The 60430-nt window shown below is 36.9% G+C and overlaps 3 protein-coding genes and 1 pseudogene across 3 annotated transcripts; 1 reads left to right on the plus strand and 3 right to left on the minus strand.

Annotated features, from left to right (window-relative positions):
- Positions 1-5209: 5209 nt before the first annotated feature.
- Positions 5210-17377, minus strand: LOC107819765 (putative F-box protein At2g36090; annotated as a pseudogene).
- Positions 17378-21282: 3905 nt separating this feature from the next.
- On the minus strand, positions 21283-31132 carry LOC142176125 (uncharacterized). The gene is made up of 6 exons (XM_075243197.1): positions 30974-31132; positions 23375-23770; positions 22812-23057; positions 22614-22673; positions 22088-22400; positions 21283-21659 (listed from the first exon to the last, which is right to left on the minus strand). The coding sequence occupies exons 1-6, from the start codon at positions 31130-31132 to the stop codon at positions 21283-21285; spliced, it is 1551 nt and encodes a 516-aa protein (XP_075099298.1).
- Positions 31133-49428: 18296 nt separating this feature from the next.
- On the plus strand, positions 49429-52063 carry LOC107769584 (uncharacterized). Its single transcript, XM_016588808.2, has 6 exons — positions 49429-49774; positions 49858-50058; positions 50549-50833; positions 51010-51171; positions 51406-51489; positions 51768-52063. Exons 1-6 carry the CDS (start codon positions 49745-49747, stop codon positions 51873-51875), a joined length of 870 nt encoding a protein of 289 aa, XP_016444294.1. The 5' UTR covers positions 49429-49744; the 3' UTR covers positions 51876-52063.
- A 37-nt stretch (positions 52064-52100) lies between these two features.
- LOC107769583 (putative aspartic proteinase GIP1) lies at positions 52101-54233 on the minus strand. Its single transcript, XM_016588807.2, has 2 exons — positions 53496-54233; positions 52101-52908 (listed from the first exon to the last, which is right to left on the minus strand). Exons 1-2 carry the CDS (start codon positions 54141-54143, stop codon positions 52177-52179), a joined length of 1380 nt encoding a protein of 459 aa, XP_016444293.2. The 5' UTR covers positions 54144-54233; the 3' UTR covers positions 52101-52176.
- Between the last annotated feature and the right edge of the window lie 6197 nt (positions 54234-60430).

A 60430-nucleotide genomic window follows, 5' to 3' on the forward strand; every position in this document is an offset into this window, starting at 1 on the left:
TACATTACCAATACGATCTGCACCACTTTTGTTAGCATTAGCAAGATAAATAAGTGCGCCATCTACACCGAGATAGAGTATTTCAGGATCAAGGAGCTCCTCATCCTCTTCTAGAGGTTGGAACGGATCTTTATTCACTTCAAGTGATTGAATATTCATTGGTGTACTTAATGAGTACACTTTGTCCATGTAAAAGTATTTTTAAGACTCTCTTGGATCTCTTCCGGAGTTCCAATAAGATTTATGTCACCAACACAAACAGCAAGTGTAACAAATTTTGATGACATTTTCTTTATAAAAATACATGGACAAATAACATAATTTATGTAACTTTCTTTCAGCAAATATTTACTGAGGCGATTATACCATACGCGCATAGATTGCTTTAAACCGTACAAAGATCTTTATAATTTGATCGAGTACATTTCTCAAGACTTTGAATTATATGTTTCAGGCATTTTCAATCCTTCAAGGATCTTCATATAGATTTAGCCAAATAAGTCATATAGGTTAAGACTTGTATCTAAATGGTATGACATCTTCAAGTGTCTGGACTGCTAGTCCGATCCTCACAATCTTTTACAATATTGTGCACTATATTGTATTAAATATATCGTCGACGATCATTTTGTGTCAGTTCCGAAGTGACATAACTTGTGAAGATCTCATCACTTTCTTTATTTTCAAGTACCTGAACTTTTTCGGGAGTTTCATGAAATGTTATGTCGTGGGCACTTCTAGAGCTTATTTCCTCCTCATTTTGATCATTAGCTCCTACTATTTTTCAAGGATTGTTACCTTTGGAACCAATTGGTCTATCACGCTACATGCGTACAGTAAACTCTATCCTTCAGAGACTTTAATTTTAATAGGAGCATTTGCAGCTGAAATATGATATTTAATTTTGGATCAGCAAATGCTTCTGGCATTCGACTTGAATTATCTTCTAAGTGAGGATCATGATAATTCGATTCATATAGCATATTTTTCAACTGTTTATTTCATCCCCCAAATGTTAGAAAAACTAACATATATCCCCAATCATCTTTGGAAAACATATCTTTGTGTATTATGGTAGAGAAATTAATCATATACCACACAACAAAAGATAGTAAAAATATTTGGTTTCTGATCCTAAACCAATTGTGAAGGGAGGACTTATCATATATTGTTGATTTGATGCATACAAGTGCTGCTATATGCAATTTAGAAAATCTTAGACCAACACATGAAGCTTTGTTCTCATAAGCAATGGTTTAGTCATTAATAGGAGATATTCAATGCTAAACCAGCTTGGATATAAACCAGCATTATCAAGATGAACTGTCTTGATTTCATAATCTGAAAATTATGCTCTTAATCGAGAAAAGCAATTCCAAATGCCAAACTACAGGTTGACAATAATTATACATGTAACCATCTCATATATGCACTTATAAGTGGTTCACATGATAGGTGAACGGGCCCATATTCACCTTTTATATATTTCAGAATCAGGGGTCTTAGTCCCAACTTTAACTGGTATAATCAATTCATTATGAGAACAAGCAACACATGAGAATTCCTGAAGAATCCTCTAGTTCTTTAGTATATGTTTATCTGAATTCTCAAATAGCTCATTTAAAAATGGCAAATGAAAACTTCAAGTTTATCATGTCATGTGTTATCTCTTAGTAAACTTCTGGTTTACTATGGCATAAACTTTTGCTTTAGTAAACTTCTGGTTTACTGTGATACATGATATAGTACAAATTAAAGAATAAGACGGGTAACTTCTCACATACATATTATTTTACCCCCTATGATTGTGGAAACATGAAGATTATCAATCTTCCAATCATTTGTAGTCTCAATATGATATCCATTTGTATTAGTAAACTTCAGGTTTACTACAACATATGTTTTGACCATAATCATATAATATGAATGACATATTTGTATATAAGCTCTTCGAGAGCCTTTATTTATTATCCACAATCTAATATTTATCTGGCACTACTGGTGTCATGTATTCTTTAGGCAAACATTTAGCTCTTCAGGAGTTGTTGATATATTTTGTACTATCAAATATTGCTCAGACACTGCTGGTGTCATGAGAGAAAATCACAATCAAATAAACAATGTAAAACAATTGTTTAAGCACACGAAAACTCCTTTTCATAATATTTTTCCACTTCATGAGGCAATTTCAATTGTGTTACTTCTTCAGGAGCAAATTTAAAATACGAAATATTGAGTATATATTCTCCCAATTATATTAACTCTTCTAGAGGTGAATTGTAATGTATTCACATCAAGAGCGCGTTCATATTTACCCGACTTATTAGTATTGTCACATTCACTTCAGGGAATGGACTAATATTATCAAAAGTTCTCATCCTTCAGGAAATCGAACATAATTATCTGAATGCGCATTAATCACATCAAATTGTGATGCCTCAACCTCTTTTAAAATATTTACTACTTCAGGAGCAAATCGAGGCATGCATTTAATATAGAGAATATTTATGTAGCTTATCTTCAATTGTAACCATAGAAAGCCTAAATTATCACTTCTGATGATCATAGGCATATACCACTTCTGGTAGTTAAGAAAATATAATTTCAATGAGATATACGAAATATAACCACTTCTTGTGGTTGTATATTTCTTGCAAACTCTGTTAGAGTTTAAGTTGATCTAATAATGTTATCCATATTCTTCAAAATGACATAAACAAGATATATTATAGTAAACATCATTATCAAATCATAATTTTTCTTTATGTACAACAATTACATAACCATACTATCTATTACAAATAACAAAAATTAAAATAATTACATTTCTACATATTCACCACCGATTACATGACTTGTTTCTCCTTCTGGGAGTGTAAGGTAATCAGTTACATCCAAATGCATGAAGTCTAGATTATCTTCAGAAATAAAATTTGCTTCATCATTTTTCTCTGTCTTCTTTAGGGAGGCTTGATAAAGCTCAACCAGGTGCTTTGGTATACGACGGTACGTGACCAGTGCTCTTTTTCTCCACATCTATAGCATGCATTTTCTGCATTTGGTGCTTGCACCGCTTCATGCTTTTGTTCCTTCCTTTTCCACTGTTGGTGGTGAGGAGTGTTCTTTGGTGCATTATTATTACCATGATTAGAGTTTCTTTCCCGACCACGACCATGACCACGACTGGGGCCACGACCTTTTCCACGTTTAGCCTGGTGGAAGTTCGTCTCATTCACTTCAGGGAATGGACAAGAACCAGTAGGTCGGCTTTCATGATTTTTCATTAATAGCTCATTATGTTGCTCGGCTATAAGAAAATGTGAGATAAGTTCAGAATACTTTTTAAATCTCATCTCTCGATATTGCTGCTGCAGGAGCATATTCGAGGCATGAAAAGTGGTGAAAGTTTTCTCCAACATATCATGATCAGTAATATTATCACCACATAACTTCAATAGGGAAATAATTCTGAACATAGCAGAATTATGCTCACTGATAGATTTAAAATCTTGTAGCCTTAGATGAGTCCAATCATATCGTGCATGTGAAAGAACGACCATCTTCAGGTGGTCATATCTATCTTTCAAATTATTCCACAATATGATTGGATCTTTAACAGTAAGATATTCCATTTTCAGGCCCTCATCAAGGTGATGGCGTAGGAATATCATTGCTTTGGCACGGTCTTGGTTTGATGCCTGATTTTTGTCTTTGATGGTGTCTGCCACACCCATCGCATCAAGATGAATTTTAGCATCAAGCACCCAAGACATGTAGCTTTTGCCCGATATATCGAGGGCTACAAATTCAAGTTTAGAAAGATTTGACATTATTTAGGAAAAGAAAGTTCTTAACTCAGATACTTTCAAAATATTTGCTCGAAATGGCAGAGTCTTAACGTTTTATGAAATAAAGACTATAAAGTAAAGACAAGTATAGAGAGAAACTGATATATTATTCGAATTCAAACTGATGTACATAATGAACTGAAATCTCTTCTATTTATAGAAGAAAGGAAGCTGTTGTGTAAGCTGCTACGCAAGCTGCTGTGTAAGCTGCTACTACAAGCTGCTGTGTAAGCTGCTACTACAAGCTGCTGTGTAAGCTGCTACTGCAAGTTGCTGTGTAAGCTGCTACTGCAAGCTGCTGTGTAAGCTGCTACTATACCAGATATGGATAATCTTCTACCTAGGGTAATGTTTATCCATAACCGGGTACCGAAGTGATAAGCTTCTTCAAGAAGCTTATTTCCAATAGAGTACTAAATAGATAAACATATTTATGGTGGAGTCCCATATGGATAAGCTTCAGAAAGATTATTTACAACGGAGTACTAAATGAACATCCATAATATAATATATTTATAACATCAATGAATTTTTAGGAAAACTAAAAAAGATTACCACCACAAGGCCGATATCCATAGCTCCTGAGTGTTGAACTTGGATAAAACAAACACAAGTGCTACAACTAGTGTGACCATAAACTCCAAACCTCAGCGTAGATTATCTACCTCACATCCCTTGGGGTGCAGTCGTTCAGTGGCAAAGCCAGAAATTTTCTCAAGGGTGTTCATACTTAAAATAAGTAAAAAAATAATCCGACAAAGGGTGTTCAATACATGTTATGTACCTCTAAAATCTAATATTTTACCTATATAAACAGTGTAATTTTCCGACAAAGGGTGGTCAGTTGACCACCCTAACCCAAGTGTGCCTTCGCGCCTGTAGCCGTTCCCTGGATGCTAGAGTAATGTAGAATACTTTGTGCACCGGACTTTTTTTTCCTTTTAGGAACTTACAAAACGATATGGCTTTTGCCCTCTGATTCTAACATAAGTTATCAGAACTGTATTCCAGTTGATTGTTACATAAGGAAGCTATCCCTTAAAGCGAAGCTACTGATCAAAATATGCGCCAAGATATAGCCAAGGTAGTCTTCAATGCACGAGGCTACAAGTTTAAAGATCATCACCTAAAAGATTCGTCAGCTCGCCTGCTAGTTTCATGCCAACATAAACTGTGACAATTAGTCCCTTCGGTAACGTCCAATATACTAAATTGGAACAATACACAGAAGATTAGCACGACACATACACAAGATTGCATTTAAAATTGCATTTACATCAAACACCAGAGAGGAGAGAGCTGTCAAGATGACCAAAAATTTACACATAACATTGAATAAAAAAAAAACATAAACACTCATGTCACCACAAATAGAAACAAACCGTGATGCAGGTCATAATACCTCCTAATATATAAAGCCTATCTAACCTGCTTTCATTTCTCATCTTTTCCTCCCTTAGCTCATTTTGCACCTTTGAGTACAGTTGACATGATTCGAGCACTTCGTTATAATTCTTGCTCCGATTGCAGCTCAATGCTTCCTTGAGAACAAGCAAACTGTTTCTACCATTTACATGAGCACCTTCCATATCTCCCAATTGCATGCTTACTTCTGTCAGTTTGAGAGTAGTCGCGACACCTCCCTCTTCTGTATAGATCACTCTGAATTTCATGAGGAGGATACACTCCACAGCTTGACAAGGAAGAATGTCCTTAGCAGGAAGAACTGAACCGAAACGAAGCACAAAATCCTTATCTGTTGGCCAATGTTTTTGCCCTCCAAGGGAACTCCAGCTTGAGAGATTAGCAGCCTGTTTTATTTTTGTATTCACAATAATCCAACTGAGCTGTATTCCGTCATGGAGCTCTTGCCAGATCTTACCATCTTTCCTCTCTTTCTCCATACATGTAATTGGAGGCAATCCGTCTGAAACTGATAGAGTGACTTCCCCCACATGTTCGTCATCTCTAGTGGAGTACGTGAAAAGATCGATTCGAAATGGACAGCTGTAAAACCAACAGGGGGAACCGTTTGCATTAGGAATGCCCCAAAGGACTTTTGAGCATATTGTTTTATCTTTGTGTCGTAAATCCACGATAGAGACAATCTGCTGGAGCAACAATTTCGAATTCGTCCATGTCACCATAGTATTCAGCTTCAGTCAGTTCTTCAGGATACTCGAGATACTCATTCCATCGAAATTCAGGCACTTCTTTGTTCACAATAAGGGGGAAGCAATCAGCATAGAATTTTTTAAATCCACCAATAGAAGATATTAAACTTTTGACGTCATCCCTGTTGGTTGAAGGCCACATAGAAGAGCATACTGTTTAACCAAAAATCTGAGTCTTTGGTCAAAGCTAAAAAGAAATTCGGGTTACTGATAATCAGGAGACAAAAATAAAATACTTTTGAGAACGATGGTAAAGAAGCAAATAGATGTGTATTTCAATAAATTCTCAATAGTATTCCGTGTCCTTACAAATGATGATACTTCTTCCTTTTATAGATAATTCTAGGTAAAGGAATGAAGCCTCAGCTTTAATGATATAATCATGAGTAATAAATGATATTAAATAAGCCGTTATACAATCATTCCTATTAAATACCAATTTCGTAACGTATCAAGTATTTAATAATGAATTTGGACTCCTTTCTGTCACCAGATCTTTGCTTTCAATGCCTTCTATCCGTTGGCTGTAAATGATTTAAATTGGTACGAGACTCGTATCTATACGTCGTCTCGTGCCTATTTAAATTCTTCTTCCCGTGGCTGTTTCCATCCGTGCCTCTTAGTCAATTGTTGCGCTTTGACCATTTAACTAATCCACGTGTCATGTCACATCATCTTTTAATATAAACTCAGTTTTTTTCCAATACAGATAGTCCCCCCACTTTCCATTTTTTTATCAATTAAATAATTGGGAAGTGGATCTTCATGTAAAAGGAATTTTTGCCACAATTAATGCTCATGACAGTACTAACGTCTCAGCAGTCTTTTCCATTTAATGTTCTGCCCATGTGTCATTTTCTAATTGATTCCGCTATTCATACCCTTTTTCGAGACTTCTTCATTCTCACTATTTACGAAGTGATAGCTGCCTTTATTATAGGCTTTTCATCATTACACTTAAAAAGTTGACGGTTCCCATTTTACACATAACTTTGTCTTCCTTTGTCTTCTTCACAAATCTTCAGCACATACTTCCTTCTTAACAATGTCTTCTTCAAACCCTAACCGTAAAAAAGTTCCAATTCTAGATCAATTCCCCAACGCCCCTGTTAGACACAGAAGAGGCGGAGGAGGTAGGCTTCGAACAGGGTTAGAATCTACGCGAGGCGGCTCCTCTAGTTCTTCTTCAAGGAGTTCTATCCCAAAAGCCCCTTCTTCCTAAAAGTAGGGAAATTCTTGATCCTTCTCAAGAACCCTCAGTTGATGATATAGTTCCCGGCGATTTGTCTTTTGAAAGTGACAAAACGTCTCTTCAAAAACAAATTAAAAATTTAGAAAGAGCCGATACTTACCCAACAATAGTAACCGAGCTTACAATCCCCACCATAAGAAGAGATTGTAACTGGAAGGATAGTCTCCGAATGTCAATTCCTTCCCCAAATCAAAGAATTTCCTCTTTTAGAAGTGGGTATTCTTCTGTTTACACTTACCCCTTCACTTTAGGTTTTAATCCTCCGATTGACCCAGTTATTCTCGATTTTTATCGTTTCTTTACAATTTGTTTGGCCCAAATCGGTCCATTGGTGTGGAGAACAGTGGCTTGTTTGAGATATTTATCCTCCAAGGCCAATGTCAATTTCACCTTTTCTCACCTCATTCATCTATATCATCCTAACTTAATACGCCATGGGGTTTTTACCTTAACTGCAAGGAGCAAAAAAGTTTTGGTAAATCCTGAGGATGACAAAGATCGTGGATGGTATATCCGTTACGTTGTTGTCCGTACAGTGGACTTGATTGGCGAAACAAATATTCCCTTCCCTGAGAAGTGGAATTTTGAACGTAGGTTTCCTTTTATTTACCGTACCTACTTTTGAGAATTTCAAAAGAAAGTTGTTTTTAACCTCGTCCCTTCTTGGTTTTTTGTAGCAACCATGGGAGATGTGGAATCTATTCCCAACTTTCGTGGTTGGGTAGACTCACTTTTGAAGATTGCTTCTAGGGAGCAGAGAACTTGGAAATCAATTTCTTCCTTACATGGCTGGAAAGTCAAAACACATGGTATCCCCCCTTTTATATGAATAATTTTTTTACATGTTAAGCACTTTTTCCTCAACTTTAATCATGTATATCCATCCTTTAATCAGGATTTGGCATTAGAGGAATGACGGCTGAAGTAGCTATGGCCATTCGCATGTCTGCGAATGCTGCTCTTGATTTGGATAAGGCTCGAGCCTTGCTGCCTAAAAGGAAAGCTACAAAGGAAAGTTCTGAAGAAGAAGAGGGGGGTACCTCCCTAATTACCAGGCCAAGGGTCAGGAGACGAATAATCATTGATGATGAAATTGAAAACACTCCTGCTCGTACCTCCGCCACCGAGCCTGTTTTGATTCAATCTGATGAGGACGCCGAACCAAGAGATAATAATGAGTCAATTCAGCATCTTTTTGACAGTGGTTTCGGGAGTGGCGAGCTCGGCCCTGTTTTTGATGAAGCTCCTTTTTCCTCATTTGTTCCTATTTCCTCCATTCCTCTGCCAGCCGTAAGTATTTCTTTACCAGTTTTGATGACTTCCGTTCTTTTGCCAGTTTCTACCGCTCCTATATCCGTTCCCTTGGCTGTTTCTACCACACCTGCTTCCGATCCGGTGTTGGTTTCTACATCTTTTCCTTCCATTCCTTCCACTGCTCCTCTTCCCTATGTTCATCATACAGAGACAGGTTCTAGCAGTGGAAGTATGACTATGAGAAGTGTTACTTTGGAGGTTCCTGCCAATCATAGCCTCTTGAGGAAGACCGGCAGAGCCAATGTTTGGCTCGAACCTCTAATTGGAGATATTGAGAAGAAGAAGATGGAGAGCCATAGTTGCTTAACTCTGATGAATGACGTAGTTCATTCTACTTTGAAGGTATTTTTACCAACAAGTTTTTTTTTAATTATCTTCAATCTCTCATTTCCATGACTTACCTCTGTAGGATAACCTTATTGGCACGGAATTAATGGGAAGAATTTCCCTACTGGAAAGAAAAGCTTGTGAGTCTGAAAAGACTGTCCACGAGGCCGAGGAAATAGCTAGGGGAGCCCAGCTTGAAGCAACCAATTGGAAGGAGCAGTTCGAGAATGCTCAAGGGACCATAGAGGAGTTGCAAGAAGATAAAAATCTCCTGGAGCAGCAAAACCGTGGTTTAACTTCTGAACTGGCAACTGTCAAAGCCTCTTCAAGCCAATTGAAAAGAGATAAAGAGCTTTTGGAATGCTCTTTGTCAGAACAATTATCCAGGGCTAGTGAAGAAGTTAGAGAGCTGAAGGCACTTTTGGCTAGGAAGGAAGAATATGCAGGAGAGTTAGTGCAAAGTTTGACTCAAGCTCAGGCTGACTTACAGACTTCTTCTGACGAGATTCATGCCTTGAAGAGTTCTTATGCTTCTCTTGAAGCTTCCCTTGATTCCCATTTAGCTGAATATCAAATCTTAAAAAATGATCTTGCTATGTGGGAAAAGGAATATGGACTTCTAGAGGAAAATTTTAACATAGAAGTGAGTTGGGCTTTCCTGAAATCTCGTCGTGATTCTTTGACGGAAGCTGCTCAAGAAGGTTTTGACTTGCAGTCTGAACTGGCCAAAGTCATAGATACCATCGAGAAAAGCCAACAGTCTACTGATACTCCTTCTCCTTCACTTGAAGTTCCTGGAACAGAAAAACTTTTAAATGAAGAAGTGAATACTGCAACAATTGGGATTACAATTCCTGCTTCAGCTGAAAATGTTGCAATTCCAGCTTCAGAGGGTGAAACTTCTATGACCCAGTCTGTGGAAGTTGAAGCTTCCGTGACTCTTGTTTCCCTCATTGATCCTAACATTTCAAGCTCTGCTGAAATCGTTCCTGTTGCTGCTTCTTCAGAAGTTGCCATCGTGCCTGTGGCTGAAAGTGAAATAAATATTGCAACTTCTGATGTGCTAACCTCTTCAATTGGATGATGGTTTTATCCCTTAGTTTTTAAGGTATTTTTTGGTGAAAGTCCCCAGTTATCATAATGGGGCACTTGTATAAATTTTTATTGACTAAGTTTCTACTTAGTCTTTTTAATTATATTAAGAAGTTTTGTTAGTACTTCAATGTGTTCTATTCTTGCCTTTTCCTTACTTATTTAGGACTTATAGAATAGTTTAGCATTTTTATCCTTTGAAAATGCTTTATGATTCTTCTCATGACTTATTAACATGAGGCTTATAAAAGAGGGCCCTTTTATTTTATCGACACTTAATGAAGAAGACGTCTCAACTTCATAATGGTGTTATAATACGATGAAAGTAATAGGAAAACACACGTTTTGTATGAAACAACTTTGGCAAGTTTTTATTCATAAACTTTTAACAAGTGTTTGACTGTTACATGTATTACAATACATCTACAACTTTCTCGTAACTGTTTTTCTTGTAACAGATTTGTAAATAACATAAAATAAACAAGGTTTTTCTTCATAACCTGTTTCAGTACATAGTCATGACCCTATCTTTATATGTTAAGAAGGGTTTGAGAGGTGACTCTGTTGTTCTCATGAATGCTGAAGACTTCGTAACTTTTTCTCAACACTTGCTTCTTTGTGGCCGATTTTTGTTCGATACTCGTATCTGTTTCTCTACACATATTTGTGTATAATATGTAGTCCCCCAAGTGTTTGAGCGGTGAAGTATGAAGCCTCGAACACTTGTTTATTTCTTTTACTTTGGCCCTTTTCCTGAAACAAAAAGATATACGGGACTCGACGGTGCGATTATAAATGAAGACTGCCTAACTCGTGTGTATTTCCATCAGATTAATTGTAACCCTGGGCTAGGAATTTAAGAATACTCCATTTTGCCTTGCAGGTTGTGACTCATCATTTGGCACGAGTTAGGATATTTTGCCTAGCATCTAAAATCGTTAGTAAAATATTAATAAACCAAGAGAGAAATTTTAACATGATGATACCTGACCGTAGGTACATTCTTAAAAGTAATATCTTTTTAAGTGGACAGCATTCCAATGTGAGGGTAAAACTTTACCATCCAGTGTTTCCAACTGGTATGCTCCTTTTCCCGCAATGCCACGGACTTTGTATGGTCCTTCCCATGTTGGACTTAGCTTTCCTGAGTTAGCAGCTTTTGCAGATTGGAACACCTTTTTAAGCACGAAGTCCCCAATTTTGAAAAATCTGAGGCGTGCTTTCCTATTGTAATATCGTTCTATTACTTGCTTTTGTGCTGCCATCCTTATCAAAGCAGCTTCTCTTCTTCCTTCAAGTAAATCTAGGATAACCCGCATCTCTTCATTATTAGATTCCTCTGTTGCCTGATCGTATCGTGTGCTTGGCTCACCTATTTCAACTGGAATTAAGGCTTCCGTACCATAAACCATCGAAAATGGTATTTCTCCAGTGCCTGTTTTGGTCGTTGTACGATAAGCCCATAGTACTCCAGGTAACACCTCAAGCCAATTACCTTTTGAATCTTGTAACCTCTTTTTCAAGTTATTGATAATAACTTTGTTAGTTGATTCTGCTTGTCCATTCCCCACTGGATGATATGGCGTAGACGTTATTCTTTTGATCTGCCAACTTCGAAGAAATTCTGTAACTTGTGCTCCAATGAATTGTGGTCCATTGTCACACACGATCTCCTTTGGTACTCCAAAGCGGCATATTATATTTCGCCATATGAAGTTTATAACTTCTTTTTCTCGTACCTGTTTAAATGCCCCTGCTTCTACCCATTTAGTGAAATAATCTGTAAGTACAAGTAGAAATTTTACCTGACCTTTTGCTTGTGGAAGTGGACCTACGATATTCATTCCCCATTTCATAAAGGGCCAAGGGGCTAAAACATGATGTAGTAACTCAGCTGGTCTGTGCATATTATTGTCGTACCTTTGACATTTATCACATTTGGACACGAAACTGGTTACCTCTTCTTCCATCTTAGGCCAATAATATCCTGTGCGAATTAACGTTCTTACCAGTGACCGTCCTCCTGCGTGATTCCCACAATGTCCTTCATGTACTTCTCTCATGACATATTCGGTTTGAGAGGGACCGAGACACCTTGCTAGTGGTCCGCCGAACATCTTTCGATAAAGATTACCTTGATATAAACAATATCGTGCAGCTTTTTTGCGAAGCGCGTAAGCCTTTCCTTTGTCATTAGGCACGGTTTCGTGCTGTAAAAAGGCAACAATTTCATTTCTCCAATCCCATATTAGATGATTAAAATTTACCTCGTTTTTATCAGGTTCAAGAACGGAATGAAATAGATGTATGACTGAAGCATCTGTATTGTTTGCCACGTCTGCTGCGGATGCAAGGTTTGCTAAAGCATCTGCCTCTACATTCTCATCTCTTGGGATCTGCACTACTTTCCAAGTTTGGAATTGCTTTATTAACTCCCGTACCTTTGCGAGGTATTCTTGCATTCGTGACTCTGTGGCTGTATAAGTCCCCAGCATCTGATTAACCACGAGTTGAGAATCACTCTTGATTATAATTTGTGTTATGCCGAGTTCTCATGCCAATTCTAAACCTGCAATTACAGCCTCATACTCTGCTTCATTGTTAGTTATAGAATGACATTTTTTAGCCTGTCTAATGGTCTCACCCGCAGGTGGTACGAGGACTATTCCTAAGCCTGCCCCTTTTACATTAGATGAACCGTTAGTGTATAAAACCCAAGTCCCCGGGTTCGCACCATTAAAAACTAATAATTCTTTTTCTGCTTCTAAATGCATCCCCTGGCTAAAATCAGCCACGAAATCAGCTAGTACTTGAGACTTTATAGTGGTCCTGGGTTGATAAATAACTTCATACTCACTTAGTTCTATAGCCCATTTTGCTAATCTTCCTGAAAGTTCGTGTTTATGCAAAATATTTTGAAGTGGAAAAGCAGTAACTACTATAATGGGATGACATTGAAAATAAGGTCTTAACTTTCTAGATGCCATGATCAAAGCTAATGCTAATTTTTCTAGCTGTGGGTATCGTGTCTCAGCTTCCAATAAGGACTTACTTACATAATAAATAGGAGATTGTTTACCTTGGTCCTCGCGGACTAAAACAGCACTTACTGCGACTTCAGATACGGCCAGATAAATGAGAAGTTTTTCCCCCACCTTCGGTTTTGTCAACAACGGTGGTTTTGACAAATAAGCTTTCAAATTTCTAAGGGCTTGTTGACAATCTTCATTCCATTCAAAATGATCTTGCTTTTTAAGTGCAGAGAAAAACTTAAAACACCTTTCCGAGGATTTGGAAATAAATCTCCCCAAAGCTGCAATTCTTCCCGTTAATCTTTGTACTTCCTTTTTATTAGTAAGTATATCCGGGATTTCTTCTATTTCTTTGATCTGAGAAGGATTCACTTCAATACCACGATTAGAAACAAGAAAATCCAAAAACTTACCTGATGCAACACCAAATGCACATTTTTCTGGGTTGAGTTTCATATTAAATTTTCGCAAAATTTCAAAAGTAACAGATAGATGAGAAATATGGTCGTGAGATTGCTGGGTTTTGACGAGCATATCGTCTATATATACCTCCATTGTTTTCCCTAAATGTTCTTGGAACATTTTGGTGACCAACCTTTGATAGGTTGCCCCAGCATTTTTGAGGCCAAAGGGCATTACTTTATAACAGTAAGTCCCCCTGTCTGTGATGAAAGAAGTTTTTTCTTCATCACCGGGATCCATTTTAATTTGATTATATCCTGAGTATGCATCTAAAAAATTTAAAAGTTCATGACCTGCGGTTGCATCAATTGGTTGGTCTATATGCGGTAAGGGAAAGGAATCTTTTGGACAGGCTTTATTTAAATCGGTATAATCTACACAAACACGCCACTTACCATTTTTCTTGGGTACGACTACCGTATTAGCTAACCAAGTAGGATATTTTACCTCACGGATTGATCTGCTTTTTAATAATTTTTGGACTTCCTCCTGAATCACCTGGTTCTTGAAAGCACCTTGTTTCCGTTTCTTTTGCTTTATTGGTGTGAAAGAAGGGTCCTCATTGAGTTTCTGAGTCACCACATTTGGTGGAATCTCTGTCATGTCAGCGTGGGACCAAGCAAAGCAGTCTAAGTTAGCTTTTAAAAATTCGATTATCATACCTCGCATGTTCGTGCTTAAATTGGCCCCGACATAAACCTTCCGTTCAGGCCATTGATCAAATAACATCACTGACTCAAATTCTTCAATTGTCGTTTTGATGCTTTCATTTTCTTCAGGTTCTTGAATTGTGTCAGGTCTTGAGTCCAAATCCGTCTTTTCCTGTTCAGTTGAAGTTTGATCTTTTTTACCTTAAACTATTTCTTGTAATTGCTACTTTTCTTTATTCTCAACGCTCGTACTTGTTACAGCGTTGACACTTTTAGCCATCTGCTGATCCCCACGAATTTGGCAAATTCCCCATGGTGATGGGAATTTAATAACCTGATGTAGAGTTGATGGGACAGCGTCCATATCGTGTATCCATGGTCTCCCCATGATCATATTGTAGGCCATTTCCATATCAACTACCTGAAATTTAGTTTCCTTCACAACACCCATAGCAAAAGTTGTTAGAAATACCTCACCTTTTGTTACTACACTTGAATTGTCAAAGCCTGACAAGGTATGCGCCTTGGGTATCATTTTGTCTTCAGCTTGTATTTCTCGTAGTACCCTTAGTAATATAATATTTATAGAACTCACTAGATCAATCAAAACTCGTTTTACATTAGTATCATGTACAAGTAAAGATATTACCAGTGCGTCATTATGTGGAGTTGTCACTTCTTCGATATCTGCGTCATCGAACGAAATACTTTCATTTTCAAGGACCTGCCGCACCCGTTTCCCGTGTGTAATTGTTACCTTAGAAACCTTGTTGGAGGCTGTGTAGGTTACGCCGTGAGTGTCCTATCCCCCGCTTATGACATTCACTGTCCTCTTGGGTGAAGGAGGTTGTGGTGGCTCTTATCTGTTTTTCATATAAGCTTGTTTTCCTTTCTCACTAAATAACTCAGTGAGGTACCTTTGCTTCAATAAATGATCCACTTCACTCTGCAGGAATCTGCATTCTGAAGTTTTGTGCCCGTGATCGTTGTGAAATTCGCACCAATGATCCGGATTGCGTCTACTTGGATTTGACCGCATCTCTTTTGGCCACCGTACCTTATCTCCCATGCTTCTTAAAACAGCTACGAGCTCGGAGGTAGAGACATTAAAATTATATCCACTGAATCGTGCCTTTAAACTCCTGTCATCATCTCGTGATTCTTGTCTATTCCGATCATTCCTGAACTTTGAAGAAGAGCCAGAATCCCGGTTCCTTGATTTTTGATCATATTGCTGGCTATCTTGTTTCGACCGTGGGTCCTTTCCTGTGGGTCCCATATATGGATCGTACCTGTTTTTACCTAATCTTTTTTCGGTTTCTGACCTTCGGGTACCGCCTCTTTCTTCATGATGGAGCTTAGGTACGGTATCTTCTTCGATTCACAGCTTCGTGCTATACTTGTTGTAAATATCATTCCATGTGGTTGCAGGAAATTCTCGAAGACTTTCTTTGAGTCGTCTTGTGGCTTCAGAACTTTTGTCATTTAAATTACTTGCAAAAGCTATAGAAGCCCAATTGTCAGGCACACGAGGTAGAGTCATTCTTTCACGCTGGAATCTATCAACGAAGTTTCTAAGCAACTCCGAATCCCCTTGTTTGATTTTGAAAATATCTTCCATCCTTTTCTCAACCTTTTGTGCTCCCGAATGTGCTTTAATAAAAGAATCTGCAAGCTCAGCAAAAGAATTAATAGAATTTTCAGATAAAAGAGAATACCAGGTTAATGCACCCTTGGTGAGTGTTTCTCCAAATTTCTTGACCAATACTGATTCAATTTCTTGTTTGGTCAAGTCGTTGCCTTTTACGCCGGTTGTAAATGCAGTCACGTGGTCACGTGGGTCTGTAGTACCATCATATTTCGGGATGTCAGACATTTTGAACTTTTTCGGAATTGGAAGGGGAGCAGCACTAGGCTTCCATGGTTGTTGTGAGTATTTGTCCATGTCTACTCCTTTTATTACAGGTGGAACTCCAGGGATTTGTTCAATACGCTCATTTTGTTCCTTAAGCTGTTTCTGCAAGGTTAGTACTAAATTTTGCAAATACGAATTATTTAAATTACCTGGTCCCCCTTCATGTGGTTCACTGGGGGTTGCTCCATTTTCAGAATTATCAAGACCAGAACGGGGGTTCTCCAATGTATTATTATTAGGAGTTGGTGTAGGTGGCGCAGCAGGCAATCGACTAACAAGTGCCTGAAGAGCTTTGCCGACCTGTGCATCAATTAGCTTTTGCAAAGCTTCAGTTGTAACTCCTTCAAAATGTTCAGATTGCTCTTGTTGATCAGCACGGGATTCAGTAACAGGAGTGCCTTCACGAGATTGACGTGGTGAATTTAGAGGAGAGGGAACCACGTTATCTTGATTTTGATGTATTTGATTCTCATGGTTTCCCAATGTGTTATTACTATTGTTGTCGACGTTGTTGTTTGACATGGTGACGCCAATAGATAAGATATAGCTTAAAAGGAAAGATTATCAGATTCCCGGCAACGGAACCAATTTGTTTAACCAAAAATCTGAGTCTTTGGTCAAAGCTAAAAAGAAATTCGGGTTACTGATAATCAGGAGACAAAAATAAAATACTTTTGAGAACGATGGTAAAGAAGCAAATAGATGTGTATTTCAATAAATTCTCAATAGTATTCTGTGTCCTTACAAATGATGATACTTCTTCCTTTTATAGATAATTCTAGGTAAAGGAATGAAGCCTCAGCTTTAATGATATAATCATGAGTAATAAATGATATTAAATAAGTCGTTATACAATCATTCCTATTAAATACCAATTTCGTAACGTATCAAATATTTAATAATGAATTTGGACTCCTTTCTGTCACCAGATCTTTGCTTTCAATGCCTTCTATCCGTTGGCTGTAAATGATTTAAATTGGTACGAGACTCGTATCTATACGTCGTCTCGTGCCTATTTAAATTCTTCTTCCCGTGGCTGTTTCCATCCGTGCCTCTTAGTCAATTGCTGCGCTTTGACCATTAACTAATCCACGTGTCATGCCACATCATCTTTTAATATAAACTCAGTTTTTTTCCAATACACATACATTTTCCCATAGCTTCTCTTCCTTGGAAATCGAGGAGAAGGCTTCACAGGCACATGCAGCACTAGCCAAAGTTGCACCATCAAGACGCCTAAGTATGTCGTAGAATAGATCACTACTTAAAGATCCCATGCTTTCAGCAGATGCAACTGATGGAGCCATAATTTCTCAGGTCATCTGAAAGAAAATCAGAAAAAAGAAGATTAAGCAGATTTAAAAAAGGCAGGTGATCTTATAGAATGACCAGGAAATAGTAGTGAGCGTCCCAATGCCTCAAGTTGCAAATCCCAGCTCATACATCTAAAGTCACAAAGACCTCCCACACGAAGCAATCAACTACAAGTCAACCGTTCCAGCTCATGCGTCTAATACATATTAAAAATGATATATGTTTCTCACTTATCAATTACAATTAGATGATGCAAATTACCAGAAGCTCAAAATAGTTCAACTTAAGAAGGATTAATCTAGGATGTATGTTCAAATAAGGCTCCCAGGTTTAAATTTTTAAGTCATCCTTTAGATACAATACTGCACCATTCAACATGTATGTGATTTTGTGAACGTTCTGTAAATATGGGAAGCCACGGCACTTCTTCAGAATCTAGGATAATGTAGTTTCACAAGTTTTACTTTAGGTTCAGATAGACATTTGAGTAATCTTAAATAGGATCAAAATAAGCTATGAAAACAGGGAAGACGTCTGGTTTCACAAAATATTAGATTCCTTACCTCTTTCTTCTTGCGCCAAATCAATGTTCATATTCTTGAAAAGATATCTCTTGATACTAAAATATAGAATAACATGTGACCCTCCTCTATGCTTTTCCAATGACTTTAGATTCTTAAAAATGCAAAATCATAGTTGTTGGAATCTTATGATACACAATAATTATCCCACACCATAGTCCAATACAAGCACCAATCGATATGAATCTTACGGCAATACCTATTAAATGTGTGAATCTCATATGTACCTTACAATTCTGACATTATCTTATTATATACTCCCTCTGTTTCAATTTATGTGAACCTATTTTCTTTTTGGTCCGTTCCAAAAAGAATGAACCCTTTCTAAATTTGGTAACAATTTAGCTTAAACTTACAACTCTACCCTTAATGAGAAGCTTTTATAATCACACAAATATTCTGGGGCCCATTTGGACTTGTTTAGGACCACAAATTCCAAAGATCTTCATTTTTTTCTTAAACTCCGTGCACAATCAAACAAGTTCACATAAATTGGAACGGATGAAGTACATTATTTGAGTGATTGTGGATTTTCTTGAGTAACATCATGGTGGCTCATCATGTGACAATGTTGATATTGATAATAAGAAGGCCAACAAATTAAGTTCAATGCTGTTTTTTTGCTCGTTTGTCATCATTCCCACTTTTATACTATTATATCTTGACCTTGACCACATTAATCTTTCCCAAAACGGTATATTCCATATTTTAGGTGGGCTATCAATAAGGAATGGTTGTTTATTAACAACAATGTCATTTCAATTTCTTTTTCCGTTCTGCACTTCATCTTATAATACCTTGATACAATATAAAACGAGACTAACAACTATGTTTTTGCCAAATAACTGACACGCCATAAGTTACACGTAAGATCCATCGAAATTCCGGTATTTGCACTTTCTTTTTACCTTCTTAAAAGAAAAGTGTGGCTGCAAATCCCATCCTAGCTCAGACCTCTATGCTTTTTACCATCCACTGCAATAATCTTTATGCCTTTACAGTCACAAAATCATAACCATCCTAGCGTCTTTTCTAAGACACAAACGCAAAAGACCTTTATGGTCAAGCATTGTTAATTTTTAAAAGCAGTATATTTGTGAACCGTTATGCCCTTCAGAGCAGAGAAAGCCTCATTAATGCAATTATATCTGAAAGGCTATCTCTAATAAATACCTACAAGTTAGTACACACAAATGACAATTGCAGTTTAATTGACCATGTGACTGGTATCCAACTCCTTTTTTGGCATAAGGATGTAAGATACACGAGCTTGCAATTCAGACTCATCCTGCTTCTAGAGTAACATTGCCAATTATGTACAAGGTTATCTCTATTTTAACACCCAATAATACTTGACTGAATGTTAGCTGATCTAAATGATGCTGCACTTATCATTATGGAAATCCAATTCCGTGCATATCCCCTAGATGTTATGAGTACGAGAGGAATTTCATACTAAAACTCAAGTCGTGTAGTGTACAATTTTTTCATGTTCACACTATACTGAGGGGAACACTGATTGTTTAGTAGTATCATGTTTTGAGCTCTCTTGGACAGCTAGCAACACTTGGAACCTCCTAAGAACTTAAAACTTGGCTGACAACTGGCTATAACTTCGATCATAAGCTGACATAACTTCCACACTTATGGCTGGTTCAAAAGTAATTAGATTCCCAAATCTTAGTCAAGGAGATCTTAGTTTTCAAGAACTTTCATGAGCTACATCAAGTGGCAATATGTGTCCATTTCATTTGACACAACCAAATGAAGGAAGATCTAATTATGAAGGACAACTAGGAAGGAATTTTATAGCCAGATTTCAGGATGTTGTATGCTAAGTCGCTAAAAAGCTGACACCGGTTTATTTGTGAAGTTTGAAAAGGTGGAATGTGTGGTGGTATTACCCCTCGTCCCATTTTGGGGTTATGTTTTTTGTAAGAGCATGTCCCCAGGTTTTTTGGGGCTTTAGAATGACAATCAGTTTAAGACTAAATTCATACTTAGTTTTAACCTAATATTATAAAGTTTTCGTTTTAACTTAATTCTTTTGAGTTTCTGTTACACTCTTTTAATAATTTGCCTTGTTTCTTTTCTTTTCTTTTCTTTTTTTTTTTTGGCAATCCGCTAGGCAAGCGCCTAGGGCTAGTTTTTATTAATAAAAGAAAAGAAAAATACAACAATTAGGAAGTGTACAAATAAGGGGGACAATAGCATCGGTTTTGTTACCCATATGTCTTGGCTATATAATCACTCATATGCGCCTCACATTGTCTTATGATGGCAGCCTCGTGTAGAGGATTCATGGGGTAGCTGCCGGCAAAGTCTCACGAGGGCATATAATCTCATAGCCGTGTGGATAATTTCCAAAGGCATAGGACCAAGGTAACACAAACTGGGCTAAACCTTACCTTACTATTCCTATAAGTCCAAGGTCTTGTTTTTAATACGTGGGATTTTGTTTTACCCTTTTGACTTTTTGCATTTTAGAAATGCTTAATTAACTTCATGGATTTTTGAATCAAATATAAATTATAAAAGAGAGCCCTTTTATATACGACACTTAATGAAGAAGACGTCTCAACTTCATAAAGGTGTAATCATACGAAAAGAGAAATAGGAACACTCATGTTTCTTGGAATAACTTTGAGAAAAGTTTTCATTCGAACTTGTCAAGCTTGAATAATACCTTACATGTATTTAATTATCTTCTATAACTCTTCCGTAACTGTTTTCTTTTACAACAGATTTGTAAAAAAGAAAAAAAATCCAAGGATTTCTTTATGACCCATGGCTAAATACTGCCTTTAACCTAAACATTCGTTGAAATTTGTATCCACGAGTGTATTCTTGACAGGTTTTTCGATCAGGCTTGCGTTTTTGGCTCGTGACTTTGCTTTGAACTTGATATTTATTGAGTAGACTTTAGGCTTGACTTGAAATTTAATTGTTTCAGCCTTCTTTGCCTTCCTTATACATATATCATATGTATATTATATAGTCCCCCAAGTGTTTGAGCTTTGAAGTATGAAATTTCGAGCACTTGATTATTCCTTCCATGCGGTCCTTTTCCTGAAAAGGAAAAACATACGAGACTCGGAGATACGATTTTAGATGAAAATTGCTTAACCCATTTAAATTTCCATCAGAATAGTTGTAACCCTAAACCGGGAATTATGTTCTTTCCTCGTATCTTTCAGGTCGTAATTCATCATTTAGTGTGGGCTAGCTTTTTGCCTATCATCTAAAATCGTTAGTACAACTTTAATAATTCAAAAATAAAATTCGTGAGTGGGGATACCTGACTGTTGGTATTTCCTTCTCTTAGAAGTAGTATTTCTTCAAATTAACATCATTCCAATTTGAAGGTAGAATCTTGTCATCCAAAGATTCAAGCTCGTATGCTCCTTTTCTTGCGATACCATAAATCTTGTAAGGCCCTTCCCAATTTGGACTCAACTTTCCTACATTGGTTGCCCCCGTGGATTGGAAAACTTTCTTGAGTACGTAGTCCCCAATCTTGAAGTATCTAAGACGAGCTTTCCGATTGTAATAGCGCTCAATAACTTGTTTTTGTGATGTCATCCTTATTAATGTGGTTTCCCTCCTTTCTTCAAGTAAATCCAGGTTTACCCGCATCTCTTCTTCGTTCAACTCTTTAGTAGCTTGAGTATATCTCGTACTTGGCTCCCCAATTTTGACTGGAATTAAGGCTTCAGCTCCGTATACAAGTGAAAATGGTGTTTCTCCCGTAGTTGTTTTTGATGTTGTTCGGTAAGCCCACAAGACTCTGGGTAATACTTCTGGCCAATTGCCCTTTGATTCCTCCAGTCTTTTCTTCAAATTGTTGATAATGACTTTATTCATTGATTCAGCTTGTCCATTACCCACCGGATGGTAAGGTGTCGAGGTAATCCTTTAATTTGCCACCTTTGGAAGAATTCTATGATTTGTGCACCTATGAATTGTGGGCCATTATCACATACGATCTCCTTCGGCACCCCAAATCGGCATATGATGTTTCTCCAGATATAATCTCTGACCTCTTTTTCTTGCACCTGTTTGAAGGCTCCTGCTTCTACCCACTTAGTAAAATAGTCAGTGAGTACTAACAAAAATCTTACCTTACCTTTTGCTTGTGGTAGTGCACCTACAATATCCATCCTCCACTTCATAAAAGGCCATAGTGCAATAACTGGATGTAATAATTCAGCTGGCTGATGCATGTTGTTGCCATATCTTTGGTACCTATCACATTTAGCCACGAAGCTTTCCGCTTCTTCTTCCATTTTTGGCCAGTAATAGCGAGCTCTAATTATGGTTTTCACTAAAGATCTCCCTTCGGCGTGATTTCCATAGAGTTCCTCGTGTATTTCTTTCATCACATATTCCATTTGAGAAGGCCCGAGACATCTTGCTAGAGGATCATCGAACATTTTTCGCTATAAATTGCCATGATTTAAACAGTAACGAGCAGCTTTTTGGCGAAGTGCTTGAGCCTTTTTCTTATCTTCAGGTAGTATTCCATACTGCAAAAAATTGACAATCTCGTTTCTCCAATCCCAAGTTAGATAATTATAATTCACCTCGTTTTTGTCTTGATCAAGCACTAAATGAAATAAATGTATCATGGAAGTGTTTTCTTAATTTGTTACTTCCACAGCGGATACAAGATTAGCAAGACCATCTGCCTTAGCATTTTCTTTCCTTGGTATCTGTGTGATTTTCCAAGTTTGGAATTATCTAAACAGATCTCGTGCCTTTTCCAGGTATTGTTGTATCCTTGTTTCTCTAGCTGTATAAGTCCCTTGCATTTGATTAACAACGAGCTGCGAGTCGCTTTTGATTATGACCTGCTTTATTCCGAGCTCTCGCGCCAATTCTAAACCTGCAATGGCAGCTTCATATTCCGCCTCATTATTAGTGATTGGATGACATTTTATTGCTTGTCGTATGGTTTCACCCGCAGGTGGTACCAGGACAATGCCTAGGCCTGCTCCTTTTACATTTGATGAACCGTCAGTTAATAAGGTCCAGACACCTGGATTAGATCTGTTAAAAACCTGCAATTCTTTTCTTCCTCCAACTGTATCCCCTGGCTAAAATCAGTTAAAACTTGTAACTTTATTGCAGTTCTAGGTTGACATATAATGTCATATTCGCTTAGTTTTATAGCCCACTTGGCTAATCTACCCGATAACTCTTGTTTATGCAATATATTACGTAAGGGGTAGGCGGTTACTACAGAGATAGGATGACATTGGAAGTAAGGTCTCAATTTTCTAGATGTCATAATTAAGGTTAATGCAAGTTTCTCTAAATGAGGATATCGAGTCTCAGCATCTAGCAAAGATTTGCTAACATAATAAATCGGTGATTGTTTACCTTGGTCTTCTCAAACTAGTACAGCACTTACCGCTACTGCTGAAACTGCAAGGTAGATAAGCAATTTCTCCCCATCTTTCGGTTTGGCTAGAAATGGTGGATTTGATAGGTACGCCTTTAAATTTTTAAGCGCTTGTTGAAATTCTTTAGACCATTCAAATTGGTTTTGCTTTTTTAAATCTGAAAAGAACTTGAAGCACTTTTCTAATGATTTGGAAATAAACCTCCCCAAGGCTTTTATTCTTCCTGTCAGCCTTTGAACTTCTTTTTTACTCGTGAGTATATCTAGAATTTCTTCAATGGCTTTAATCTGCGCAGGATTTACTTCAATGCCACTGTTAGAAATAAGAAATCCCAAGAACTTACCTGATGATACACCAAATGCACATTTCTCAGGATTTAACTTCATGTTAAATTTGCGAAGAATCTGAAATATATCAGTCAATTGTTGAATATGTTCCCATGTTTGTTGTGATTTGATCAGCATATCATCTATATACACTTCCATGGTTTTTCCTAGGTGTTCTTGGAACATTTTGGTCACTAGCCTTTGGTATGTGGCCCTATCATTCTTTAAACCAAAAGGCATAACTTTGTAACAGTAAGTCCTTCTGTCTGTGATAAAGGAAGTTTTTTCTTCATCTAGACGATCCATTTTAATCTGATTATATCCTGAATAGGCATCTAAAAAACTTAATAATTTATGCCCTGCAGTAGCATCAATTATTTGATATATATGCGGTAATGGAAAATAATATTTAGGACAAGCCTTATTTAGATCAGTATAATCTACACAAACTCGCCACTTACCATTCTTTTTGGGTACTACTACAGTATTAGCCAACCAATCTAGATATTTTACCTCGCGGATGGACCCGATTTTTAAAAGTTTTTGCACCTTATCTTGAATCACATGATTCTTGAAGGAGCCTTGCTTCCTTTTCTTTTGTTTGACAGGTGGGTATGATAGGTCTTCATTTAATTTATGAGTCATTACCTCTGGTGGTATACCTGTCATATCTGAATGGGACCAAGCAAAACAATCTGTGTTAGCCTTTAAAAATTCAATCAACTTACGTTTCATCTCTGGACTGAGGTTGGTTCCAATGTAGACTTTTCTGTCGGGCCAATGTACAAATAGTACCACAACTTCCAATTCCTCGATCGTTGTTTTGATATTTTCATTTTCTTCTGGTTCCTGAATATTATCGGGCCTCGAATCTATATCCGGTTGCCCATCTTCAGTTGAGGTTCGTGTTGCTGCATCCTCAACTGAATTCTGTGATTGATATTTTTCATCACTTTTGCATTTGAATCTGCCACAGAATTAATGCTTCGTGAAGCTTGTTTATGAACACGGATTTGTCGTATACCCCCATTATGATGGAAACTTGATAACTTGATGATACCTGACCGTAGGTACATTCTTAAAAGTAATATCTTTTTAAGTGGACAGCATTCCAATGTGAGGGTAAAACTTTACCATCCAGTGTTTCCAACTGGTATGCTCCTTTTCCCGCAATGCCACGGACTTTGTATGGTCCTTCCCATGTTGGACTTAGCTTTCCTGAGTTAGCAGCTTTTGCAGATTGGAACACCTTTTTAAGCACGAAGTCCCCAATTTTGAAAAATCTGAGGCGTGCTTTCCTATTGTAATATCGTTCTATTACTTGCTTTTGTGCTGCCATCCTTATCAAAGCAGCTTCTCTTCTTCCTTCAAGTAAATCTAGGATAACCCGCATCTCTTCATTATTAGATTCCTCTGTTGCCTGATCGTATCGTGTGCTTGGCTCACCTATTTCAACTGGAATTAAGGCTTCCGTACCATAAACCATCGAAAATGGTATTTCTCCAGTGCCTGTTTTGGTCGTTGTACGATAAGCCCATAGTACTCCAGGTAACACCTCAAGCCAATTACCTTTTGAATCTTGTAACCTCTTTTTCAAGTTATTGATAATAACTTTGTTAGTTGATTCTGCTTGTCCATTCCCCACTGGATGATATGGCGTAGACGTTATTCTTTTGATCTGCCAACTTCGAAGAAATTCTGTAACTTGTGCTCCAATGAATTGTGGTCCATTGTCACACACGATCTCCTTTGGTACTCCAAAGCGGCATATTATATTTCGCCATATGAAGTTTATAACTTCTTTTTCTCGTACCTGTTTAAATGCCCCTGCTTCTACCCATTTAGTGAAATAATCTGTAAGTACAAGTAGAAATTTTACCTGACCTTTTGCTTGTGGAAGTGGACCTACGATATTCATTCCCCATTTCATAAAGGGCCAAGGGGCTAAAACATGATGTAGTAACTCAGCTGGTCTGTGCATATTATTGTCGTACCTTTGACATTTATCACATTTGGACACGAAACTGGTTACCTCTTCTTCCATCTTAGGCCAATAATATCCTGTGCGAATTAACGTTCTTACCAGTGACCGTCCTCCTGCGTGATTCCCACAATGTCCTTCATGTACTTCTCTCATGACATATTCGGTTTGAGAGGGACCGAGACACCTTGCTAGTGGTCCGCCGAACATCTTTCGATAAAGATTACCTTGATATAAACAATATCGTGCAGCTTTTTTGCGAAGCGCGTAAGCCTTTCCTTTGTCATTAGGCACGGTTTCGTGCTGTAAAAAGGCAACAATTTCATTTCTCCAATCCCATATTAGATGATTAAAATTTACCTCGTTTTTATCAGGTTCAAGAACGGAATGAAATAGATGTATGACTGAAGCATCTGTATTGTTTGCCACGTCTGCTGCGGATGCAAGGTTTGCTAAAGCATCTGCCTCTACATTCTCATCTCTTGGGATCTGCACTACTTTCCAAGTTTGGAATTGCTTTATTAACTCCCGTACCTTTGCGAGGTATTCTTGCATTCGTGACTCTGTGGCTGTATAAGTCCCCAGCATCTGATTAACCACGAGTTGAGAATCACTCTTGATTATAATTTGTGTTATGCCGAGTTCTCATGCCAATTCTAAACCTGCAATTACAGCCTCATACTCTGCTTCATTGTTAGTTATAGAATGACATTTTTTAGCCTGTCTAATGGTCTCACCCGCAGGTGGTACGAGGACTATTCCTAAGCCTGCCCCTTTTACATTAGATGAACCGTTAGTGTATAAAACCCAAGTCCCCGGGTTCGCACCATTAAAAACTAATAATTCTTTTTCTGCTTCTAAATGCATCCCCTGGCTAAAATCAGCCACGAAATCAGCTAGTACTTGAGACTTTATAGTGGTCCTGGGTTGATAAATAACTTCATACTCACTTAGTTCTATAGCCCATTTTGCTAATCTTCCTGAAAGTTCGTGTTTATGCAAAATATTTTGAAGTGGAAAAGCAGTAACTACTATAATGGGATGACATTGAAAATAAGGTCTTAACTTTCTAGATGCCATGATCAAAGCTAATGCTAATTTTTCTAGCTGTGGGTATCGTGTCTCAGCTTCCAATAAGGACTTACTTACATAATAAATAGGAGATTGTTTACCTTGGTCCTCGCGGACTAAAACAGCACTTACTGCGACTTCAGATACGGCCAGATAAATGAGAAGTTTTTCCCCCACCTTCGGTTTTGTCAACAACGGTGGTTTTGACAAATAAGCTTTCAAATTTCTAAGGGCTTGTTGACAATCTTCATTCCATTCAAAATGATCTTGCTTTTTAAGTGCAGAGAAAAACTTAAAACACCTTTCCGAGGATTTGGAAATAAATCTCCCCAAAGCTGCAATTCTTCCCGTTAATCTTTGTACTTCCTTTTTATTAGTAAGTATATCCGGGATTTCTTCTATTTCTTTGATCTGAGAAGGATTCACTTCAATACCACGATTAGAAACAAGAAAATCCAAAAACTTACCTGATGCAACACCAAATGCACATTTTTCTGGGTTGAGTTTCATATTAAATTTTCGCAAAATTTCAAAAGTAACAGATAGATGAGAAATATGGTCGTGAGATTGCTGGGTTTTGACGAGCATATCGTCTATATATACCTCCATTGTTTTCCCTAAATGTTCTTGGAACATTTTGGTGACCAACCTTTGATAGGTTGCCCCAGCATTTTTGAGGCCAAAGGGCATTACTTTATAACAGTAAGTCCCCCTGTCTGTGATGAAAGAAGTTTTTTCTTCATCACCGGGATCCATTTTAATTTGATTATATCCTGAGTATGCATCTAAAAAATTTAAAAGTTCATGACCTGCGGTTGCATCAATTGGTTGGTCTATATGCGGTAAGGGAAAGGAATCTTTTGGACAGGCTTTATTTAAATCGGTATAATCTACACAAACACGCCACTTACCATTTTTCTTGGGTACGACTACCGTATTAGCTAACCAAGTAGGATATTTTACCTCACGGATTGATCTGCTTTTTAATAATTTTTGGACTTCCTCCTGAATCACCTGGTTCTTGAAAGCACCTTGTTTCCGTTTCTTTTGCTTTATTGGTGTGAAAGAAGGGTCCTCATTGAGTTTCTGAGTCACCACATTTGGTGGAATCTCTGTCATGTCAGCGTGGGACCAAGCAAAGCAGTCTAAGTTAGCTTTTAAAAATTCGATTATCATACCTCGCATGTTCGTGCTTAAATTGGCCCCGACATAAACCTTCCGTTCAGGCCATTGATCAAATAACATCACTGACTCAAATTCTTCAATTGTCGTTTTGATGCTTTCATTTTCTTCAGGTTCTTGAATTGTGTCAGGTCTTGAGTCCAAATCCGTCTTTTCCTGTTCAGTTGAAGTTTGATCTTTTTTACCTTAAACTATTTCTTGTAATTGCTACTTTTCTTTATTCTCAACGCTCGTACTTGTTACAGCGTTGACACTTTTAGCCATCTGCTGATCCCCACGAATTTGGCAAATTCCCCATGGTGATGGGAATTTAATAACCTGATGTAGAGTTGATGGGACAGCGTCCATATCGTGTATCCATGGTCTCCCCATGATCATATTGTAGGCCATTTCCATATCAACTACCTGAAATTTAGTTTCCTTCACAACACCCATAGCAAAAGTTGTTAGAAATACCTCACCTTTTGTTACTACACTTGAATTGTCAAAGCCTGACAAGGTATGCGCCTTGGGTATCATTTTGTCTTCAGCTTGTATTTCTCGTAGTACCCTTAGTAATATAATATTTATAGAACTCACTAGATCAATCAAAACTCGTTTTACATTAGTATCATGTACAAGTAAAGATATTACCAGTGCGTCATTATGTGGAGTTGTCACTTCTTCGATATCTGCGTCATCGAACGAAATACTTTCATTTTCAAGGACCTGCCGCACCCGTTTCCCGTGTGTAATTGTTACCTTAGAAACCTTGTTGGAGGCTGTGTAGGTTACGCCGTGAGTGTCCTATCCCCCGCTTATGACATTCACTGTCCTCTTGGGTGAAGGAGGTTGTGGTGGCTCTTATCTGTTTTTCATATAAGCTTGTTTTCCTTTCTCACTAAATAACTCAGTGAGGTACCTTTGCTTCAATAAATGATCCACTTCACTCTGCAGGAATCTGCATTCTGAAGTTTTGTGCCCGTGATCGTTGTGAAATTCGCACCAATGATCCGGATTGCGTCTACTTGGATTTGACCGCATCTCTTTTGGCCACCGTACCTTATCTCCCATGCTTCTTAAAACAGCTACGAGCTCGGAGGTAGAGACATTAAAATTATATCCACTGAATCGTGCCTTTAAACTCCTGTCATCATCTCGTGATTCTTGTCTATTCCGATCATTCCTGAACTTTGAAGAAGAGCCAGAATCCCGGTTCCTTGATTTTTGATCATATTGCTGGCTATCTTGTTTCGACCGTGGGTCCTTTCCTGTGGGTCCCATATATGGATCGTACCTGTTTTTACCTAATCTTTTTTCGGTTTCTGACCTTCGGGTACCGCCTCTTTCTTCATGATGGAGCTTAGGTACGGTATCTTCTTCGATTCACAGCTTCGTGCTATACTTGTTGTAAATATCATTCCATGTGGTTGCAGGAAATTCTCGAAGACTTTCTTTGAGTCGTCTTGTGGCTTCAGAACTTTTGTCATTTAAATTACTTGCAAAAGCTATAGAAGCCCAATTGTCAGGCACACGAGGTAGAGTCATTCTTTCACGCTGGAATCTATCAACGAAGTTTCTAAGCAACTCCGAATCCCCTTGTTTGATTTTGAAAATATCTTCCATCCTTTTCTCAACCTTTTGTGCTCCCGAATGTGCTTTAATAAAAGAATCTGCAAGCTCAGCAAAAGAATTAATAGAATTTTCAGATAAAAGAGAATACCAGGTTAATGCACCCTTGGTGAGTGTTTCTCCAAATTTCTTGACCAATACTGATTCAATTTCTTGTTTGGTCAAGTCGTTGCCTTTTACGCCGGTTGTAAATGCAGTCACGTGGTCACGTGGGTCTGTAGTACCATCATATTTCGGGATGTCAGACATTTTGAACTTTTTCGGAATTGGAAGGGGAGCAGCACTAGGCTTCCATGGTTGTTGTGAGTATTTGTCCATGTCTACTCCTTTTATTACAGGTGGAACTCCAGGGATTTGTTCAATACGCTCATTTTGTTCCTTAAGCTGTTTCTGCAAGGTTAGTACTAAATTTTGCAAATACGAATTATTTAAATTACCTGGTCCCCCTTCATGTGGTTCACTGGGGGTTGCTCCATTTTCAGAATTATCAAGACCAGAACGGGGGTTCTCCAATGTATTATTATTAGGAGTTGGTGTAGGTGGCGCAGCAGGCAATCGACTAACAAGTGCCTGAAGAGCTTTGCCGACCTGTGCATCAATTAGCTTTTGCAAAGCTTCAGTTGTAACTCCTTCAAAATGTTCAGATTGCTCTTGTTGATCAGCACGGGATTCAGTAACAGGAGTGCCTTCACGAGATTGACGTGGTGAATTTAGAGGAGAGGGAACCACGTTATCTTGATTTTGATGTATTTGATTCTCATGGTTTCCCAATGTGTTATTACTATTGTTGTCGACGTTGTTGTTTGACATGGTGACGCCAATAGATAAGATATAGCTTAAAAGGAAAGATTATCAGATTCCCGGCAACGGAACCAATTTGTTTAACCAAAAATCTGAGTCTTTGGTCAAAGCTAAAAAGAAATTCGGGTTACTGATAATCAGGAGACAAAAATAAAATACTTTTGAGAACGATGGTAAAGAAGCAAATAGATGTGTATTTCAATAAATTCTCAATAGTATTCTGTGTCCTTACAAATGATGATACTTCTTCCTTTTATAGATAATTCTAGGTAAAGGAATGAAGCCTCAGCTTTAATGATATAATCATGAGTAATAAATGATATTAAATAAGTCGTTATACAATCATTCCTATTAAATACCAATTTCGTAACGTATCAAATATTTAATAATGAATTTGGACTCCTTTCTGTCACCAGATCTTTGCTTTCAATGCCTTCTATCCGTTGGCTGTAAATGATTTAAATTGGTACGAGACTCGTATCTATACGTCGTCTCGTGCCTATTTAAATTCTTCTTCCCGTGGCTGTTTCCATCCGTGCCTCTTAGTCAATTGCTGCGCTTTGACCATTAACTAATCCACGTGTCATGCCACATCATCTTTTAATATAAACTCAGTTTTTTTCCAATACACATACATTTTCCCATAGCTTCTCTTCCTTGGAAATCGAGGAGAAGGCTTCACAGGCACATGCAGCACTAGCCAAAGTTGCACCATCAAGACGCCTAAGTATGTCGTAGAATAGATCACTACTTAAAGATCCCATGCTTTCAGCAGATGCAACTGATGGAGCCATAATTTCTCAGGTCATCTGAAAGAAAATCAGAAAAAAGAAGATTAAGCAGATTTAAAAAAGGCAGGTGATCTTATAGAATGACCAGGAAATAGTAGTGAGCGTCCCAATGCCTCAAGTTGCAAATCCCAGCTCATACATCTAAAGTCACAAAGACCTCCCACACGAAGCAATCAACTACAAGTCAACCGTTCCAGCTCATGCGTCTAATACATATTAAAAATGATATATGTTTCTCACTTATCAATTACAATTAGATGATGCAAATTACCAGAAGCTCAAAATAGTTCAACTTAAGAAGGATTAATCTAGGATGTATGTTCAAATAAGGCTCCCAGGTTTAAATTTTTAAGTCATCCTTTAGATACAATACTGCACCATTCAACATGTATGTGATTTTGTGAACGTTCTGTAAATATGGGAAGCCACGGCACTTCTTCAGAATCTAGGATAATGTAGTTTCACAAGTTTTACTTTAGGTTCAGATAGACATTTGAGTAATCTTAAATAGGATCAAAATAAGCTATGAAAACAGGGAAGACGTCTGGTTTCACAAAATATTAGATTCCTTACCTCTTTCTTCTTGCGCCAAATCAATGTTCATATTCTTGAAAAGATATCTCTTGATACTAAAATATAGAATAACATGTGACCCTCCTCTATGCTTTTCCAATGACTTTAGATTCTTAAAAATGCAAAATCATAGTTGTTGGAATCTTATGATACACAATAATTATCCCACACCATAGTCCAATACAAGCACCAATCGATATGAATCTTACGGCAATACCTATTAAATGTGTGAATCTCATATGTACCTTACAATTCTGACATTATCTTATTATATACTCCCTCTGTTTCAATTTATGTGAACCTATTTTCTTTTTGGTCCGTTCCAAAAAGAATGAACCCTTTCTAAATTTGGTAACAATTTAGCTTAAACTTACAACTCTACCCTTAATGAGAAGCTTTTATAATCACACAAATATTCTGGGGCCCATTTGGACTTGTTTAGGACCACAAATTCCAAAGATCTTCATTTTTTTCTTAAACTCCGTGCACAATCAAACAAGTTCACATAAATTGGAACGGATGAAGTACATTATTTGAGTGATTGTGGATTTTCTTGAGTAACATCATGGTGGCTCATCATGTGACAATGTTGATATTGATAATAAGAAGGCCAACAAATTAAGTTCAATGCTGTTTTTTTGCTCGTTTGTCATCATTCCCACTTTTATACTATTATATCTTGACCTTGACCACATTAATCTTTCCCAAAACGGTATATTCCATATTTTAGGTGGGCTATCAATAAGGAATGGTTGTTTATTAACAACAATGTCATTTCAATTTCTTTTTCCGTTCTGCACTTCATCTTATAATACCTTGATACAATATAAAACGAGACTAACAACTATGTTTTTGCCAAATAACTGACACGCCATAAGTTACACGTAAGATCCATCGAAATTCCGGTATTTGCACTTTCTTTTTACCTTCTTAAAAGAAAAGTGTGGCTGCAAATCCCATCCTAGCTCAGACCTCTATGCTTTTTACCATCCACTGCAATAATCTTTATGCCTTTACAGTCACAAAATCATAACCATCCTAGCGTCTTTTCTAAGACACAAACGCAAAAGACCTTTATGGTCAAGCATTGTTAATTTTTAAAAGCAGTATATTTGTGAACCGTTATGCCCTTCAGAGCAGAGAAAGCCTCATTAATGCAATTATATCTGAAAGGCTATCTCTAATAAATACCTACAAGTTAGTACACACAAATGACAATTGCAGTTTAATTGACCATGTGACTGGTATCCAACTCCTTTTTTGGCATAAGGATGTAAGATACACGAGCTTGCAATTCAGACTCATCCTGCTTCTAGAGTAACATTGCCAATTATGTACAAGGTTATCTCTATTTTAACACCCAATAATACTTGACTGAATGTTAGCTGATCTAAATGATGCTGCACTTATCATTATGGAAATCCAATTCCGTGCATATCCCCTAGATGTTATGAGTACGAGAGGAATTTCATACTAAAACTCAAGTCGTGTAGTGTACAATTTTTTCATGTTCACACTATACTGAGGGGAACACTGATTGTTTAGTAGTATCATGTTTTGAGCTCTCTTGGACAGCTAGCAACACTTGGAACCTCCTAAGAACTTAAAACTTGGCTGACAACTGGCTATAACTTCGATCATAAGCTGACATAACTTCCACACTTATGGCTGGTTCAAAAGTAATTAGATTCCCAAATCTTAGTCAAGGAGATCTTAGTTTTCAAGAACTTTCATGAGCTACATCAAGTGGCAATATGTGTCCATTTCATTTGACACAACCAAATGAAGGAAGATCTAATTATGAAGGACAACTAGGAAGGAATTTTATAGCCAGATTTCAGGATGTTGTATGCTAAGTCGCTAAAAAGCTGACACCGGTTTATTTGTGAAGTTTGAAAAGGTGGAATGTGTGGTGGTATTACCCCTCGTCCCATTTTGGGGTTATGTTTTTTGTAAGAGCATGTCCCCAGGTTTTTTGGGGCTTTAGAATGACAATCAGTTTAAGACTAAATTCATACTTAGTTTTAACCTAATATTATAAAGTTTTCGTTTTAACTTAATTCTTTTGAGTTTCTGTTACACTCTTTTAATAATTTGCCTTGTTTCTTTTCTTTTCTTTTCTTTTTTTTTTTTGGCAATCCGCTAGGCAAGCGCCTAGGGCTAGTTTTTATTAATAAAAGAAAAGAAAAATACAACAATTAGGAAGTGTACAAATAAGGGGGACAATAGCATCGGTTTTGTTACCCATATGTCTTGGTTATATAATCACTCATATGCGCCTCACATTGTCTTATGATGGCAGCCTCGTGTAGAGGATTCATGGGGTAGCTGCCGGCAAAGTCTCACGAGGGCATATAATCTCATAGCCGTGTGGATAATTTCCAAAGGCATAGGACCAAGGTAACACAAACTGGGCTAAACCTTACCTTACTATTCCTATAAGTCCAAGGTCTTGTTTTTAATACGTGGGATTTTGTTTTACCCTTTTGACTTTTTGCATTTTAGAAATGCTTAATTAACTTCATGGATTTTTGAATCAAATATAAATTATAAAAGAGAGCCCTTTTATATACGACACTTAATGAAGAAGACGTCTCAACTTCATAAAGGTGTAATCATACGAAAAGAGAAATAGGAACACTCATGTTTCTTGGAATAACTTTGAGAAAAGTTTTCATTCGAACTTGTCAAGCTTGAATAATACCTTACATGTATTTAATTATCTTCTATAACTCTTCCGTAACTGTTTTCTTTTACAACAGATTTGTAAAAAAGAAAAAAAATCCAAGGATTTCTTTATGACCCATGGCTAAATACTGCCTTTAACCTAAACATTCGTTGAAATTTGTATCCACGAGTGTATTCTTGACAGGTTTTTCGATCAGGCTTGCGTTTTTGGCTCGTGACTTTGCTTTGAACTTGATATTTATTGAGTAGACTTTAGGCTTGACTTGAAATTTAATTGTTTCAGCCTTCTTTGCCTTCCTTATACATATATCATATGTATATTATATAGTCCCCCAAGTGTTTGAGCTTTGAAGTATGAAATTTCGAGCACTTGATTATTCCTTCCATGCGGTCCTTTTCCTGAAAAGGAAAAACATACGAGACTCGGAGATACGATTTTAGATGAAAATTGCTTAACCCATTTAAATTTCCATCAGAATAGTTGTAACCCTAAACCGGGAATTATGTTCTTTCCTCGTATCTTTCAGGTCGTAATTCATCATTTAGTGTGGGCTAGCTTTTTGCCTATCATCTAAAATCGTTAGTACAACTTTAATAATTCAAAAATAAAATTCGTGAGTGGGGATACCTGACTGTTGGTATTTCCTTCTCTTAGAAGTAGTATTTCTTCAAATTAACATCATTCCAATTTGAAGGTAGAATCTTGTCATCCAAAGATTCAAGCTCGTATGCTCCTTTTCTTGCGATACCATAAATCTTGTAAGGCCCTTCCCAATTTGGACTCAACTTTCCTACATTGGTTGCCCCCGTGGATTGGAAAACTTTCTTGAGTACGTAGTCCCCAATCTTGAAGTATCTAAGACGAGCTTTCCGATTGTAATAGCGCTCAATAACTTGTTTTTGTGATGTCATCCTTATTAATGTGGTTTCCCTCCTTTCTTCAAGTAAATCCAGGTTTACCCGCATCTCTTCTTCGTTCAACTCTTTAGTAGCTTGAGTATATCTCGTACTTGGCTCCCCAATTTTGACTGGAATTAAGGCTTCAGCTCCGTATACAAGTGAAAATGGTGTTTCTCCCGTAGTTGTTTTTGATGTTGTTCGGTAAGCCCACAAGACTCTGGGTAATACTTCTGGCCAATTGCCCTTTGATTCCTCCAGTCTTTTCTTCAAATTGTTGATAATGACTTTATTCATTGATTCAGCTTGTCCATTACCCACCGGATGGTAAGGTGTCGAGGTAATCCTTTAATTTGCCACCTTTGGAAGAATTCTATGATTTGTGCACCTATGAATTGTGGGCCATTATCACATACGATCTCCTTCGGCACCCCAAATCGGCATATGATGTTTCTCCAGATATAATCTCTGACCTCTTTTTCTTGCACCTGTTTGAAGGCTCCTGCTTCTACCCACTTAGTAAAATAGTCAGTGAGTACTAACAAAAATCTTACCTTACCTTTTGCTTGTGGTAGTGCACCTACAATATCCATCCTCCACTTCATAAAAGGCCATAGTGCAATAACTGGATGTAATAATTCAGCTGGCTGATGCATGTTGTTGCCATATCTTTGGTACCTATCACATTTAGCCACGAAGCTTTCCGCTTCTTCTTCCATTTTTGGCCAGTAATAGCGAGCTCTAATTATGGTTTTCACTAAAGATCTCCCTTCGGCGTGATTTCCATAGAGTTCCTCGTGTATTTCTTTCATCACATATTCCATTTGAGAAGGCCCGAGACATCTTGCTAGAGGATCATCGAACATTTTTCGCTATAAATTGCCATGATTTAAACAGTAACGAGCAGCTTTTTGGCGAAGTGCTTGAGCCTTTTTCTTATCTTCAGGTAGTATTCCATACTGCAAAAAATTGACAATCTCGTTTCTCCAATCCCAAGTTAGATAATTATAATTCACCTCGTTTTTGTCTTGATCAAGCACTAAATGAAATAAATGTATCATGGAAGTGTTTTCTTAATTTGTTACTTCCACAGCGGATACAAGATTAGCAAGACCATCTGCCTTAGCATTTTCTTTCCTTGGTATCTGTGTGATTTTCCAAGTTTGGAATTATCTAAACAGATCTCGTGCCTTTTCCAGGTATTGTTGTATCCTTGTTTCTCTAGCTGTATAAGTCCCTTGCATTTGATTAACAACGAGCTGCGAGTCGCTTTTGATTATGACCTGCTTTATTCCGAGCTCTCGCGCCAATTCTAAACCTGCAATGGCAGCTTCATATTCCGCCTCATTATTAGTGATTGGATGACATTTTATTGCTTGTCGTATGGTTTCACCCGCAGGTGGTACCAGGACAATGCCTAGGCCTGCTCCTTTTACATTTGATGAACCGTCAGTTAATAAGGTCCAGACACCTGGATTAGATCTGTTAAAAACCTGCAATTCTTTTCTTCCTCCAACTGTATCCCCTGGCTAAAATCAGTTAAAACTTGTAACTTTATTGCAGTTCTAGGTTGACATATAATGTCATATTCGCTTAGTTTTATAGCCCACTTGGCTAATCTACCCGATAACTCTTGTTTATGCAATATATTACGTAAGGGGTAGGCGGTTACTACAGAGATAGGATGACATTGGAAGTAAGGTCTCAATTTTCTAGATGTCATAATTAAGGTTAATGCAAGTTTCTCTAAATGAGGATATCGAGTCTCAGCATCTAGCAAAGATTTGCTAACATAATAAATCGGTGATTGTTTACCTTGGTCTTCTCAAACTAGTACAGCACTTACCGCTACTGCTGAAACTGCAAGGTAGATAAGCAATTTCTCCCCATCTTTCGGTTTGGCTAGAAATGGTGGATTTGATAGGTACGCCTTTAAATTTTTAAGCGCTTGTTGAAATTCTTTAGACCATTCAAATTGGTTTTGCTTTTTTAAATCTGAAAAGAACTTGAAGCACTTTTCTAATGATTTGGAAATAAACCTCCCCAAGGCTTTTATTCTTCCTGTCAGCCTTTGAACTTCTTTTTTACTCGTGAGTATATCTAGAATTTCTTCAATGGCTTTAATCTGCGCAGGATTTACTTCAATGCCACTGTTAGAAATAAGAAATCCCAAGAACTTACCTGATGATACACCAAATGCACATTTCTCAGGATTTAACTTCATGTTAAATTTGCGAAGAATCTGAAATATATCAGTCAATTGTTGAATATGTTCCCATGTTTGTTGTGATTTGATCAGCATATCATCTATATACACTTCCATGGTTTTTCCTAGGTGTTCTTGGAACATTTTGGTCACTAGCCTTTGGTATGTGGCCCTATCATTCTTTAAACCAAAAGGCATAACTTTGTAACAGTAAGTCCTTCTGTCTGTGATAAAGGAAGTTTTTTCTTCATCTAGACGATCCATTTTAATCTGATTATATCCTGAATAGGCATCTAAAAAACTTAATAATTTATGCCCTGCAGTAGCATCAATTATTTGATATATATGCGGTAATGGAAAATAATATTTAGGACAAGCCTTATTTAGATCAGTATAATCTACACAAACTCGCCACTTACCATTCTTTTTGGGTACTACTACAGTATTAGCCAACCAATCTAGATATTTTACCTCGCGGATGGACCCGATTTTTAAAAGTTTTTGCACCTTATCTTGAATCACATGATTCTTGAAGGAGCCTTGCTTCCTTTTCTTTTGTTTGACAGGTGGGTATGATAGGTCTTCATTTAATTTATGAGTCATTACCTCTGGTGGTATACCTGTCATATCTGAATGGGACCAAGCAAAACAATCTGTGTTAGCCTTTAAAAATTCAATCAACTTACGTTTCATCTCTGGACTGAGGTTGGTTCCAATGTAGACTTTTCTGTCGGGCCAATGTACAAATAGTACCACAACTTCCAATTCCTCGATCGTTGTTTTGATATTTTCATTTTCTTCTGGTTCCTGAATATTATCGGGCCTCGAATCTATATCCGGTTGCCCATCTTCAGTTGAGGTTCGTGTTGCTGCATCCTCAACTGAATTCTGTGATTGATATTTTTCATCACTTTTGCATTTGAATCTGCCACAGAATTAATGCTTCGTGAAGCTTGTTTATGAACACGGATTTGTCGTATACCCCCATTATGATGGAAACTTGATAACTTGATGCAAAGTAGATGGAACAACATCTTTTGTGGATCCACGGTCTGCCGAGAATCATATTGTAAGCCAGATCCATTTCTACCACCTGAAATTTTGTATCCTTGACTACTCCTTCTGCGAATGTGGTGAGTATTATCTCCCGTTTGTTACTACGCTCGAGTTGTCAAAATCAGACAAGGTGTGTGCCTTGGTAATCAGCTTATCATCGGCTTGCAACTCGTTTACCACTCTTAACAGAAGGATATTCACGGAACTACCTGGATCAATCAAAACTCATTTTATATTAGTATTATATACAAGTAAAGATATTACCAGTGCATCATTATCCAGAGTTAGCACGCCATCTGTATCAGCATCATCAAATGTAATACTATCTTCTTCCAAAACCTGTCGAACTCGCTTCCCGTGTGTAACTGTTATTTTTGACACCTTCTTCGTTGCCGTATACGGTACGCCATTGATCTCTTCTCCTCCACTTATGACATTAACCGTCCTTTTTGGTGAAGGAGGTTTTGGGGGCTCCTGCCTATTCTTCATATATGCTTCCTTTCCCTTTTTTTCACTAAGCAATTCAGTTAAATATCCTTGTTTTAATAAATGTTCTACTTCACCTTATAGCAATCTATAATCCGTCGTTTTGTGACCGTGATCGTTGTGAAACTCGCACCAAAAATCAGGATTTCGCCTGTTTGGGTTTGATCTCATTTCCTTTGGCCACCGTGACTTGTCTCCCATGCTCCTTAAAACAACCACCAACTCGGATGTGCTAACATTAAAACTGTAACCACCGATTTTTGCCTTCGAGCTTCTGTCATCATCTCGTATCTCTCGCGTGTTTCGTTCTTTTCCAAACCTTGATGATGAACCAGATTCTCTATCTCTTGATCTATGATCGTACCTTGGGTTTTTCTATTTTGAATGCAAGTCTCTCCCCGCTGGTCCCATGTACGGCTCGTACCAGTTTTTGCCGGACCTTTTTTCGGTTTCAGCTCATCTTGAACTCACCCTTTCATTTTTTCGAGACTGAATGATGGTATATTCTTCTATCTGTAGTTTCGTGTTGTATCTGTTATAAACATCATTCCAAGAAGTTGCTGGAAATTCTCGTAAACTTTCCTTGAGTCTCCTCGTGGCTTCTAAGCTTTTTTCATTTAGATTACTGGCAAAGGCCATAGCCGCCCAGTTATCAGGTACACGTGGCAACATCATCCTTTCACGCTGGAACCTGTCTACGAATTCCCTGAGCATCTCTATATCTCCTTGTTTTATTTTTAAAATGTCCTCCATTCTTTTTTTAACTTTTTGAGCTTTCGAGTGTGCTTTGATAAATGAATCTGCAAGCTGAGCATAAGAATCTATAGAATTTTCGGGTAAAAGAGAATGCCATGTTAATTCTCCCTTCGTGAGTGTTTCACAGAATTTTTTGACCAGTACTGATTCAATTTCTTGTTTGGTCAAGTCATTTCCCTTTACACCAGTTGTAAATGCGGTTACATGATTTAGTGAATCAGTTGTTCCATCATATTTCGGAATATCGGGATCTTGAATTTCTTTAGAATTGGTAAAGGAGCGGCACTTGGCTTCCAAGGTTGTTGAGAGTATTTTTCAATATCTATTTCCTTGATTACAGGTGACACTCCAGGTATCTTCTCTATGCGATCGCTCTGCTCCTTGAGCTGTTTCTGCAAAGTTATTACTAAATTCTGTAAATCAGAATTGACTGGGTTACCTGAGCCTCCATCACGAGATTCGCTAGGAGTTCCTCCACTGCCTGAGTTAGCGAGTCCTGAGCGAGGATTTTCGACGGTATTGTTGTTTGGAGTTGGTGTTGGTGGTGCAGCACCTGGCAGCTGGTTAGCAAAATCTTAAAGAGCGTTACTGACCTGTTGGGCGATTAATTTTTTCAAAGTTTCATCAATAGCTTGGTTATTTTCGAACTGATTATTCGTATTTGATTCAGATCCGTCAGAAGTCCCCTCTCGGGATTGTCGAGGAGAGTTTCATGGTGATGGAGCTGGAGTTCCTTCACCTTGTTGATTCTCCTGTCGTTGCTGATTTTCTTGGTGTTGTAAATCTTGTTGGTTGTTGTCGTTGACATTCGACATGATTGTTTTGACAAGAGAGTTGATTTGGAAAGTAAAAGATTATCAGATTTCTGGTAACGGATTTAACCAGAAAATAGGAATTTCGGTCAAAGCTTAATTTTAGAAGAACTCGGGTTACTGATAATCAAATATGGAACAAATAAGAAGAATTGAATTGAAAAATAGCTAAGTAAGCAAAGAAAGCAAAGTAAATCAGTGTATTCCAATAAGAATTTGTGTCCCTTTACAAATGTTATTTCTCTCCTTTTATAGCTATTTCTTATACTACGTTTCTTTCCTCTCATAATAGAGCCATAATGAGCATTTAATGGCATTAATGTAACATTATAATTGGTAATCGTAACTGTTTCGTGAAGATTCTATAACGTTTTCCATCATTGATGCTCATTAATTATGGATAATACGTATCTGCACTTTTTTCTATCTAGGTTCATTCCTCCGATGTCTCTTCAAATTACCAAGAGATCCGAGTAACCGCTCCTTCCTGTTTTCTTGAATCTTCACCTGTACCTATTAAGACTCGTGTCTCTTTGAATATTCTTTGCTAGCTGTTATTCTTTCATTGATCCACGTGTCTTGACATGTCAGCACATAATTAATTCTAAATGTTAACTTGATTTTTTCCAATACAGTAATAATACCAACATTTTGTGCATGACATGTACATTAAAACAGAAAAAATGAGGCTTGAATATTTTAGAACAGCGCAATCAATCTTGAGAAGATAATTATGCCTAGGCGCAATTGATACTGTTATGGCTAAAGGATATAAAGAAGATAAAGTTGGTCAAAGAGTGCTGCTTCCAACATTGTCTATTGGCGCAATCAAATATCAAAAAAAAAATATAACGAATTTAATTGATAGTATAATGGCTAAAAGAGTAGAAATACAAATGATCAGAGAGTGTGCCAACGGCCAACTTTTGACTATATTTACCAAACAAAAGTACTGATTTTTGGTATATTTAAAATGAAATTTACAATTAGTTAAAATACTTTTCGCATATGTATGCATACTAAAAATTATTAACTATATATATTATAAGAAATGAGATGAAATACACGTGCGTTAGAGAGGCTAGTATTATATTAAAAGTGAGAACCTCTAAAGTCAAACCTGAATTATTAAATTACCATTAAACACTGAGTGACTATAATACCCTTAGAAAAAAATTCTTTCATACGCCAATACATCAACTAATATTGTATTCGTTGCTATAAGAAATACGGAGAACTTGAACAGCTACATTCTATAATTAATATATATTAAATGCAATTGAATATTTTAACTGTCATACCATATTGTTCTAGAAATAAGTACACTTGAGCAGCTACACATAAAATTCAAATAAGCTAAGCCCGAGGGCAAATGAAGAGACATTGGGGTCAATATATCATTTATGTAGTTTAATGAGCACTAATTACGAAGCACCAGAGGTCTACAGTATTTAAGAAAAGTTTAAATGTCCAATATGGCTGGTGTTTCAATTTATACGGCCGCGTGCCTTGAATAGCAGAGCCTAGGTTGTTCGTCGGTAGGTACGGTACAGTATTTAAATGTTTCGGTTCGATATTTTCGATATTCGATTTCTTAAAATTCTATATCAATACCGTACCTAATTAAATTCGGTATGGTTCGATTTTTCTCCTTTCGATTTCGGTTTATTCGGTTTGAATACTAACTAGTGCATAGAGCCATACACTTTAATATTCTTAATTAAAGTACTCAAAAAAACAAAACTGAAAAATATTTGTTGACAAAAATTTTGTCCAAAACTAGCAAATATCGACCCAAATAGAGAAAATTGTACATTAAAGAATATTTGATCTTTAGAAATGTCTTGTTACTTGTTGAGAGTTAATTGATGAACTTTGAGAATAAAGGAAAGTAAAATTTTAAATTTTTTATATTTATGTTATAATTGATAATATGTGTTTTGTGTAATATAATGTATATTTCGGTATGGTATCGGTATTTCGGTATTTTATTTTAAAATACCTAATACCATTTTCTTTTTTAAACTTAACCCAAATATCATACCAAATACTAAAATACCGTATACCAAATACCAAAATTTTTGATTTTGGTACAGTAATTCGGTATTTACCAAATTATGAGTACCCTATTTCTCTTCATTCTTGCCACATGCACATACTAATTGAGATTATTGGATTCAAGAGTTGGCTACTCTTTGGCCATAGATTCTGGCTTCATTTTTCCAAAAAAAAAAAAGATTTAAAAACGTTGTTTGTTTATGAAATATGATTATGTTTTGGGAAAAAGAAAAAAAAAACTTCAACAATTTTCAAGTTTCCAAAAACTGGTTTAGGGTAGTTTTTGGGTGAAATTTCTTCCCCTCACAAAATTTCTAACTTTTTTTAAAATAAATGCATGTTCAAACACAACTTCAACTTTTCAAAATTATTTTTCAATACAACTTCAAAAACTAATTTTTCAAGTTTCAATCAAATCTATGTCCAAACGCTTGCTTAGAGTTTTGTTTGATGTAAATTGATTTACGTAGTTTATAAATAGCTTTTGTTTAATATTGGGCTTAATTTTTTTGATATATTATTCTTTCTCGTTTTCACCCAATATATAACACCGGGTTGTATATAAAATATGTTAATCATGAGCGTTTTGATTTTCTTATTTAAGATATATTTTTAGAAGATGATTACTTATATATTTCTTTCTAGGAGTGTATTATGAGGATGATGGGTACGAAATTCCTGGAAATATAGATGTGAAAGAGACCACATTTTTGGCTCGCATGATAGAGGTTTTAAGTATATTTTTTTGTGTGTGTATTTTTTTTTCTGAGTTTGAAATATCATATGGATGGATCAGCTAGGATAAGATTGTCACAAATCTAGAATATAGCTTAATTACAGTCTTGAAATTGGCAGGAAATGCTACTCATAATACCAAGAATTGAATCATATGAAGGCATCTAATTTAGGGGTGGGCATATATCGGGTAAAACTAATAATCCGAACCGTTAATTATTTATTGGATTATTGGTATTGGGTTATTGGGTTAGTGGTTCGGTAACGGATTAAAAAAAATTATTGGGTTATCGGTTCGGGCTCGGTTTGGCAATTCTGTTATTGGGTAAAATCGATAACTCAATAAAGATTAACTAATTTACTAGTTTACCCTTAAGTATATACATACTAGGGTTTCATAATTCATAGTTGACTGACTCACTCTTTGATTTCTCTTTTCTTTCTCAGTTTCTCCCCCTCACGCCCTCACCAGTCAGCCCCGTCAAGACTCAGGCCGGCGTCAGTCCATCATGCCCTCTCCCAATCAGCCTGTCAAGACTCAGGTTGGCGTCAATCGCATTTCTCAGCTTCTTGCTTTCACTCTTCAGTCGCATCTTCACTTCATTTCTCAGATCCATCAGATTCTTCAGTCGCATCTTCACTTCACTCTTCAGTCGCATTCTCAGCCGCATTCTTCAGTTTCATCTTGATTCTTCGTGTAAGTTTTTAGTTGCTTCATCTTCATCTTTTTCTTAGTTTGTTTGAAAGCATTCTTGCTCTGGATTTTTCTTAGTTTGTTTGAAAGCTGAAGTGAGATTTGTCGTGTGCTTTAATTGTTGAGCTATTACAAAGTTATCTTGTGTCAGTTGTTATAAAATTTATATTTCATAACTAATAAACTTTTTAATCTATATACATAATTTTGTACTAGAGTAAAAAGGCAGATATCAATGTTCAAAGACCCTATACGCTGCTTGATTTGGGGTTGAAGAATGAAAGATAGAAACTTTGGTTAGTGTTTATTTTATTGGATGTTGCAGTAAAGTTAAATTTTTGTGAAATAGAACAGTTCTGAAAAGAGTTCTAGCAAAACAGTTCTTAAAATCTTATAAAACTATTTTAGCAAAACAGTTTTATACCGAAATAGTTTTATACATTGTGAAACAGTTTTATACATTGTGAAATTGTTTTAGTTGTTTTATCTTATCGGGTAAACCGATAACCGAACCGATAATGATCAATAACCGATTAACCAATAACTGATAACCAATATCTTATCAGTTTGGTTATCGGGTTATGATATTTGTAAACCGATAACCGATAATATTCATAACCAAACCGAACCGACCGATGTCCACCCCTAATCTAATTGGTTGTGAGGAATAAGGCAATGCTTTGGAGGCTCCTGATCGATGTGACGATCGCAAATAGTATTCTTCTTCTAAACGTCAACCAATTTGTTGCAAATGAGGCCATCAAGAAACCCCAAATATTCTTCTAGTGTGCCAAATCTCCCATGAAGGTTGCAGATTAGATAGGTTTAGTAAAAGCTACTCAATTTTTTAAATTTTTATTTAGTTTACCCTGTGTGTTATTGTGATGACCCAAGAGGTCATCACTTGTTTTTAAATGAAATTTTGCGTTCTGAGGCTTAAAACCTCTTTTAGATCACTTCGATTTGCGTGCACAATAGGGGCGCGTAGCCGGAAAGCCTATATGTGAAAATCTGTGAAAAATGATAAGTTTTGACTATAAAATAAATTAATTTGACTTCGGTCAATATTTTGGGTAAACGGACCCGGAACCGTAATTTGATGGTCCCGGAGGGTCCGTAGGAAAATATGGGACTTGGGCGTATGCTCGGAATCGAATTCCGAGGTCCCAAGCCCGAGAAATAAATTTTTAAAGAAAATTATTTTCTGAAATTGTTTAAAGGTTTTGGAAATGAATTTTGATTAGAACATATTGGTATCGGGCCCGTATTTTGGTTCTGGCGCCCGGTACAGGTCTTATATATGATTTAAGATAATTCTGTGAAGTTTGGTAAGAAACGGAATCCGTTTGACGTGATTCGGACCTTAAATGCAAATTTGATGTTTAAAGAAGTTTTGAGAAATTTCATTGATCTTGAGGTTTAATTCGATGTTCGTGATGTTATTTTGGTGATATGAGTACACGAATAAGTTCGTGGGATATTTTTGAAGTTGTGTGTATAATTGACTTGGATCCCCGAGGGCTCGGGAGAGTTTTGGATGGGCCACGGGGTGCATTTTGAACTTAGAATATTGCAGGTTTTTCAGCTGTGCATAGCAGGCCTGCAGGCTTCGCATTTGCGAAGCCTGGCTCGCAAATGCGAGCTGCTTGTCGCAATTGCAAAAGAAGCCCAGGCCAGCTCCCTCTCGCAAATGCGAGATTATCTTCGCAAATGCAAAGTTTCCCATTTGGCCAGTGATCGCAAAAGTGACTTATGTGTCGCAAATGCGACATTTTTTTCGGCGAAAGTCCAGCATTTCTGAAGGGTTCGCAAATGCGAGCCCTTTTTCGCATTTTCCAACTTAACAGATGTTCGCATTTCCTATATCTGCGACCTGCAACTTTATACTTAGACGATTTTAAACCCATTTTTCACATCTTTTCAAAACACAAACTTCTTTGGGCGATTTTCCAAGAACAACTCTTCTTCCAAATCGATTGTAAGTTAATTTTAACTCATTTCCTTCAATCATTAACATCTTTTAACATGATTTCAACTTAAAATCAATGATTTTCATGGGGGAAATTGGGTATTTTGGGTAGAACCTAGGTTTTTCAAAAATTGGGGATTTGGACCTCGATTTGAGGTCCAATTTCAAAACAAATTATATTTTTGGGTTCGTGGGGGAATGGGTAATCGGGTTTTAGTTCGAACCTCGGGTTTTGACCATGTGGGCCTGGGGTGATTTTTGACTTTTTGGGTAAAACTTTAGAAAACTCATTTTCATGCATTGAGGTTGATTCATTTAGCGTTTATTGATGTAATTAAGTAACTTGTGGCTAGATTCGAGCGAATTGGTGGTGGAATCAAGGTGTAAATCTATAATTGAATCGTGAATTGTGTTCGAGACATCGAGGTAAGTGTTCGGTCTAACCTTAGCTTGAGGGATTAGGAGTTGTGTCATATTTGCTATTTGCTTCTTGTTGAGTACGACGTATAGGCATGGTGACGAGTATCTATACGTTGGTGTCGAGCATGATCGTGAGTCTTAAATTGAAATTTGTTGTGTTCTTAAATGATATTACGGATGCTTTAATTGATGATTCTCGATATTGAGCAAGGATTGAGTTTCTTTTCATAGAAGTTATTTATGACTGAGTATTGGTGTTAGTTGAGATGAGTAGATGTTGCGTTAGCATTGCATATAGATGTTTCTCCCTTGCCTGGACGTAATTACTTTTACTGTTGAATTCCTTGCCGGGATAGAGTAGATTATTGTTGATCCCTTGCCGGGACTCGTGGTATGGTTGTTATGAAAGGTATATAAATATATGGATCGGGTTGCACTCCGCAATAATACTAAATAGGGATCGGGTTGCACGCCGCAACAATGTTATATATGGATCGGGTTGCACGCCACAACAACGTTATATTGGATCGGATTGCTGCCGCAACAGTGATATAAATGGATCGGGTTACACGCCAGTTAAATGGCAAGGGATCGGGTTGCGCGCCGCAATAGTGTTATTATTGTTTTGTTGTAGATTTTGAATCGTTCTCCCCTATTTTCTTAAGTTTCTGCTTGATTTGATATTTTCCCTATAGCATGTACCCCCTCCCATTTAAATTGTTTATTCCTGTTTATTCTCCGTTGTATATTATATAACTGCACAGGTTTATCTGGAGTTTGGTCATAGCCTCGTCACTACTTCGCCGGGGTTAGGCCAGGCACTTACTAGCACATGGGGTCGGCTGTGCTGATGCTACACTCTGCACTATATACAGATATCGAAGCAGTTTTTGGACAGTAGTACTCGGGGAGCCAGCCTTCAGTCCAGCCAGAGATCCCGAGGTAGTCTTGCAGGCGTCCGCAGGCCCAACGTTCTCTTCTATTTCATTATGTACTCTGTTTTCATTAGATTTCGAGACAGATTGTATTCCTTTCAAACATTGGCTGTAGTAAATCTTAGTCCGTCCGTGAATATTGTGATACCAGGTTCCGGGTAGAGAAGTATATTGGCATTGTAGCACTGGCTTGGTTATTTTTAGTTGTTTAAGTCTTCCGCTTATTCTGTTTATCGTTAATTTTAAAGTGTTGATCTCCTGTTAATTCAAGTTGTTAAAAAGGATTAAAATGAAAGAGTTAGAATTTTTATATTTCGTGGCTTGCCTAGCTTCTACGAGTAGGCGTCATCACGACTTCCGAGGATGAAAAATCTGGATCTTGACAGTTATATATGGACTAAAATCCATCTAAGCCAAAACGAAGCCTTTTGTATTGCGCTTTAAGAAATTAACCTTTTTGGAATGGAAAACCATCAATATCCATCTTATTTTGAAGTTTATCTTATTTGTACTCGGAACATCAAAATTAATATTAACTATAAAGTATACCTACTTAACAAAATATAATTCTTTATCGCATATTCAGATGATATTCAATTGTTTCGAGTTTAACTACGAGGTCACAGAAATAAGGTCACTTCATAATTTTGAGCTTCCACTTTTTTCCCGTTAAATTTTATTTTATACTGCAAACGGACACATGTTTTAGTAATAAATAAAAATCAATATTAGTTCACAAGGAATACACAATGTACGTGACCAAGATACAATTTGACTCAAAAGATTTTAAACTCTTTTTAAGCAAATTAATCAAAGAAGATGAAGGGGTTAATCCTAGTTAAAGGTAATTAACTCTAGATCCGAGATGAATAATACGAATTAGAAAACATAGCCGAATATAAATGTTGACGGCGATTATGGCCAGATTTAATAACATAAAGAAAGATGCATTAAGTAACAAAAATGTGAATAAAGGAAAAGATTCACCCGATCTTCAGTGAGACGGATCTTCTTTCATTTAATAAAGATGAATAATAGGCAAATACAAGAACCTTAGGACCCTTTTGGATCTGATAAAGATATGGGATCACATATCCTCTTATTTCTTTGGAGAGGTGTGTTTACGTATCTTCTAGAAAGAGGGAGAGGGAGAGAGAGAGAGAGAGAGCTCGACCCCCCTTTTGGGAAGTCCTCCCCTCCTATTTACAAGAGAGGTATCCATAGAAAATCCCTAAAAAAAGGTACAATTTAGAGGGAATATTCGGTAGAATATTCCTTTTGAGGATTCTACAAGACTAGTTGTTTCATCACTGCTCGACTTTGGCCTGTCCGACCTCGACTTTATTGATGACTGTCCGACCTCAATTTGTCCGACCTTGACCTTACGTCTCCGCGTCCCGAATTTCTCTGATCTAATTTTGACCCATACAGATATAATAATATAAAGACATGTCTTATTACAGTAAAATATATCTAGATATTTTCTGATTCTACTATAATAACAATCAAGTGTGTCTCCATTCTAAACAAGTTATATGAATTATTGTTGTTCAGGTCGTTCGCTCCGATTAAATGCGTCTAAATATTGTAAGAAAACTATTCTATCACTACAAGTTCTCTATATTTGCTATTAACATAAGAAAAGAAAAGCACTCTACTACTTATTAACCCTCTACCTTAATGTTCGGCCTTCACACCCTCTTATTAAAGGTTATATCCTCGATAAGCTGAAGCAGTACCATGTCCTACCTAATCACTTCGTCCAAATACTTCTTAGGTCTGCATCTACTTCTCCTCGGTCCCACCAAGACCAACTTCTCACATCTCCTCATAGGATATATGTGTCTCACCACTTTATATGCCCGAACCATCTAAGTCTTCCCGCATCTTGTCCTCCACCGAAACCACTCTCACGTTGTTTCGAATAACTTCATTCCTTATAAGTAGTTGAAAAATATAAATAGCTAAGTATTTGTTTGTCTTGTTTTAAGCATACTTTTATTTTGGCAAATGAGTAAAACAACTAGTGATGACTAAAAATAAAACTTGAAAAAGTAGCTAGTGTCAAAATGAGATCAAATAATCCAAGTTAATTACTGATGGTCGCAGTCGCCAGTTAAGATTCACTATGCATAGTCAAATGAAGAAAGAATAAAAAAGAAAGGTTGGGAAATACAATTTGATCTTGGGTAACTTGATCGCCAAGAGCCATCCATTGACTAAGTGACACTGCGACTGCTTTATTAACTAGTCCCTATAAAATCCTAAATATCTCGTGGTTATTCCAGGGCACTAATTTCTTCCTTGACTAATCTTGTTTGTTTAGTACAATGGCCATGAAACCCGTGAAGTACTGTGTGGTAAGTAATTTCTGTCTCACACATTTATTATGTTTCTTGAATGGTATTTTCATTTTTTCAAATGGTTATTGAACTCATCACAGGTGGATGCCTTCACTGACGCAGCATTCAAAGGGAACCCAGCAGCTGTTTGCTTATTAGAAGAAGACAGAGATGATGAATGGTTACAGTCTGTTGCTACTGAGTTCAATATCTCTGAAACTTGTTATCTCACTCAGCCACTTACCCTATCTAATGAAGCTAACCCCACATTTGGCCTTCGTTGGTTCACTCCGGTTACTGAGGTCAGCCTGTCTAGCTACCTCCTCTTTCAACTTCAAACAACTGTTACTCAATCAAACCTTCCGATACTTAGCTTTAATTTTATTCCTCTGTCTTATTTAACACTAGGAAGGCAGTATGAACTCTATACCCTCCGATCCTTTCTACTTGATCAATTTTGGTAAAGTTATTAATTAGCAAACAAATTTGGAACTCATACAGTTTAAATCCTGAATTCAGGCAATACAATATGCAAAGCACTTTTACTTAGTGGGTAAGATTTGTTAATTGGAGAATAAAGTTTGGAGCTCATCTCTCTGAAAATTTGTTTTTGGTAAAACTGGGGAGAAATGGAATCCATAAGTTTGAAAAGTGTTTATTGAAATGAATAAAAGAGCAGTAGTATCTGTTTTGAAAAAGCTAAACCCAGCATCTGTTTCCTGCTTATTTTTCTTTCTGAATGAGTGCAAGTAATTCACTCTTTAGCAAAGGAATTTCATTTGTGCTTTGCAGGTAGATCTATGTGGACATGCAACGCTAGCAGCTGCACACTTTCTGTTTGCCTATGGCTTAGTTAAAACTGATACGATTGAGTTTTCAACAAAGTCAGGAATTTTAACTGCCAAAAGAGTTCCAGAAACCAAAGCTCCAAAATCTCAGGACGATTACTCAATTGAATTGGATTTTCCTGTTGTCCAAGTAGCCGAGACGAGTTCTGCTGATGTTGCTGCAATTTCTGAAAGCTTGAATGGTGCATCTGTGGTTGAGATCAGTGACACATCTCACGGCTATTATGTTGTACGTATTATTTACCTTTTATATTCACTAGTGCATATATAAAGGTACAAACATGAAGAACATACAAGAAAGAACGAAAAGGAAATTGCTTTCAATCCTAGGACAAGGCATCGTAGACAAATTTTAATTAAAATTAGCCCTTTCTAGGGATATGAAGAAATTTTTGTTTTTTCCAGATATTGCTCCCATCAGGAGAGGCAGTGGTGGAATGCCAACCTCAGTTTGCTCAAATAATGAATTTCCCTGGCAAAGGTATAGTAATAACTGGACCTGCTCCAAGGGATTCTGGCTTTGATTTCCATAGTCGCTACTTCTGGCCAAAGTTCGGAATCAATGAGGTAACTGCCAGAACTTGGTATACAGTAATACAGTAATAAATTGCGTTCAAACAGATCATAGTCAATGAAAAGGGTAGTGCTGAATTTGCACAACCTATAGAATTAAGCCAATTATATACTGTAGATATTATTTATTATACCTTGGCCAACTACAGGTCTATATGTTGGTATAGCTCATGCTTCTTAGATATCTCACCTGTTCATATTTTTGTTTTCTCAAACAAAACTTTTCAGGATCCTGTTTGTGGAAGTGCTCATTGTGCTTTGGCTCCTTATTGGCATAAAAAGCTTGGCAAATGTGACTTTGTTGCTTTAGCGGTACTTCCTCTTTTCTACCAACTTCCCCCATCCCCTCCGGTGCAGGGGCAGAGCCAATGAATAAGTTACAGGTTTATCTGAACCTAGTAACTTTGGCTTAGGCCCTGTATATGTATTAAAAATCCAGCTAAATAAGTTTAAATTCTTGATCCGCCTCTGCTCCAGTGGGCACGAAAAGCACAAGCTGAAATTCTTATCCATGTGTTTGTGCAATCTGGTACTTATCTAACCACATTTGTTCTCTTTTCCCTATTGACTTGTATTGTTTTGTGGTTCAGGCCTCAACTAGAGGTGGCGTTGTGAACGTGCATCTAGACGAGGAGAATCAGAGGGTATTTCTGAGAGGGAAAGCTGTTGTTGTTATGGAAGGTACTCTTCTAGTTTAATGTACAAGTGGAAATCAATAATTTCCATTCATCGGGCGGATACTATCATAAATTTAATAAAGTAGTGCAAGTACATGTATTCTATATTGGTTTTTCCTATGTATTTCACTCTGAATTTTAGAGTATTCTTCTCTTGTTGTAAGTTCCAGTGTATTGAAAATCAACAAATTTCAGATATCAGAATAAAATGCTTGAAATTAATAGTAACAAAGACGGCATACCTTACAATATTCGTAAGTACATTCAAACTATATAATTAAAAACAAAACCAGGGTATATAGTGTCTTGCTTTAGGTTAATTTCAACTCAAGTTACTAGCCGTGGTAAAGTTGAAATTGGAACATGTGGTGTTGTATGCCAAAACTGATGAACTAAACCCTAATCTCTGTTGTCTCAAATCAAATTGCAATAGATTGTCCTCCATTTGATGTCCCCCAATTATAATAGATGTCTTAGTCTTAACCCCACCATCCAAAAATCCTAAACACCACACATCAACACCATCTCGAAATATCCTAACCATTGAATTTGATCCGAATATCCTCCAAAACACATCATCACCTTGCATCACGAGGTCAACGGTCGGCACGGCTGGTCCCACCCTAGTCTCCATTACCTCATCTGCATTATAACAAACCTTAAATGGTTCCACAGGATTTGTTACTGTGAGGTTGAGCTTAGTTGATTGATTTACAAATGTCTCGGTGAACGCTTTGTAGATGCTACTGTGTAGTAAGGTGTATGGAGTTACGGTGCTCAGCTTGGTCCCACCGAAACCATGTTCATCAACGGCTAGGATCTTTCGGCTCAGTTGCACGGTGACGCCGTTGACTTTTATGGAAGTCAAATTAATGAAATAGTCACTCTGAAATGCGTTCAAGAGAAGTGGAGTGAACCGGAGGGTTTTTGAGAGGTCTATTTCGGGGAGGAAGTAATACGGTCCAGATGAACCGAAAAAAGCCACTCCAGGAGCTGAAGGCGAACCGGATAGACACAGAGCAAATGTGCGTTCGGACGAAAAGGCAGTGCTAACCTGTAAAAGATGAACTTAAGGTCTTAAATAAGTTCATATGAAGTATGAAGATTAACTCATCTATATCATACTGACATTAATTTCTTTAAAAAAAACTTTTTTGGTCTTATAATAAGCTACGTACGCAAAATAGTATAAAATCATAGCTTATTATAGTTAAATATATTTAGATATTACCTGAAACTTTTTATATAATTTATGATTTTGTAATAATAACTATGCCTCAATTCTAAACTAAGTTATATTAATTTTGTGTTGTCCAGGTCACTCCAGTAAACTATCCTCCTATTATAAGAAAATTAGCTTTTCTATTGACAGAGTAATCTATAATAAGACTAAAAGATTCCTAACAACGACCTAAAATAAACGTACTAGCATGATTCGAACTTAATTCAACTAATTCATATTGTCTTCTTTGTAAATATGAAAAATTATAATCAAACGTACATCATTTTATCTTCTGCGTAGTATTTTCTTCAATTCATTTTACGGGAAAAAAACTTTAATACATATCAAAATTATAAAAAATTAAAGTTAAAAGAATTTTCAAGAATTGCAACAACAGAAGACATCGGATACACTCCAACCTGTGTGGTGAGAGAGAATCTGGACCGGCCTAAACCGGCCAAACCGGCTACACCTTTCGTAAGGCCTTTCAACAAAGACGACTTAGAGCAAGATAACAGGAACTCGGAAAAGCTCCTGAGGTGACCCGGATTCCGACCGTCAGTGACCGGCAACGCAAGCGAGTCAACAATAGCCTTTCCGGTCGAAAATTTGTGTGTGACAGAATTTAAAGGAGAAAGAGTACAGGGATTATTAGAACAATGAGGGGTAGGAGAGTGAAAACACTTAGCACAAGCGCGTGAGCCAAGAGCAGAGCACAAAGGGGAATCGCAGGAGAGGGTTCGGTAAGTAGAGGAAATGTAGTTATTATTGGAACAATCAACCCAACTGAAAGAAGCGCCCAAATCAAGAAGGAGATTTGTGAGGTTTGGAGGGGTTTTGAGGTAAACTGAGAGCGAGTATAGACGAGTTGCATGGTCTTTGGTAATTGGTGCTAAAACAGCTGAAAAGGAAGAAGAAATGAAGAGAGATGAAGCAAAGAAGAAAAGGGCGACGCTAATGAGTTTATTCGGAAGCATTTTTCTGTGAAGAAATTGACATTCTAACATTTTTCGGGGAGGGAGAAGTGAGCACCAGATCAAAGGAAAATTCAGTAAGAGTTCTAACATATAAGATTTTTAAAGCTAAACTATTTATTACTATAACTTTGTTACGAAATAAAGACTATAAAGTAAAGACAAGTATAGAGAGAAACTGATATATTATTCGAATTCAAATTGATGTACATAATGAACCGAAATCTCTTCTATTTATAGAAGAAAGGAAGCTGCTCTGTAAGCTGCTACTACAAGCTGCTGTGTAAGCTGCTACTACAAGCTGCAGTGTAAGCTACTATAAGCTGCTGTGTAAGCTGCTACTACAAGTTGTTGTGTAAGCTGCTACAAGCTGCTGTGCAAGTTGCTGTTGTACCATATATGGATAATCTTCTACTGAGAGCAATATTTATTCATAACGGAGTACTGAATGGATAAGCTTATTATATCCGGTATGGATAATCTTCTACCGGGGGTAATTGTTATCCATAACCGGGTAATGAAAAGATAAGCTCATTATATCCGGTATGGATAATCTTCTACCGGAGGTAATGTTTATCCATAACTGGGTACCGAAGTGATAAGTTTCTTCAGGAAGCTTATTTCCAATATAGTACTAAATAGATAAACATATTTACGGTGGAGTCCCATATGGATAAGCTTCTTCAGGAAGCTTATTTACAACGGAGTACTAAATGAACATCCATAATATAATATATTTATAACACTCCCCCTTGGATGTTCATTAAAAGATAATGTGCCTCATTAAAACCTTACTAGGAAAAACCACGTGGGAAAAAAAATCTCAGTGAAGGAAAAAGAGTACACATATTTAGTAAGACGCATTGCTAGGTGCCTCATTAAAAACCTTATAAGGAAAACCCCATGGGAAAACCTTAGTAAGGGAAAAAGAGTGCATCACGTATTTTACTCCCCCTAATGAAAACCTTGTTTCAAATATTTGAGTCTCCGCATTCCAGTCTTGTATACCATCTTCTCAAAAGTTGAAGTTGGCAAAGATTTAGTGAATAAATCTGCTGGATTATTACTTGAACGGATTTGTTGCACATCAATGTCACCACTTTTCTGAAGATCGTGTGTTTAGAACAATTTTGATGAAATGTGCTTCGTTCTATCTCCTTTTATAAATCCTCCCTTTAATAGCGATATGCATGAAACATTGTCTCCGTATAATATTGTGGGTCTTTTATCACATTCCAACCCACATGTTTCTCGAATGAATCACTGATCTCAATCATATGCATTCCCTGCTTGCCGGTTTGAAATCGAACTTTATGGGTATCGGATAAATAACCTGCATTACCAATATGATCTGCACCACTTTTGTTAGCATTAGCAAGATAAATAAGTGCAACATCTACACCGAGATAGAGTATTTCAGGACCAAGGAGCTCCTCATCCTCTTCTAGAGGTTGGAACAGATCCTTATTCACTTCAAGTGATTGAATATCCAATGGTGTACTTAATGGGTACACTTTGTCCATGTAAAAGCATTTTTAAGACCCTCTTGGAGCTCTTCTGGAGTTCCAATTTATGTCACCAACATAAACAGCAAGTATAATAAAGTCTGATGACATTTTCTTTATAAAAATACATGGACAAATAACATAATTTATGTAACCTTCTTTCAGCAAATATTCACTAAGGCGATTATACCACATGCGCCCAGATTGCTTTAAACCGTACAAAGATCTTTATAATTTGATCGAGTACATTTCTCAAGACTTTGAATTATATGTTTCGGGCAATTTCAATTCTTCAAGGATCTTCATATAGATTTAGCCAAATAAGTCATATAGGTTAAGACTTGTATCTAAATGGTACGACATCTTCAAGTGTCTGGACTGCTAGTCCGATCCTCACAACCGTTTACAATATTGTGCACTATATTGTATTAAATATATCGTCGACGATCATTTTGTGTCAGTTCCGAAGCGACATAACTTGTGGAGATCTCATCACTTTCTTTATTTTCAGGTACCTGAACTTTTTCGGGAGTTTCATGAAATGTTATGTCGTGGTCTCTTCTAGAGCTTATTTCCTCCTCATTATGATCATTTCGATCATTAGCTCCTACTATTTTTCAAGGATTGTTACCTTTGGAACCGATTGGTCTACCACGCTTCATGCGTACAGTAAACTCTATCCTTCAGGGACTTTAATTTTAATAGGAGCATTTGCAGCTGAAATATGATATTTAATTTTGGATCAGCAAATGCTTCTGGCATTCGACTTGAATTATCTTCTAAGTGAGGATCATGATAATTCGATTCATATAACATATTTTTCAACTGTTTATTTCATCCTTCAAATGTTAGAAAAACTAACATATATCCTCAATCATCTTTGGGAAACATATCTTTGTGTATTATGGTAGAGAAATTAATCACATACCACACAATAAAAGATAGTAAAAATATTTGGTTTCTGATCCTAAACCAATTGTGAAGGGAGGACTTATCATATATTGTTGATCTGATGCATACAAGTGCTGCTATATGCAATTTAGAAAATCTTAGACCAACACATGAAGCTTTGTTCTCATAAGCAATGGTTTAGACATTAATAGGAGGTATTCAATGCTAAACCAACTTGGATATAAACCAGCATTATCAAGATGAACTGTCTTGATTTCATAATCTGAAAATTATGCTCTTAATCGAGAAAAGTAATTCCAAATGCCAAACTGCAGGGTGACAATAATTACACATGTAATCATCTCATATATGCACCTATAAGTGGTTCACATGATAGGTGAACGGGCCCATATTCACCTTTTATATATTTCAGAATCAGGGGTCTTAGTCCCAACTTTAGCTGGTATAATCAATTCATTATGAGAACAAGCAACACATGAGAATTCCTGAAGAATCTTCTAGTTCTTTAGTATATGCTTATCTGGATTTTCAAATAGCTCATTTAAAAATGGCAAATGAAAACTTCAAGTTTATCATGTCATGTGCTATCTCTTAGTAAACTTCTGGTTTACTATGGCATAAACTTTTGCTTTAGTAAACTTCTAGTTTACTGTGATACATGATATAGTACAAATTAAAGAATAAGGCGGGTAACTTCTCACATACATATTATTTTACCCCCTATGATTGTGGAAACATGAAGATTATCAATCTTCCAATCATTTGTAGTCTCACTATGATAGCCATTTGTATTAGTAAACTTCAGGTTTACTACAACATATGTTTTGACCATAATCATATAATATGAATGACATATTTGTATATAAGATCTTCGAGAGCCTTAATTTATTATCCACAATCTAATATTTATCTGGCACTACTGGTGTCATGTATTCTTTAGGCAAACATTTAGCTCTTCAGGAGTTATTGATACATTTTGTACTATCAAATATTGCTCAGACACTGCTGGTGTCATGAGAGAAAATCACAATCAAATAAATAATGTAAAACAATTGTTTAAGCACACGAAAACTCTTCTTCATAATATTTTTCCACTTCAGGAGGCAATTTCAACTGTGTTACTTCTTCATGAGCAAATTTAAAATACGAAATATTGAGTATATATTCTCTCAATTATATTAACTCTTCTGGAGGTGAATTGTAATGTATTCACATCAAGAGCGCGTTCATATTTACCCGACTTATTAGTATTGTCACATCCACTTCAGGGAATGGATTAATATTATCAAAAGTTCTCATCCTTCAGGAAATCGAACATAATTATCTGAATGCGCATTAATCACATCAAATTGTGATACCTCAGCCTCTTTTAAAATATTTACTACTTCAGGAGCAAATCGAGACGTGCATTTAATATAGAGAATATTTATGTAGCTTATCTTCAATTGTAACTATAGAAAGCCTAAATTATCACTTCTGGTGATCATAGACATATACCACTTCTGGTGGTTAACAAAATATAATTACAATGAGATATATGAATTATAACTACTTCTGGTGGTTGTATATTTCTTGCAAACTCTGCTAGAGTTTAAGTTGATCTAATAATATTATCCATATTCTTTAAAATGACATAAATAAGATATATTATAGTAAACATCATTATCAAATCATAATTTTTCTTTATGTACAACAATTACATAACCATACTATCTATTACAAATAACAAAAATTAAAATATTTACATTTCTACAGATTCACCACCGATTACATGACTTGTTTCTCCTTCTGGGAGTGCAAAGTAATCAGCTACATCCAAATGCATGAAGTCTAAATTATCTTCAGAAATAAAATTTGCTTCAGCATTTTTCTGTCTTCTTCAGGGAGGCTTGATAAAGCTCAACCAGGTGCTTTGGCGTACGACAAGTACGTGACCAACGCCCTTTTCCTCCACATCTATAACATGCATTTTCTACATTTGGCGCTTGCACCGCTTCATGCTTTTGTTCCTTCCTTTTCCACTGCTGGTGGTGAGAAGGCTTCTTTGGTGCATTATTATTACCATGATTGGGGTTTCTTCCCCGACCACGGTCATGACCACGACTGGGGCCACGACCTCTTCCATGTTTAGCTTGGTGGAAGTTCGTCTCATTCACTTCAGGGAATGGACAAGAACCAATAGGTCGGCTTTCATGATTTTTCATTAATAGCCCATTATGTTGCTCTGCTATAAGAAGATGTGAGATAAGTTTAGAATACTTTTTAAATCTCATCTCTCGATATTGCTGCTGCAGGAGCATATTCGAGGCATGAAAAGTGGTGAAAGTTTTCTCCAACATATCATGATCAGTAATATTATCACCACATAATTTTAATTGGGAAATAATTCTGAACATAGCAGAATTATACTCACTGATAGATTTAAAATCTTGTAGCCTTAGATGAGTCCAATCATAACGTGCCTGTGGAAGAACGACCATGTTCAGGTGGTCATATCTATCTTTCAAATTATTCCACAGTATGACTGGATCTTTAACAGTAAGATACTCCATTTGCAGGCCCTCATCAAGGTGATGGCGTAAGAATATCATTGCTTTGGCACGGTCTTGGTTTGATGCTGATTTTTGTCTTTGATGGTGTCTGCCAGACCCATCGCATCAAGATGAATTTCAGCATCAAACACCCACGACATGTAGCTTTTGCCCGATATATCCAGGGCTACAAATAAAAGTTTAGAAAGATTTGACATTATTTAGGAAAAGAAAGTTCTTACCTCAGATACTTTCAAAATATTTGCTCGAGATGGCAGAGTCTCGTGCTGATAACGTGTTATGAAATAAAGACTATAAAGTAAAGACAAGTATAGAGAGAAACTGATATATTATTCGAATTCAAACTGATGTACATAATGAACTGAAATCTCTTCTATTTATAGAAGAAAGGAAGCTGCTCTGTAAGCTGCTACTACAAGCTGCTGTGTAAGCCGCTACTACAAGCTGCAGTGTAAGCTACTATAAGCTGCTGTGTAAGCTGCTACTACAAGCTGCTGTGTAAGCTGCTACAAGCTGCTGTGTAAGCTGTTGCTGTACCAGATATGGATAATCTTCTACTGAGAGCAATATTTATCCATAACGGAGTACTGAATGGATAAGCTTATTATATCCGGTATGGATAATCTTCTACCGGGGGTAATGTTTATCCATAACCGGGTACTGAAAAGATAAGCTCATTATACCCGGTATGGATAATCTTCTACCGGGGGTAATGTTTATCCATAACTGGGTACCGAAGTGATAAGCTTCTTCAGGAAGCTTATTTCCAATATAGTACTAAATAGATAAACATATTTACGGTGGAGTCCCATATGGATAAGCTTCTTCAGGAAGCTTATTTACAACGGAGTACTAAATGAACATCCATAATATAATATATTTATAACAAATATGAAATAATTTACTACCAAGAACTTTTACTTAATTGAATAATATTAAAAAATTTTACGTTTTTTTTTCATTTCAAAAATAATTTAACTTTAATGAAAAATGTATAGCCAGACAAATGTTTATGTCTTGTTTGAATTATAGTTTTTAAATGTCTTTTTTCTAAGGGGGCCTTGGAGCAAAAGTAAAGTTGTATCTATGTAACCTATAGTTCGAGCCGTAGAACTAATTACTAGCATTAGGTTAGGCTGTTTACATTACACTTCTCGGGGTGTTATCTTTTTCCGAACCCTACATGAATGCGGGATACTTGAATGCGGGATACTTGATACAGTGGACTGCCATTTTGAATGTCGAACATTGGCTCTATCCAACCCTGGATTTGATGAGTGTTGGAGTACAACTGTACAAGTAATGACTTGTTAAAGTCGGAGAACATAGGATGAGTTTTTAGCAACTGGACAATGATGAGCTAAACTAACGACGCTAAATCTTCTGTAGCAGTGATGCAGGCAGCAGATAT

This window comes from Nicotiana tabacum, chromosome 22 (assembly GCF_000715075.1).
Source record: "Nicotiana tabacum cultivar K326 chromosome 22, ASM71507v2, whole genome shotgun sequence".
Classification (NCBI taxonomy): Eukaryota; Viridiplantae; Streptophyta; class Magnoliopsida; order Solanales; family Solanaceae; genus Nicotiana; species Nicotiana tabacum.

Coding starts and splice junctions, on each gene's coding strand:
- LOC142176125 (XM_075243197.1), bottom strand. CDS start 31,132: ATGGCTCCATCAGTTGCATCTGCTGAAAGCATGGGATCTTTAAGTAGT. Junction 22,674..22,811: donor GAGAGCTCGGAATAAAGCAG/GTCATAATCAAA, acceptor AAAATCACACAG/ATACCAAGGAAAGAAAATGC. Junction 22,401..22,613: donor ATCTTGTATCCGCTGTGGAA/GTAACAAATTAA, acceptor GGCAATTTATAG/CGAAAAATGTTCGATGATCC.
- LOC107769583 (XM_016588807.2), bottom strand. CDS start 54,143: ATGTTAGAACTCTTACTGAATTTTCCTTTGATCTGGTGCTCACTTCTC. Junction 52,909..53,495: donor GATTCTCTCTCACCACACAG/GTTGGAGTGTAT, acceptor CATCTTTTACAG/GTTAGCACTGCCTTTTCGTC.
- LOC107769584 (XM_016588808.2), top strand. CDS start 49,745: ATGGCCATGAAACCCGTGAAGTACTGTGTG. Junction 50,059..50,548: donor GGTTCACTCCGGTTACTGAG/GTCAGCCTGTCT, acceptor TGTGCTTTGCAG/GTAGATCTATGTGGACATGC. Junction 50,834..51,009: donor CATCTCACGGCTATTATGTT/GTACGTATTATT, acceptor TGTTTTTTCCAG/ATATTGCTCCCATCAGGAGA.